Below are 72,089 nucleotides of genomic sequence, written 5' to 3' on the forward strand. Positions count from 1 at the left end.
ACTTTACCCACTACCCAATAATTATCCTTCACTTTCATGAGCACTAAAGTCCACTCACACATTAGAATAAAAAAAAAAAAAGAAACAGAGAAGTGATTAGTTATGTACAGATAAGCAGCAGTCCACAGTGTTAGCTAGGTAATAACATTTTTCTAAGATTTCTTTTTTTTTTTTCTGGAATTCATTTTCTCTCACTTATGTCCATTGCAGTAAAAAATACTTCCAGTTTGTAACACAAAAGATAACTCTTCAATGCAAAGTTTTAGTGCATGTCTTTAAAAGATTTATTCCTTTATCAAGTATTAATTTAAGAAGGGGTGCCTTGTAGGTAAGGCAATGACATCAGTGGTAGGCTACAGGGCAGCAGATTTATTCATTTAATAGGTTTATCCATTTTACAGCTTGGATAATCATATTTCACTAAACTGGTACACAAGGAGGCCTCAGCCCATCTGACAGTTTTATTCTTGTGTAAGTTAACAAGCACATTTTGTACTCATGACCTTGTGAATTGTAAAAGTGCGAGGAGCTGGAGAGGAATGACAGACCAAATCCAAGAAACGTGTTAGCATTTCAGTTTTCCTGAGCAAGATTTATAAAGGCAGCAGTGAGGAATCTCAGCTGCAAAGATAACTTAAACATTTATTAATTTACTTGGGTTGAGAAAATATGCAGAATAAAAAAAAAAGAAGGAATGTTAATTTAAAATGTCTGAACCTAATTTGTTTGTCACAGACACCAGTTTAACAATATGATTATTTCAGTGACCACAGAGGAGGAGTTCTTGATCTGAGACAGCTACAAAGGAACTGGGCCAGTTTTGTCTAAGGTAAATGTGTTTTTTACATACTCATGTTTGCTCCTTGTGACACTCTGTGCTTGCTGACATCACTAAATTCACTCTATAAATGTTTAAAATTCTTGAAACTGGATGAGAAATAATGAGACTAAACAAGCAATGGAGCTAGGCTTTCAAAAATGCCTAGTTAAATGGCATTTTCTAGTTAAAAGGCATTTTCTAGTTAAAAACCTCATGTATACACATGCCATTTTAAAGCATTTCTTGTTCACTGTATAGGAAAGAAAGCAATCATGTACTCCTTTAGGGTGGGTTTTTTTTCTTATTAAAACTGTTGGGAGAAAAAGAAAATATTTTCCTATTTGTGTAAAAGCTTACACTTAACGCTGGACTTTTTGTAAAACTATGTTTCAGTTTCTTGTTGAAACGATGACGTATTCAGAAAGAAGATATTTCCTGTGCAAAATAACATTCAACTGCAACCTAGCTTCTCTTCAGGAAATTTAACATACAAGAAAGGGCCCATCCTGTTTTTTCCTTTCAGTGAAAACAAAAGCGGAGCTACTTGCAGAGTACGAACTGCAGGCTTTTCAGATAAAAGCTCAAATACCTTGGGCTCCGTTATAAAATGGTACATTTGGCAGCACTGAACGAACTGAAGGAATTGTAGACCTCAGGGATTTATTTTCATTTATATTCAAACTCTTTTACACCACTAACGTGTAAAAAGGAATATTTTCTGCCAATCAGAATTAAGCCATGAAGACAGGAATTTCGAAAGCTTGGATATTAGTAGGACGTGACAGGTCAGTACCAAGGTACGATGCGCTCTTAATTTACTTTCCACTATACTCCTCACTTGCTGCACGTCACTCATTTTTGACAGCAGGTGATGGCTGTTCACGTGTCGAGAGCTGTCTGCCCAGATTGAACACAGAGCGAAGTCGAACGCTTGCTCTGCAAGGACCAGTGCTTGGTTATGTGCATGAAATGCCGCGCTGGGACGTGCAAGCAGAGAGCTGCTGGAGCCCAGGAGTTGCGTGCAGCCGGAACAAGCTCCTTGCACAACCGGTGTTTGGGGAGATGCAGTTTTGTCTGTAGGGCTAGTTTGGTAAACTATGTCTTCTTCCAGTCACTTGTACTTTCTGGTGTGTACACAGCAATAGTTCGTGTTTGGGTTTAACATGTACGAGGATATTTATGTTTGCAAGATAATTCATTTTTTAAAGAAAATATTATAAATCATGTTACATTTTGAGCTGCTATGTTTACAAACATGTCTGGACTTTCACCCTTAAGTACACAAACATATCACACAGGGAAAACATTTATCTTCTCACTTGTTGCTAGAAATTGAATGCTATTGCCTGGCCTGCACTAGAAAAAAAAAAAGGCATCACGCGAATCTCCTGTTTGGCCCTTTTTAAATTTACTTGACCTGAAATTCTTACTGTATCGTGCTGTTGGCAGTGTTCCCCACAGGTCTCACAGGACTGCTCTGAGAGGTGTTCCTTGGCTGGGTGGAGGTTGGTTTCTTCAGCATCCTGTGCTCCTGCAAATCACTTATTTTTCCAGGCTGGAAGGCTGTGAAGTGGGGTAATGCTTCCAAAGCATTGTCATGTAAATGAACCCCCCATTTCATTTCCTGCCCTGTGAGGGACACAAAGAAGTTGGCCAGTTGCGTTAGAGGATGCCATAACCCATCTTACCATAAAAATGGCAAAAAAGGAACTTCTTGTTACATGTGATAGCATGGTCCCATCAGGTTCCGGAGACTTGGATTGTTTCCTTTTCTCTTCTTCAAAAGGGGGGAACTTTGTTGACAGGAACGCGTTCAATCACAGGGATGTTTTACAGCGTGCTGTGGATGCGTTACCAGTTGGGATCCCTAATTATTATCAATTTGCAGATTGCCTTGAATGTCTTATTAAGATTCCTGCAGAATGATTGATCATAATCAAAAAATTAATCACCAATCAGCCCTGGCAATTAACATTAGCAAGTCTATTTGCATATATCTGATAATTTATGCTGCTGCTGGAAGAAGGGACTTTTGCTGAATATTATTGATTAGGGGAGAAGAGCCAGATGCATCTATCATTGGGACATTAGGCTTTATTAGATCGGGCTGGTAACGTGTGAGAAATTGAAGGGCATTCCTGCAGTCTGCTGTGACATGGAAATCTTCAAATGTCTAAAAGGAATTTCTTAAATGCATACACTGAAATTTCTTAAGGATTGAAAAGTGGAATATTGTGCTTCATAGAAGCTTGGACTTTTGGCTCTTATTTACTGCAGATGCTTTAAATATCCATTATGAGAAAAATGCTTGATAATGTCAGCCTAGACTGAGAGATATATATTACAAGAAGTTACTTAATAGATATAGTTATTTACTGTTATGAATAAAGAATTTGCAAGCTTGCAATTAATTTGACTGATTGTACTAGTTAAACTATGAAGAACTGCATAACAAAGTCCCAGAAGTGGTTGACAATAGCCTACGCCTTTCAGTCAGTAGATTTTGTTCAAGGAATTGATAATCTTTCTTAATCTTTTTTCTTTTTAAACTTATATTTTTATTAATGCATTTGTAAAGAGATGTTTATTATCCAAATCCTCCACACTGATTTCTTCAAATTGTCTTGAAATTGCTTATTAGGATAGCACATCTGTTTAAAATGTTATGAGTCTGGTCACATTTTCTGATATTTATGATCTTTTTTACACCGTAGGCTTTGGTTTTGCTTGAACATCCTTCAGCGTGTCTGATACCTGGTGTTGTAGATGCAGCTACATTAAAATGCATGATCTGCTATCATAAATTTGTATTTGGCTCTCATTTATGGCTGCTTAAAGATTAGGAACAAATTCATTTAAGCCAATATGCAAAGTGATAACAGTTTATCCTCTTTAGCCATTGAGGTCCTATAAATGATAGCAGAATTAAATATGTTTCCAGTAACGAGAGATGGTCAGCAATTTAAGTGGCAGAAATGTATTGAAAACAAAGGCCGACAAAACCAGGATTTCTCTCTCTAGTTTCTGAATTTAAAAGTTAGAAGTATTCAAAAGATGTTTTGTTTTTTTTTTTTAAACTTGCATTCTTTTGATCAATTTTAATTTTCAGTTGTAGCTTTGTTGCATGCTAGAAATCTTTGTAGTCCAAAACTCTGTCCTTAACATAGCTAGATTGGTTTATTCTCAAATGTCAGCTCTGAGCTTATCTCAGTCTTTCTTGAACAAAGATTTTCTAACTTATCTGTCTATATACACTGATCTGTTTTGCAAGCTTTGAATGCCTGTATCTTTAATGTCATTGATATATTTCTCCGGGTCTTTTGACTTCTTTTTCTTCCCAGTGGTGAATTCAGCAGTTGATTTGAAATGGGAACAGAACCAGACCCCAGCTCTGATACAATAATCAGAGCCCAATTCCAGCACAATAATGGTATTAAAGAAGTCTTCTTCAGACTCCTTTTTGTTTTGGTGAGCAATAAGTGATCTAAAAACAGACTATCACCAAATCCCATACCCTATTTGAGATCTTGGATTCACCAGTTATAACATCTGGTTTTTGCTAAAGTTAGTTGGTAACCGTGCAATCTTGTCACTGCGAGGTTCAGAGGTTAATTGAAATCAGAGAGGCAGAACCCATTCAATTGTCCCGTTAATTATGCCCAGCTCCTGTCTCCCTCCTCCACCCTCCCATAAACATCGGCCGCTGACCACTCGCTGCTGACCGAGGGAGAAAGCTGCCGCTGGCCTGCTGTCGTTCAGCTGGGAGATGTTTAACGGCTGAGTCACTGGAGCAGATAAAAAATGCCTGCAGTAGGGGAAAGGGGTATGAGTGTGTGAAGGGGGAGTTGGTGACATCCCCATACATCATCCCCCAGCCATAATGTTACCAGTTTTCGCTGAAAGCTGGTAACGCTTTGAGATTTATGGCAGGTGTGCTTTGCTGAGTGCGTAGCTTTGGTTGGGAAAATTGGGGAGTTGTTGATTGGGAATCCTGCAAGAGTGGTAGGGATTTCTGGCAGTGGTTTACGCGGATGGTCTTTATGCTGCCTGAGTTCGTATTGCTTTGAGCAAGTAACATATTATGGTTAAAATATATTAATTTCCCTTCCTCTTTAACCAAACTGATATGAACAGTGGAATTTTGCTAATAACTATTAATTATCAGATGTTTATTGTGATGGTAACTTTCTCCAAGGTTTCTGCAGTCAGCAGTTACGCACGATTTACCTTACGGTAACCAGATCAGCACAGCAGATTTCAGAACTGAGGAAACATTGAAATATTAAAATAGATCTGAATCTTGTAACCCTATCCTGACTTTGGGGGAAGAAAAATATGTCTCCATTGCCTTCAGTGGGACCTGGCTTGAGTAAAGAGAGAAAGAAATTTTCCCACTTGGGGTAGTTTTGAAGTTTTGAGCTTAAGGATGGAAAATAACTTTGAAAATTACTTTGATTATGGGTGTCTGAACAACTGGGATACTCAGATTAAGCATATGCCTGCAAAATTCCTTCCTCCCTTTTCTTCTCACAGCCTTCCTCTTCCAACAAGAGCCTGGTTCTCCTGTGTGTTCCAGCCAGCCTGGAGAGAACACCCTGAGTCTTGACCAGTTTCTGCTGGTGTGTATCCCTACGATTGTCAGTGTTGCGTCCCTTGGGAAATGCCGTCTGGAGTCAGGATCTGGCTGTCATGTGCAGAGACAAAAACACGCCTTGTCTTAAAGCTTTATTCACTTATTTTAATCTCTAATTGAGGTGAAGTGGCTGTTCTCAATACTGTGTCCGCCTGTGGGTAGGAACTGAGAGTGCTGCAGCCTGACATGAGGTCTTTGTTCCATCACAAGTAAGTAAATAAATCACCCAATTTTTTTCTTATGAATAATTCTCCAATATCTTCTAACTCATCCCCCAGAAGTAACAATGTAGCAGTGCTAGTAGATTTTTTTTCTTTTAACATGTTAAAATGAAACTGAAAAATCTTTGTATCTTCTTTCAAAAAGGCAAAAGCAAACCCAAACTGTTGAAATCTTGTTAATGAGAACTTAAAACTTTTTTTGAATTTCACAGCTCTTATTAGTTTTCAAGAAACAAACAAAAAACCTCCTAAAAATTAACTTGTTTTTATAGCCAGCAGCAGCATTTTCTGTTTGTTTCTTTAACTAAAAAAAAAATTATCAAAGTTCTTTGGTTACTTTATTCTAATTCAGAATTATTGCTTTGGAAGTGACTTTGGTTTTGTTGAACCACTAAACATGATCATTTCTATTCTGTGTACACTTAGAGCTAATTCTTCACAAAAGCTTTTTCTCTGATGGGGTGACAACATACATACGCACCATACACAGCCGTGGACGGTGTTCTCTGTGTAATTTATGTGCCCGAGCCGTGTACCGAGCCCATACGCTACTGAGGAGGAGAAGCTAAATCAATCAAGAGTGATTTCCAGTGAACAGCCATATCGCATCTACCACCCATTTGCTCTTGACTGGCTGAGAAATGAAGCAATTTAAACCTCTTGGGTCATGCTGAAATGGGGGCCAACATCTTATCAACGTGCTGCACACAACTGAGCCTCATTTCGTCTTCATTTCCAGGGGCCCGTGGGCTGCAGCAGTTCTGTGCAGTCCAGCAGTGTCTCTAACCTTGCACACTGGCTTCCTGGCTGCTGAGCCGATGCCAGAGGTGGGGAAAACAACTTTTTAGAATAAATGGACTGACTATGTTTGGACTTTTTTGATCTGCAGAAAAATATGGAGGAAAACACAATTGGTCTTTGGTTAAAATGTGGATATGAAGATAAGCTTGAGAAATCCTAGTTTGCTGTGGAATATGAGATGGAAGAATAAATGTTTTCCCTTCACTTGCTTAATGTTTCATACAGTTTTGGAAATGTTCCGCTGCCTGACCCTCATGTTTTCGGATTATTTCCACATCTGTCTCAAAGCCATACGCTCCTCAAATGGACCAAGCAGCTAGTTTCTTAGTTAAAATAATAGTAATAATAATAATAGCATGTAAGAGCACCCCGAGTGTGCTGAACATCCCCACAGCTCACTCTGAGTGCAGAAGAGAGCACCTGGAAAGGCTCAGACACTGGCCCGAGCTCACAAGCAGAAGTAACACATGGCATGTGTTCGCTCTTGGGTTTTCCTGTTTCTTATTTCTTCATATTAAACATGAAATTCCATATGGACCTTTTAATGGTTGCTTAGAAATTGGATGCCTGTCACCCCAGAGGGACGTATTGGCATTCTGCACCTGATTACATTTCTTCCTTATCCCCCACGGGACGAGTCAAAGGTTATGGTTCGGAGGGGAAGGAGTGTGTCGACAGCAGGTTCTCCTCAAGCTGAGGGGAGGATTTTCTCTGTAATAGCATGGGTAGGTTATGCGTGGATGTAAATAGTTGTTTGAGTTTGCGTACGTAAATTTAGGAATCCAATCCAAAATAAACTGTAATGAACAAGAAAGTTGAGACTAACCCCAAAACAAGTTGTTCTCATCCTAAGCATTGGCAAGAGGAGAAAAGCAAAGCAAACAGAAATAAAGAAGCAGGTCAGAGCTAGGCACAAATTTCCATCCACATCTCTTTTGTTTCTACACCTGCTTAAGAAAAGAAAAAAAAAAAAAAAAGGGCTTTTCTGAACTCTAACACTTCTGAATAGCTTTTTGAAAACCTCAAATATTTTTAGTGTCTTTTGCAATTTTATTCTCTCCAGTGCGATGTCACCACAGTGCTGTTCCCCCATCAGGCTGCCGCACACGTCAGTGACTCACCCAAATGATCTGCAGTGGAGGCGGCTCACAGATGTAAGAGTCACAGAGTGCTTCCCTACCCTATTTCTGTTCCTGAGATGGTTTCTCTGCACCACGTTTTGCTCTTCATACACACAAGCTGTCCTAAGGTGAGTCCCTACCAGCTTCCCCAGTATGGTGTCATGATGCTCTGGGCTCCGTTGTATTAATTACTTATTTCTTAGTGGTTTGTGGCTTAGCAGTGCTACTGCCTGCGTTTCACAGTTGGGGAATTCAAGCAGGAGAGGTCAAGGTCCAGATCCCCAGCATATAATTCTCCTAAGTGACCTGGGCTTATCTGTGTCAGCCAGGGTCATATGAAATAGTTCGTAGCAAATGTCGTACCTGAATCTTCCAAAATGCACCAGAGCGGCCTGGGATGCTCGACCTCAATGCCTGCAGTGATGTTTATGTAGGAGGAGTGGGTAGGAGACCAAGTGCCAGCATCTACTGTTGAATCAAAGCTGCTAAAGCATGACTCTGCAAGTTATTTCAATAAATCTACTCTTTTAAATGTAGCTAGGGAGACAGAAATCTGTCCTTGGATCTGGGTGACGCTGTGTGAAGCAATGATGAGCAGTTAACAGTAGTATTTCCAATTCCAAGTATTTAGAAATTGTGAGTAGAGTTTTCCAAATCTTGAAAATAATGAAATAGATTTTTAAAAATAATATCTCAGGGTATATCTTGTTTCTACTTTCTCAATTTTTTGGGTGCAGTTGGTTTACTCATGAAGTATTTCAACAGAGATGAATGGTTTCTAAGCTTACTTTTAAAAATCACACTCAGCTTCTGACATATTCCCGTGTTCTAGATCTGGGTTTTGACGGCAAGACTAAACATTCCTGGTAAATTTATATGTGCTAATAAATGCAAACTCCTTGCTAAATTCATATCACTCACAATATACAAGCAGCATCAGAAGTGAAAAGTAAATTAAATCTGTGACTCTTTCTTAGTTCTGCACTACAGGTCACTCAAATTTAAAGCAAATGAGATTATAGCCAAATTCTGTTACGTGGATTTCATTCAAGGTAACTTTGCTGCGATCAGCCAGTAACATCTACTCTAGCCATCAAACGTGACCACCAAAAATTCAAGATAGGTAAGAAATAATTACTATAATAATATTTTTATTTATCTTCTGCATTTCTATAGAGTTTACCTTGTTTTTTTCCCTCTTTCTTACTTTTAAGTTTTCATAGTTTATTTTTAATACATGGTGACAGCTAAAACTTTAAAAAATGAAAGTTGAGACTCATAACAATCACCTAGTGGCTGAGGCCCAGGCTGCAATGAAAGTATCAGTCATCTTGAGATCTGTGATATATTCACTGGAGTTAATAAAACTGCTGGAATTGCCAACATAGGAGAGGTTGCCTTGTAACCAAGTCGCTCTAGCTGTATGTGATTTTATTGTAAGACAGTTGTTGGGTTCCCAGGGTCTTTAAAGACTGGTACCTAATTCTGATAGAATTTATACAGTTTTCCTTTTAAAATGTGCTCTTTATATTATGTTTGCATGGTTGTTTGCACACAGACAGACCCAATCCAGCTCAAGCCTGGTGTTATTAGTACATGAATACAGTCTTCATGTTGGAGCTGGTTCTGACTTGGCCAGAGGATTCTCCATCATTGTGCTGTCCTGCACCCGATGACATTTGCGTCCTGCTCTCCAGCACATACATGCAGAAAGGATTCAACCCTCAGTGCAGGCAGCTTGTCTTGGTTGAAGGTGAAAAATAAGCTTCACTAGACTTCAGCTGTAGTTATAAAACTTTCCAGATGCTGAATGCTTAGCTGCTTTTTTTACTATATGAGCTTGATGGAGTTTGGTGGAGTTTGCAGGAGTTTGCCTGCTCCAAGGATCCATGCTAGTATTTTGAAGAAGGTTTTTTTTTTAAAAAAAAAAAAAAAGTGTATTCCAGTTGTTACCCATAATTGAGATAATATTGCAAAAATCTGTGTAGCTTATTGACCTGACAGAGTGTAAACAGCTTTTTGGAAGCCCTCTGATATGAAATATTCCAGACCTTGTACTATTCTTGTACACAAAATGCATGGAGGGAATAAGCAATAAAAGACCAGATGGATTTCCTTTGAAACATAATTACTACCCGGGTGTAGACCCCACTTTTCATAGGCAAAGATTTCCATCATTTTAATAGGATTCTTTTAAGTTATAGTATCAGCGCCTCCTGACCCGCACATACCGTACTGGTGAAAAAGAGAGGGGTTCACCTCTCAGTCCTCCCTGGTCACTGACTTTTTCCTGAGAAAGGTGATTGAGATGCCAATTGGTGCCTACCCTGGCAGTGACTTTCTGCAGGGGGGGACACCTGGCCTCAGGGAGCTGTACTGAAACTGATTTGGTTTTTGCAGAGAACCAAGCAAGAACATTTCCTTATTTTTTTTCCTCTTTTCCTTGCAAGGAAGCAGAGCAATAAAATAATAATAATAATAATAATAAAAAGGCATAACCAGTCTCCCTTCCCATTCTGGCATGTTGAGTGCCAAAACTCAGATCAAGTCTTGAAGGCAAAGTCAGAACGCAATGAAAACAGGGGCTTTATTATAAAGGCAGGGCTGTGAACTTTTTAACTCTCGCAGCGCTCCCGGATGTCCTCTTCACACTGCACACAGCTGCTGAAGGCTTCCAGGGACCGTGGGTGGTGGGTGAGGAAAGGGGGAGAGGTGGTTTAGCTATGTGCAATATTTCCCATAAGAAATAATGCAACCGAGTCTCACCTCACCGCCTGTTTTTCCACGTATATTGAGACGGGAATGTATTTATATAACCCTATTAAAAGGGAACACTCGGTAGCAAACTTGGTCTTTAAATAGCTACTGTTCTGCATACTCCAGTCTCCAAACTCCTCAATTTCAGCTCACACCCACTTACATTCTTTTGACATATTCCTCAAGTTTTTTTTTTTGGTTTTTTTTTTTTTTGTGACTTTGGAGTCAAATCCAAAACTTATTGAAAGCAGTGGAAAGACACTCAGTGAATTCAGTGGAATTTGGATAATACTCTTGGAGTTCAGATACCATGGTGATAAATGCAGTAAATTACATAGACAAAAGTTGCCCATTTTGGGCTAGCTCTGCCTCTACAGAAACAGATTAAACTGTTGCTATTGACTGCCACAGGAATCAGCTCTGCCCCTTCCCTGGTGGCATTTAAGCAGCTCTGAAAACATTTTAAAAATAAGGGGAATATCTTCATCTCCCATTTACAGATGAATGAACTGAGGCATGGAGCCATGATTAAACCTGCGAGTCAGGCAGTGCAAAATAGTTAGAATTACACCCAGATAGCAGACCCTGGACCACCCAGTGGAAAAATAGAATCCATTAGCTGCTAGAAGTCTCGTAGGCTGTCCTGGTGCTGCCAGGTCCTAGTGATGCTGACCAGAGTGGAGAGCAACCACCATCCTCCCATAAGTCGCTGGCATTAATACACTGAGCAGCCCTTCATAAGCAGATTTTTTTTCACACCCAGATGCATTATTTAATCTTTTTTTCCCCCCTGACAATTCTTTTCCCTTTGACTCCTGTTATTTTGGTTCAATTTAGCAAATACATTCTGGGTTTTTTTTTTCCCCTGCATCCTCCAGCCACCTTAGTTTGTCTTTTTTTTCCCCTTCTTTCCCTGAAAAACTTTTTTCCTCCTTCAGTGCACTAAGTGGATTTATGACCCATTTAAGCAGCTTACAGTGGCATTGCTTTTACAGTTCAGAGGCAGAAGGGCCTTAAAAAGATTTACAGTTACAGCAAGAGTCGGTTGCATGGAAGTTTGAGATCCAAATTAGACAAAGGGAACGGGGCTGTGTGAGTGGCCAGCAAAAGAAGCTTGGAAACAAAAACAAATGAAACTGCATTAGAGGAGGTGGTTGGGGTAGGGGCAGAGAAGGAGGAGGAAAAGTTGCCTGTTAACTTCACATTCCTATTGCAACAGCTCTGTTAATTCTGTTACATAAAGCCCTTTTCCCTCCTTTTTTTTTTCCTGTCTCTGTGTTGTTGTTGGACAGATTTCCTTTGCAAACACACATCTCAAACTAGAGAGCAGCAACTTCACACAGTAGTTGAGATTCTGAGGCAGATATTCCCAGGATGTTGGCAACTGTTTTTGCTGCTGCTGCTGGGACTCCAGGATACGAACTCCAGAGAATAAAACCAAGTGGCTGAAGGAATGGGACCGATCACAGTGGAGGACTTCAGGTTGCCTTGCATAAGGATAATCTGACATTTAAACAAAGCTAGAGACTGGGAATAGATTTTATCCTATCCCCCACTAGTTTTTTCCTGCTGACTTCAAAAGAAACAAGACCAGGCTTGACGAAATCCATAACAAGCTGAGGCAAAAGGGAGATTTGCCACTGACACTGAAGGAACGTGTCTGGGCACATCGAGGGAGATGGGGGTAGCTGGGGTCTGCAAAAGGTAGGGGCTGCACTTCTGTGAGACTCGGACCGTATGCCATCCTGACAGAGCTGTGGACAGAAAGCATTTTGGAAAGAAATGTGTCCTTTACAGGCAACCTGAAAAGATACTGCCTCTGTCCGAATCCACAGGCGTGTCCAGCTAGATGGGTGCAGTCATGTCCGCTCTGTGGGTGGGCTGAGCTGGTTTTGAGGCAGGCCAGCTATGGTCCAGGGGCCGTGTCTGTACCACAGCACTGCACTTGTGCTGATAGGGTTTTTTGAGGGATCTGAGCTTAACAGTTCAGGGAAGACACCATGCTAATACAGAAACAGGGCTTGGAACTGGCTGGAGTGCGGGTGGAGGAAGCACTAGACAGTTTGCACTTATCCGCAGGGATACGGTACGCTCTATTCGAGTGCAGCGTGAGAATGGCCTGTGCTTGACTGCTTACTCCACTTTGCTGGGCTTTTGTTGTACCTGTGTAAGTATATCGTGTGGAAGCAATCGTAAATAACCTGTGTACATAAGAAAGCCAATACTACTTAATTTTGCTTCAAATGTGCCCTTTTTTTTTTTTTTTTTTTTTTTTGAGAGTTGAAAAGCACACTATGGTTTTGTTTTCCTTCTCATTGATGTTGATTTTATTCTGCTGCTCCCATTTCTAAGCAACTTCTGTTCAAAATAGCACCTTTAGTTTGACATAGACATAGCACTTCATTTCCTGAAGTCTGTCACACAGCGATGCTGTCTGCCTGCCTTCTGGGCACCACCCAGTCGGTGCCTGCATTTCAGAAGTGGGTGATGTGTCTATTATTTGCCTTATTCTTATTTTCTGTTGACTATCCTTACATTGTTCAGGGTAGCAGCAGCACAGGAGTTTTTATTTCCTAATTTCTTGTGTATTTTTTTGTATGCTTCACTGGTGAAGTTATTGACATTGCTGGGTCCCTTGGACCTTTTTTCCTTGCTGTCTTGGCTGTCCTTTACTTGCTATGTGCTGATAGCTCTCCAGTGAAATTAGTGTTACTGGTGGTATAGAGGACACTGGGATCCTCTGGATGAAAAAAAAAACACTCCATAAAGATAGACTTTTAATCCTTGTTCTCTGCTCCCACGCACGGATGTTAACACTCAGGTCTCAGGTTATCTGTAAGAGGAAAAAAGCAATCACAACACTTTCCCTACGTCCATTTTAGACCTAGTTCTTCCTCTTTCTGGAGAAAAATCTCCTAATAAGAGTGGTAATATTTTAGAAAGATTTGGCTGGTGTTCTGCTTTCTAGGGGAAGAAGCAGCCAGCCTCAGAGAGAGAGGCTTTGATCTAAACCAGAAACAAAATATCACTCAGGCCCCTATTAAAATTTAAAAGCTAATTGAAAATGGCCAGACAGACATCTCTTACCCCTTCTATGGCAATCCATAGATGCAGTCGTCCCTTTGCAAGCCTTGGACACGCTGAGTGCGCAGTGCTGTGTTTGCTCCGTATGCGTTTGCGGTGCTGGGCCCTGCAGCTCTGTGATGTTCGCCGTCCGGCCAGCTGGCTCCTTTTCTAATTGATGCTTCGTGTGGTGCCGTATAAACCTCAAGTGACCAGTCATTTGGGACACTGATGGATTTCTGTGGCTCCCGCTGGAGATTTTCAGCAGGACACTGAACCACTACCAATTCTGCTGTGTCAGGGCTGTTCCTGTCTCCTCCTTTTTGCATCTCCCCCCGGCACTCACTCTCGCTTCTCTCTTGTTCTCCTCTTTCTTTTTCAATGAGAAGGGCCTTGAACTTCGGGTAGAGACTTGACATATGAGGGGAAAGCATTGAGAAGGAGAAAAGACTGTATTTTATGAGTGATGGTTAAACTGTATTCTTGAAGTACTATTTTTTTTTAAGTTGAATATAGTCGTGTGGACAATACAGCAATTTCCATGAAAAATTCTTAGTGGTAAAAGGCTTCCCTTTTTTTCAGGGGAAAAAAGATTGCAAATGAATACAGTCTTTTTACAGACTTATCAGGTCAGTATTTCTGCTTGATTTTTTCCTCTCATCCCCTTCTTTTGTTTTTTTTTCCTTTTTCTTCCATATTTATGCCAGAAATAAATAATTTAAAATGAGTAACATTCAGACTCTATTATGATCCTATTAATTTTAAAGCCAAATCAATATTTTCAATTTTAATCAAGTTGGCAAAAACATGAACATAATTTTGTAAATATTATTAAAAAATAGTTACTGTTTCTTTATAGAAACGAGTATGCATTTCCCAGGGTGGGGGGAAGCAACCTTCTTTCTCTATGGAGAAAATAGAAAGGATTTTAAAAGCTAAATTTTAATGGCCATCAATGTCACAGGTCAATACAGCCGGGATCCAATGCAGGGTCTGAGATTGTCAGAAAAGGTAAGTTAATTTTTCCATTGTGGGAGTTGTTTTAACTCCTTCCTAATTCTCTTTTACCTTCCACTGATCACCTCTTTCAGAACTGAGTATGGACCGCACACCCCTGCAAAGGACTTGATCGCCCTCCTCACCACTCTCCCCCATTCCCAATGGGTCCCCCTGTGCCGAGGTGCAGTTGGGGTGTGGGGCGTGCTGCTATTCCCTCCAGCTGCATGCACGGACGTGCACAGGGCAAATCCCACGTCTGCAGCAAGGCCCAGGCTGTCCAAGCGAGCTGCGTATCAGAGATGACTTTTACTTAACCTAGGAGGCCCCCACATCCCCTTTATGCTCTTTTTCACTGTGTCTTCGAGTGTGTAATGTGCTCCGTAAACAAATAACCTGTGTTTTTTTAACTCGGTCATTATGAGTTGGGTTGTACTTCAAGCACGGGACGTGGTGAGGAAGTGGTGGGACCAGGAGCAGAAGGGGAGACAGCGGCAGCCTCAGACCCAAAGGACTGCAAGGAAGCAAAATATGGATGGCTGCCAGAACAAATGCAGAGCCTTTTGGGAAACCGTTTTGAGGCCTCGTGAAAAAGTCAGAAAACAAAGAGGTACAGGAAGGCACCATTAATGGTCAGACCTCCAGGAGAGCTGTATGCCATGGGCAGGTAGCTCCAACAAGGGTTTGCCCATGCTTCCAGGTAAGCACATCGCTGTCCTGCTCTGTCATCACACCTTTGATGAGGTTGTCTGTGGACACCGAGGCCTGAGCCTCTGGACTTACACAGTCCAGAAGCAGGAAATGTAACCAAAATGAGTGAAAAAAAAAGGAAAAAAGAACTTTAAAATAGCAGCAACTTTGTAAATCTCTCTCTGTGGTCTACCTTCAGGGGCTGGAATGAGGATCCTCAAAGGTATTTATGTGGCTAAAGATCTGTGAGGCCTCGTCAAAGCGCAATGTTGTGTTACAGAGAGCAACATCTGGGAAAAATGTGCGTGTTTCCTCCCAGGTTGAGCTGTGTGAGTTTATGGCCCTCTGGTTTATTTATTAAATTTTACCTTTTGGATTTAAATCCTCACAAAAACTCATTTTGAGAAAAGAATGCACATCTTGACTTCTGTTTACTCAAAACTGAATAAAAAAAAAAGCTCATATTTTCACTCCATGATTTCTCTAGGAATCTTAGTGTAATAAGTCCTCTTTTTATTCCACAAATTACTATGTTCAACGTTGTTTTGGAGTAGTTATTAGTAAACTGCAGTTTCAAAACCTGCAGGCGGCACCCAAGAGCACTGAATATGACTTCTCCAAGCTTTCTGTTTTTATTGGCCAAATTTTGATCTCATTCTTGTTACAATGCTTTGCTGGCTGATGGAGATGAGGATCTGATCCCATGTTTTAGTCAAATGAGGCTTCACTGATATACAGCTGGGAAAAAAAAAAAAATTGTTGCAGGGCTGATGACTTCATTTTGCTGTTCAGCGGTCCATGGATGGCTTTTTGGGTACTGGCTTTGGGAGCAAGTACGGTAATAGAGACCACTCATGATGGGCCAGAGAACTGCAGATCCTCAACCTCGTTGACAGGAGCAAGAGAAATGGCTCCTGAACATACTAAAGCAAAATGTGCAGTTACAGGGATACAACAGTGGTGCAGTAGACAGGATATGCTGCCAAAACGCTGTCTGAGTAGCCATTAATGGATATCTGAGTTTTCCTAAATAATTAATGTGTCTGTTGTATTTTTTTCCTATAGATCTTTCAAGGAATTTAGCTTCTGTTCCTTTGCATTTAGTTTCTGTTCCCTGAAATGCTGCTTTTGAGTCTATCTTCTCAAGCGTTTATAGACCTTCTAAGGCAGTTTTCTAATAGTAGCTCATGTCTGTTATGGCCAAAAAGCATTTAGCCCCAAGTGTGTGACAAGATAGATGCCTGTCTTTGTTCTCATGGTATGATTTGGAAACTGAGGCGTAGCCTGCTGAAGTGGACTTGCCAAAGGCAAGCCATAGGTCAGCATCATAGGCCAGAACAGGTCTTGTCCTTTTAACAACACAAAGAAAAACTTAAATAGAGCTTTAAAACCTACTAAATGAGTCTGAATCCCAGCACTCGAGGAGTTCTGAACAAGACTCTTTTGTCTATATCTACTAATGAAAAATGGCTATGCTGTTGTTGTCCTTACTGGAAATATCAGCATGTTGTACTGGCTTTGTAATCTCACTTTGCAAACAATGCAGAAATCTCATAAAAACAGTGGGATGTGGAAGTGCTGGTAAGAACAAGCCTCCCCCAAATGTGATCGGTCCTTTTTCAATTTCCTCTCAGTGTCTCTATGATTGGGCTGGCTGCCCCAGATGACTGGAAAAGGTTCTGTTCCTTGTTTCTCTCAATGCCTGAAGCTCTGGGGAGTTTTACCACCTTCCTCCAAAATCCTGGCTGTTGGTGCGAGGAGGATGTCAGCTGCGATACAGCAACTCAAATTCTTATCTTCTTATCACCAGTTATTTTCCCTGAGTGCCAATCGACCACTTTGGCTTCGACTCATGGTTCTCAAAGGGAAAGAAACCAGTGTAATCATATAAACATCTCCCAGCGACCAGGGGAGTGCGCAGGGCCGAGTTTTTGGTTTGTCCTTTTGCTGAAGGTGGGGGAAGTTCACCAACTTCAGTTGTAGATGCGGGTGTGGATCCAGGCAGAGCAGGCTGCACGTGCGGGGAGTTTGGAGGCAGGTGTTGGGTATGGACCCCTCCAGTCCTGGTAGGGGATACGGCACTGAGTGCTTGTCTTTGCTTTTAAATGTAGCAGGTAGGTCACAAACTAAGGTGTGAGCTTAGCTCCCAATAACGGTCAATTCTCTGAGAAAACCCAAACTTTTCAGCATATCCGCTTAGGACAAGGTGTTCTTCCTCTTCTGAAGCACAAAGGAAGGAAATGTATCTTCAGGAAATGTTTATTTTACGCATGGATTGTCTGAAGCAAGTTTCGACAATACCCGGAAAAAAAAAATCCCCACAAAATTACTATAAAAAATAGGAGGGGTTATTGACAAAATGTGTGATTTTTATGAGCTAGCTAGATAAAAGAAAATGTGCCATAATGTTCTATTCCAGCGGCTAAGAGTGCAACTGGGCGACCGCAGTGCAGCTGATGTGTGACCCGTGGACCCTGCCGTCTGCGGGCCAGGTGAGTCAGGAGGCAGTTCCCTGTCCCCATCCGCTCAAGTCTTTGCATGCCTTAAAACAACCATTAGAAAACAGAAAAGTGAGACAGCAATATAAAGGTTTACATGTTGGAAGGAGAGACGCTTCTTAACACCTAAGCCAGAGGGGTAATTTAAACCCCCAAGCCTGTAGGAAGCCGCCTTCTTTCTTCAGAGCCCAGGAGATGTGTTAGACACATTTCTTCTGAATACCATGGTTCAGCTCCCCCTCCTTTCTTTCCACCCTTATTTCTCCTAGCCTAGGAGAGCTGTAGAGGAAATCTTGAAGGCAGCTGGTCTCTGGAAATGAAACTTACTTATGAGATTTAATGCCTTAACGAAGAAGGAAGGAGTTAAAAAGAAAAGAAAAGAAATGTTTAATTTAATTCTCTAAAACAGCTCTGCCCAGTTGCCTCCTCCCACGTACACACCATCGACAGCCTACCACAGAACACAAACCCCGGGTTATTCCATAAGCCCAGTCCCACATGTCCCCGCGGTTTGTCGCAGACCTATAACCTCCTGCTCCTTCGGGCTGGCTCCAGCACGCTGCACGGAGCCTGAGCTGGCTGAAAGAAGCACGGAGAGGGCTGCCACAAAAACTCTAAATGGGTTTTAATGTCTCCCCACCGTAGGATTCCCGGAATTAATTAGTGTCTGGCTTTTGAAATCAGGGACGCTGTGTTAAGGAAGATGGATGCCCCTAGCAAGTGTTGAAAAGAATGAAGGGATGGCAGTGGTGGTTTGTGTAGTAAGCCTGGCCATGGATGCAGAGTAGTAAATGTGGTTGGTTGATTGAGATCAGTTTTTATTTTTTTCCAGTGGCAACGCCCATGTAGTTTATTTATTTTCCCCTTTCACTTCAAGGCACCTAACAACACTGTATTTTATAAATCCCTGTGATTATAAATCTAGAAGGATGGCATTCTTGGTTTCTTCAGAGGCCAGGAGTCTATACCCACAGGAGACGGATGGGAGAAGCAGCCAGCAAGCTGTCTATGTTATTGCACAGGATTGCAGGAACTGGTTTTGGTTTACACCGCGCGGGGGAACGCAGAGTCTGCACAGAGCATCTCCATTTACTGCTTCCTCCGCGTGCCGCCGGGGCAGGGTGGCTTACGCTCCCAGTGCACGCTTACCGGGGAGGGAATAACGCCCTGCCTGCCCTGCAAAAGGGCAACTGTTTCCATTATCCTGCTGGTAGGATACGGCCCATCCTGTGCCTTGTGCCAGCAGGATGGCTCCAGTAACTCCATGAAAAAAGCATCCCCTTACTCTCTCTTGCAGGGCAGCAGTGGCTGATGAGACTTTGAGACCCTTGAGATGTGAATAGCAAATAGAGATCATTGCTGTGGGACGAGCTGCACAGTTACAAAGTGTTTTTCTATGGTTTAGAAGATTATTTTTAAAAGTAGGGGATTTAGTTTACATTTTTTTCATGGGCCACAAGGTCAGCTATGGAGTAAGAGCTGGATTTAGATTTAGAGTCATCTCTGAGCTTTGAAGGGAAAAAAAAAAAGGAAACCAACAGGCATGTTTGATTTTGGTGCTTTGCTTCGTCTTCTTGCTGCCTTGGTAATGGGGCTGCTTGTGGCGGTGTGGGGGCAGCCCCACAAGATCTCAGATCCTTCCCTCCTCTTCCTACCATTCACCTCCTCCCCAGCCTTACCAGAGTCAAATATAAACTTCCTTAAAATGAACACAAGACTCATTCCACTTGACCAAGCCTGACTTCCCAGAAAATAAACAGCAAGAGCAGAGCCAGCCAACCCCCTGTCCCTGAGCTGCTGGCCTCCAGAGAGGCGATGGATGGACCCAGAGCAAGTCTGAGCCTTTTGCCATGGAGAAGAGTGTGCCAAGGGCAGGGATCTCACCTAAGGGACTTCCCAGGGTCCGCTGTAAAACAGCAATATTGCTAAGTGCCTTAATTTTCACAGTTCTGATTTTTATTCTTTTTTCAGTCTCAGTTGTATCCTGAATAACTGGACACAACTGTGTCCCTACCCTGATAATGGACCAAAAGGAACAGGTCAGTAGCACAGATTAGTGCTATTGATAGAAGAGGGCTTTTCAGAGCTCAACACTTAAACTAATCTGAACAAGGCAATAGTTGATTCCCTTTTATGGTCATTTTACTGTTGCCCTTTGTTTTCTTTCTATTAAAATGAAAAAAAAAAGCAAAAAAAAAAAGCCAAAACAAAACACCATCACCAGGACAGAGTAGAAAGAATTGAAAGAATGACTGAAAAATAAAGAATAATATATGCTGAACAGTTTTCCAACCCAGTTTTGCCATCAGAGTGGATTAAATTAATTTCTGCTGTGCAGAAGTCACGTAGCACCGCACTGACTGGGATGTACCAGCTGGACGTGAAGGTGGAGGAGTAAGTGGACGCTGGAAAGGCTTCAGCTCCCGCTCTCCAGGGCAGCTCTCCCATACGCTGGACATCCCCCAGCTGCTGTGCCAAGTCTCATCTGTTTTGCCCTTCAGTGTCTGGTAGCGTACTTAAGGCAGAGAAGCTCTGTGGTGCAGCTGCCCTAAAACCACAGGACCAGCCGTGACCTTTTGGACTTGAAGTCCACGCTTTTTCTTAGACTCCCAACCCCGTGGGCATTCCCCGTGTAATTCCTTGGGAGCAGCTGTGTGCAGGTGTTGCCTACGGTACTAAAATGATTCTCTCTGAAATAGCATGGGAAAGAAACAAGTGTAGACAAAATAGTAAATACACCTGTGTAGGACTCCTTTTCCTTACCAGGCAGTAGATGTTTTGGGACCTACGTCAGAGTTACCTGATATGTCCCAGATCCCCTCTTCCTGTGCTTGTCACCTTCTCTAACTCACGATGTTTATCTACCTTTCCTTTCCCAGGACAGGTATCTTTGATCTCGGCTGACCTCACCATTAAACGGTCCCTCTTGCAATGAAAGCATGAGCTTCTGATCCTCTCTAATCCCAAAACATCCTCTGTGATTGTGTGAGTGTCTCAAGTTTCTTTATCTTACTACTGATACCTGGCTTGGGTTTTTTTTTTTTTTTGTTGTTTTCATCGTTTTTAAAGAGTAAAAAAAAAAGTGAGAGAGCCTTTACGCTGCACCAAATCTGCTCCTTATGGGAAAAAAAAAATCTTTAAGACAGTGGACATGTTCCCTCCTGAGGGCTAACTGCAGTAGGCAGCAGTGGTCACACAGTGCTGAACTCCAACACTTTCCTCTGTGGTCTTCTTGCTTTGTCTTAACAAGGACAAATGTAGTTAACGAAGATTGGCCAGCATTTCTGTAAATTAAGTATGTATTGCAAACGATGACATTAAAAGTTTAAAAAATAAAAAGTGAGGAAAAAAAAATTATTTTCATATTAGATTTCAATTTGCTACTAATATTTTTTTTTTTACTATCTGCTGTTTTCCCCTATAAGCATTATCTATTCAAGCCAGAACAGATTAAAACTAATTGTTAGGCCCCTCTGTTTTTCCTTCCTCGTGATTTATCTCCTAAGCAACTTTATTTGGTACAAGACAAATAATCTGAATTCCTGAAGTCAGAAACAAGGAGTGGGAGTCCGGGAAGCTGACTGCTGATCTAAAGCAGTTTTTGCAAGTGTGGTTATGGTTAGGAACTCTAAATATGGCACCGTGTTACTGTACACACGGTAACTGCACCCTGTGTGTCAACGTCTGAGTCACGGTCGTGTTGTTTACTGACAAAAACATGTTTTACTACTCTTGGCTGTGAGGAGTCAGTAGAGTCGGGAATGAATGGGTTGAGCTCGCTGCAGTTTTACCACCAAACAACCGGGATCGATGCGTACGCAGGGTTTGCTGTTGGTGGGAGGGATGTAAGAGGCAGAAGGGGCATGATTTGGCAAGCAAATGTTGAGTTCAAGTGTCATTTCAGCAAAGGGAATGGTTTGTTCGTGTCAAGATGCCAGCGAGGGGAGATTCTGGCCTGGCACCCCATGGGGAGGGGGCTGCTCTGGGGGGAGCGCAGTCAGGAGAGTTGCGTGGTGCCCATGGCAATGAACCAATTCTGCTCCTGTGAAAGCATTTGAAAAGTTTTGTTTCCAGAACAGAAGTGTCTTCCCAAGCCTTGATGCTTGTTCTTGCCACCCTGTGGCTCCCTCTCCCCCCGCTGCAGGACAGGCTCCTTCCACCAGCAAATGAACTGCTTAATTTTTTTGACTTTTGAACTGAACTGACTTGATTTGAATGTTACTGGCAGAAACTAAATTACTATAATGCTTCTCTTTGAAGAAACCCCCTTTATAAAAAAATCTTTTAAATAATAAGTATCCACCAAAGAGACCAGCTGGCGTTCCCATACCGTACACGTTCATCCTAACCTTTGCTATTGACTGACTCATGCAGCATGCATCTGCAAGAGTTATTAATGGAAAGTATTAAATAAATTTGGTTTAATATTTGGTAAATAGGAGGTGTCTTTTCTTTGTGCTTGAATTTGTGTTTCAAATCTCTATGTTTGTGTTATTTATATTACTATATTTCATGGAGTGCTTAATAATAGCAGCAATTAAGGTAATAACAATAAATACTAATAATGCTGAGCTCTTCTGCTTTTCATCAAAGGAGGTCAAGACCCAAGGGTATACCTCTGGGGCTGGTTTAATGTAGAACTGATCTCCTCCTGGTATTTCTTTTTGTGGAACGTTAGGACTATCATGCAAAGATCAGATCGCCTGTATTTTGGCCTCTGGGATATCTCTTAGGCATTATAAATGCCAGTAAGAAACATAAAATTGGAAAGAAAACAAACACCAGGACATTGAAAAATGTAACCACAAATACTGACCTATTTGGGGTTTTTTTTCTGATTTAGTAGAATGCTATTAATATTATAGTTAAAGCTATTTTGTAGCCTGTGGGCTTGAACACCTGGCTCTTATTATAGCTGGATCCATAGTGTGTGGTGAAAAAAAAAAAAAAAAAGAGGACAAGAGAGGAGATGGCCCAAAGGAGAACACAAGAGGGCACAGTGGCACCTGTGGTGCACTTTTTGTTCACTAGCTTTTTGAAATGGTGAGGGCAGGGTGGATTTAGGCCTCTGTTTGCATGACATACATGATTACGGTAGCATAGTTGTAAAGGTAAAAATGTAATTTTGCCAACTCGGAGTGGATTGTTTACTTGAATTATTTTTTGCTTAGTTATGAGGGTCAAAGGTAAGATGCGATGACTGTTTCATAGAAGTAAGGCAATAAGCCCCACTGTGAGTTTGACAGAATTAACCCGGGCAGTCAGTAGGAAAGGTATGTATTGTATTAAATAAGGTTAAAAAAAGCATATTCCAGGCAGGTGCTTTCTGCAGCTTTCTTCATCTATTCCACTGTTCTTCTACCAGTTCTGTGATTTCAGAAGCAAAGGCTACTAATGCTGCTTTTCATTTTCTCTTCAAGGAGGACACATGTTTCTGCAAAGCCTTTTGCATGTGATGGATCAGAAGTGACCCAAGAAAACCAAGAAGCGTGAGCTGGACCTCGAGCAACCTCATCCTGGTGGACGCTGCTGAACTGAGAGGTCAGTGCTGAAAATTTTCTTCTGAAAGAGTTAGTGCTGTAAATAGATATTTGGAAGGAAACGACACAGAAATAGCAGGATCACATTCCAAATCTTAATTTGAAGTTTGGAGATCACAGTCTTCCTTAGATATCTCATACAGGACGGTTGCTGGGGGAGCAAACAGCTTCCCTTGTAGCATGGTCACTCACCCGTGTTGGCTTTTGTGGAGGGAGAACTGGGGTCAGAACTGTTCCACTCGAGCAAATCCGGCAAAGGTTTGCAAACAGTCTCTTTTGGATTTGTTCAGTCACTGTTTCTGACTTGTGCAGGAGGTTGCAGACTGGGCCTTTACGATCGGAATTGCGGTTGAAACCTCTGAATGCTGTAATCCATGACGTGGCATTAATTCACCATCAAAAATGAATAACAAGCTTCTTTTTTTCCAAAGAACTCCCCATCCTCAGGTCTCCCATACATACTATCCACAGGACACAACTTCTCCTCATGCCCAAACCAGCCTCCAGTGGTTTCTTACCCTCCCAGAAGTCGATCGATCTGTTATTGTACGTGGAGGTGCGAAAGGAAGACGCGATGCTACACTGCATGCAAAGAAGTAAAGAAACAAGATCATTAACATCTTAATATCCCATCCTGACATCTCACAAATTATTTTAGACTTCATAGCCAATGTAAACAGGTTTGTTTTCAACTCCCCTAATTGCCTGCTAATTGAGAGCAGATGCAGGCCTTAACTTTCAGCAGATAAAGAGCAGTCTCTTCTCTGGGGTTTCGCATCTATCATGAGGTCTCTGTTGTACGCCTGCAAGCTTCCCTGGTTAGCGATGCCGAGGTGGAGAGGGATTCAAACCGCTCCTCTTGAATTGCGCCTGAAACCTCGGTGAGACAGGCAGGAAGACAGCGCTATGGGACTCATCAGTAACATCATCATCATTATTGTTTCATTTCGTACTTCAGTGCACTTTCTGCAACAGCGCAGGTTTCCTTCTGAGGGGGGAGTTCTCCGAATTATAGATGGGTTTCTTGTTATCATAGAAATCACCGGGTTTATGAAAAATGCATTGCTGTCATATTCCATTATCTACTTCCTCCCATGCTGCAATCCTGTAGCTTGCAAGTCATTAGATTCTTTTTCAGAGTTCCTTTGAAATAATCCTTTCAAAAAACACTATTCATTGGGTATGACCCCAGAGAGATGCTGTCTGGTACTACAGCTCTCTCTCAGTTCTGCAAGGGAGCCCTGTAACAACAAGATAAGTGCATGTATATTCCAAGCAGTGTCTGGAGTTTGCCTCCTCCTATTAAATGCAGGAGGATCTCGTAGTTCAAATGGTAGAGTTTTGCTTTGTAAATGTAGGAGAAAATTTAGTTCAGATCTATAGGTAAATTTGCATTTGGCTAGTGATTTAATGTTCTGCGGTCTGTTTTACTTCCAACTTAAATATTACATTAAAACTAGCAATAGCGAAGAGAAAAAGAAAGAGTGTGCTAACTGCTGCGTTCAGAAAGAGCGGATGCGATTTTGTTCTTGCAGCAGTGAGCTGCCTTTTGCTTTCTCCTCTTCATTTAGCAAGTCAGCAGCACTAGTTAAGTGATAGCCCTCTGGTCTTTCCTCAGGACTGTTTTTCAAATGAAAGTAGGAACTTCAAATCCTTGTGTTTTTTCCTATCGCTTATTACAAGGTGCTCGTGAATTTTAATTTTTTTTTTTGCGAGAAGGCGAAGGGCACAAATAATTTCCAGTGAGAAGTGCCCTTTGTGCGGGGAGGCTGCACGGGTTTGTACCGCTGGGTTCAGGAGGTCAGAAAGGGATATTTAAAAAAAACACCACCCAAAAAAGGTTTGGTGGTTTGTGAATGATAAATGGGGAGAAAAATAGAGGGAATAATTCACATCTAACCAATGCCATTCAGAAATACCTAAAGCAACTGGCTTCTGGACTATGGAACATTATTCAGCCCCAGAACCACAAAACCTTCAGGTTTTCACTGTGATTTCTTCATGAAGCCCTTTTTCTTCCTCATGGATGGCTCGAGGCCTCCCTGTGAGCACAGAATCATCCCTGCCGGCATTATCCCTCTCTGGAAATTTGCCACAAACCTTGCAGAATAAAGTCCTGATCTAACAGCGGCGCGAGCGGTTTAACAGGAGGGCAGGGGGGCTTGAAGTCGGTAGCGCAAGGCGTAACAGACTGAAGCAGCGGTCCATTAAATCAGCGCGCCGGGGTCTAGGCATTTACAGTCACACAGTCAGATGTTTCCAGTAATTATTTCCCTGTAGCATTTTTATTAGGTGCTCCATAAATAATATTCACTGCTGTGCTCTTCTCGTGGTCTTTTATAAAAAAAAGAGGGAGGAAAGAGGAGAAGGGGAATTTGCTTTGCCTTCAGCTGGATTTTGAGCTAATTCTGTCTTTCAGTCCTGCTGAAGCAGATACGATCTTGGAAAATATGGGCAAATTAGTTCCTTGCTGACCAAATGTTGTTCCCTAAAACCACCATTGGACCAACTTAACACAAGGCAAGTTTCTATTTCTATTTCAGATTTAGGTTTGCCTGCTGTTGTGGATCCCATACAGACCTAGGATGGACAGGCAAGCAAGTACTGGGACTGAAGAGGGATTTTTCTTCTATGTACCCTTTGTTTGTTGTTAACTTTTTTTTTTTTTTCGGTTGTATTTACGTACTTAGGTCAAATCCAGGGTCATCACATCAACAAACAACACTGCCTTCTCTCTGGAAAGACCTTCCCAAAGCTCACCACTGTCGCTGTGTGTTTAATCTGGTCTGTACCTGCAGTGCCTATTGACAAACGCTGGCTTTTTGATGGAAGCTACTGTGCGAAGGCTGTTTTCCAAAAAATATCGCTGTGTTGCCTGAGTTATAGCATTAATGTTAAGCACTACAGCTTCTTTCCTGGCGCTAGGATTTGTGTTTTGCAGAAGGCTTTTGCTCAGGTATTTGATTTTCAGTGTCAGTTTTCTAGCCAAAGTAAGATTCCCCAAATAAATTCAAGGATCTAGGGACTTATTTTTTTTCTTATTGGACTGCAATATTGAGACCAACTCCAAGCAGAGCTCAGAGGAGCAAGAGTAAAAGGAGATGGAGTAAATAGTCATGGTTCAGGTTTGCTACTACAAGGGTCGTAAACACTCTTCTGCTTGTACGTGCAAACCCTCTAAGCAGCAGCAGGTATGTATTTCTAGAGATCTGTGCACAAGTGTGATACTTCTGTGCTGAAAATCTGTGCAGCAAGTGTAGATGAGCACAGGGAGGAGAGAAATTGTTCATAGCTGGGCAGAAAATGGAGCGTGAAATAAAGAGAGTGGTTTTGTGTATGGTAACTGTCAGTGTCTGCTCAGGTTTGGTGGCCTTGCTCCTTGGTTGTCTCCGTGTTTCTATACCAGGGTACAGTGCCACATGGCTGCATTTCAAAAGGAACGGAGTATTTTCATGCAGCTAATTGTCGGTGGGCTGGAGCTGTGTTAGCAGCCCTGGTTGCTGGCTGAAATACGTAGTACAGTCCTTTGACCCAGGATCCAAGGCCAGGGTCAGACCTAACCAGCCCTCGCACCTTCTCTTGGAGAGCCACACGACAGGGCTTCCTGCAGCTCTTCCAGGAACAGTTTGCTGAAGCCGGTTGCAGCCGAAAGATGCTCTGCTGTTGGCCATCGCCTTAGCAATGCCAGGGGATATTGTGTCAGTAGGAAAAGACAAATCATCTGTTTCTTAGAAAATACCATCTCCAGATCATTTCTTAGTTCCTTTTATTCTCTGTTTCGTTTCTGGACTGCTCAAGTTGGGGAAGTTGCAGCCTGAAATTAAATATGAATCCATTCAATACAAATGTATGTCTCTACTGTGTGGTGTGGGAGGACTCAGTTCAGTGAAGCCAGGCCATGGGCATTTTATAATTTCCTCTTGCTCCAGCAGGTAAGGGACTAACCTATTGTTATTTCTCTCTAAAAGAACAGAGAAAAATATATACTCTGCAAAGACCTTTATATAAAAAAATAAATAATAATCCATTGGGCTTTTAAAGAAATATTTTATTGGAATCACAAAGTTTCCTTTTTTTTTAGAGAGGGAGAAAATTTGAAATCCGGAGTTTATTTTTCCTTCAGTGTCTCTCCTAAGAACCAACAGGAATTGAGATTTTTTTTTTTTTCCTCTCTTGTGTTTGTGCCTACTTATTAAACACACATGTGGCCTGGATTCTTTGCGTAGGTGCAAAGAGGTTTGAAAAAAATAAAAAGAAAAAAAGGTGTAACCCGGTCCACTGACCTGTCTCTTTGCCCTTAGGACTCTTTCGAACAGCTGTGAGAAAAAGAAAAAAGAGGGGGGGAAGAGAGAAAAAAGGAGGCAGTTTAACAAGCCAAATCCAGATGTTCATTTCATACACACACCCTGAACAGCTTTTGCATGGTTTATTTCGTTTTCTGAAACCATTTTTCACCAGCCTGTTTTCTCAGCTGGGAAACTTCTGGTGTAGTGTTTTCAAAAAAATATTGCATTTGGCATTACAAGAAAACAGAGCCTTTAAGACATTAGAAGGACAATATCCTTGTTTGACTTGGCCCAGGGAAGCAGGGCTATAGGAATTTTAGATTTTTGTACCACCCAAAGAATAGGTAAAAGAAATTTTCCACTCTTAAACCCAGTTTACATGGGAATTTGAGAGTTGATTTAGCTTGATTTTTTTTTTTTTTCTTCACTTTTAAAGACTGCTCTCAGGAGTTAGCATTAGTGTAGTGGGACTGTATAACACGACGGAGTAAGTGACAGCAATTAGTTTGCCTCCAGATTCTGATGAACCATTGGTTCAAAACTCAAACTGATGCTGAATGAACCTTATTTTTGTTTTGCAAGGACCAGATCCTGATATGCTTGTTCGCACCAACGTCTACTTACCATAGACAGACAAATTTGAAATTATTTAATGCTGGTGCAATTTCTTGTTATTTAAAGTAGAAGTAAATTATGTAACACGAGCCACAATTCCTATCGGCTGTGTGAACAGCACTGATAGCAGTGAAGATGGTGGTTAGCTGACAGGACAATGTCTACACTGATTTTAGAGGTACTCCAATGGCTGGCAGGTAATGAGTGGAATTGGGGAGGATCAAGTGCAAACAAGACCTATACTGCTATCCCTTAGTTAATCAGAGGATATATGGTCCCTCAGAAACCTCAGTGTAAAACTCCAGCTTCACTGAAGACAGTGGGTGATTTGCAGTTTACTGTCCTTCACAACTTAGGTGAAAAACCCAACGTTTTTTACCTGTGAGGTCCTACAAGTGTCATTCACTATGATTGTATTAGAGAGAGACTTGATCCAAAGTCCTTCATGTAAAGGAAGGTCTATAACTTTGCAAAAAGTTGGAGCAATGCTTTTGTGCTCCTTTTGTTTGCCTATTCTGAAATAGAAAAAAATTGCAGATATTCTTGTCAGAAATGTCACCATCCTGTACAGATCTTAGACCCTATCAGCTACAAAATAAAAGCAGATTATAAGAATTGTGAGAATTTGAAGAAGGATATTGTGGTTAAATTAAATAGACAAAGAAAAAAATATTCAAAGATCCTGTTTCGTAAAACTTCGTCATTACTTAAACAAGTAAATAGAAATGTTTAAGATATTAAAATGCCCCACACCATGTTTTCCTTTCACTTTTCCACTGCTAAAATAGGGGCAAATCATCAGGTCTCTCTTGGCATTACAGAGCATTCAAGGATATGGTGTGCGTGTGCCTGTTTGTGCATACATATAGATGTGTGCATCCTTAAGCCTTGGCAGTGCCTGGGAATATTGGCATTTCAGTGTCAGAACACCACCAGCTGGCTGTAAATACTTGGTCTTTGAGCTAATATTCTCTTCAGACAGAATAAAAAATATAAAGTAAGTAAAATCTAATTAAGACTTAAAATGCATTAGGCAGATTATTTGGCCAGTACAGAGTGGAAAGCTGCCAGGCAGTGCTAGTAAGTTCTGTTGAGCAAACTGGTAGACTTTTAAAAGCCACTGACTTGGTGCACAGACTCAGTAATCCTGGAGAAAGTATATATTGTCTGTCCGTTTCAGGAGACTGCAAATCTGTGATGTAAAACAGTGCCCTAATATGGTTTTTGTTATTCTTTTTATCTGGTAGTATGTGTTGCATATACGTGTGTGTAAGTCTCTGTAATTATTTGCATGCATACTTACACATACATTATTATATACATCTATACAAAAGCATACATTAATTACTTTATTAAAAAGGACAGTGTGTTCATGTGGATATCAAACTTAGAACCCAGGCAGCTTCACATCTGACTTTGGGTAATATCTAAGCTCAGAGGTGTATAAATCCAGGAACTTCCATGTGGATATTGTCACGACTCCGTATTTGGAAGTATTCTGTCAGTCAATGTACATACAATGCATTTAGATATTTGCCTTGGGAAATGTAACTTTACGGTCTCTCTAAAAGGCAAGCAAACTAGTGATATCAGATGATCAATGTATACAAACACCAATATGTACATCTCTGCTGGAATGGCAGTCTTGATGGCCCATTGGAAGTGGTGTCAGGGTTCCGTTCTGTGCTTGCACAGTGCATCATGGCCTTGGCCTGTGCTGGGGCAGCTGCGTGCTGCTGTAAGAAAAGGTGATAAAGGTAATTCAAGAGCTGAGAAGAAAATGAGGAGGTAATGGCGTTGTCTGGGGGAATTTGCAATACTGCTGCCTGGTACTATCAGCATGGACTCTTCCAGTCATGTAAAGGGAAAAGAGTGAGTCTGGTGAAGTGTGAGGGCTCTTATCTCCTTGCATCTTTCAGCAAAGCAATGACCCATGCCACATGGCCTCCCAAAAATGCCGCCTTTTTTTAGCCAAAAATTACACCCTGTAACCATTCCCAATCACTGCGTTGAAATGGTTGCATTTATTGTAACAGCCTGCCAATAAACTTTGGTTCAATAATCTCTTCTGGGAGGGGCTAACACGTGCTCTGGGAACACCGTTATCAGTGCTGAGGAATCCCAGCAGTAGTCTCTGTGATCATTTTTGGAGCCACGCAACACAGGCGAAGTTTTGCGTCACCCACTGCAGTCCATGCTCTGGCCCTTTTGAGTTTCCCCACAACTCCAACCCAGGTTTCCCTAATACTTCGCAAAGTATGGGGAAATATTTCCCGTCAAAAAGATTAAGGTCAAGGGGAGACAGTGATATCCCTCTTTGTCACACCCTGATAAATTCATTTTGATGCTGCTAATTGTCATTGCAGGAAAGTTGTGTGTCAGCCTTAGTTCTCTCTGCAGACTCTCTACCATTATGACTCTGCCAGTGAGAACTGATACCTCATGTTTTAAAAGAATTTCTTTTGCAAATATTGTTACACTGTTTTCTGGAGACATGTGAACTGAGCTGACAAAGCTGCTTTTTGTCCACAGAGTGCATCCATGCCCATGTCTTAGTGACCGTGAGGAGGGCAGTGAGATCTACTCACTTCCTGAGATGACAGAGCGTGGAGCAGTGCAGAACTGGTCCCAGTCACCCATAAATTGTGCCATGTGTTTGTGTAGCTCTGAGCACAACACTGCCTTCTTCCACAATGGGAGAGCCGTGGCCTGTTTGTTATAGACAGTGATGGTGATGATGCTCACAGAGAATCAAAAGCCCTGCCATGCAGGCACAAATGGTGGGTGGTGCAGACTGTATTTTCAACAACGCTCTTTTCTGTCTTCTGGTTTGTAGGAGCAAAAGATAAAATTTTCATTTAGAGAAGAACTTTAGGGTTGAGGTAAGAAATGGAGATTTCTGAAGGTGATTGTCTATAGCACTGCAAAAAATATAATTGATATTCTCAGAGTCATGGACTAGTTGAAATTGGAACTGGCATTTGTAGATCTGGGCCCTCCTTGAAAGAAGGCCAGCTTCAAAGGTAGCTAAGGTTTCTCAGGGACACCTTCTGTCAAGTTTTAAAAATCTACAAGGTTAGGTGTTTTACCATCTCTCTGTGCAACCATTTCCAGAACTTATCTGTCTTCTTTTTAATTTATTTTTTGACTGAAGTTTGAATTTGTCATGATGCAGCTCTCATCCTTTCACTCTGCATATCTGAGAAAAGTTGGACTCTTCTTTGTGGCCATCTATCAGTTAGTAGAAGGCACCAATTAGATCCCCTCCTTTAACTTTTTTTTTCTTCTCCAGACTGAACGAATTCACATCCCTCAGCCTCTCCTTGCGTGTTCAGATATCTTGACAGTCCACTGCTGGACTTGATCTAATTTGTTTATATCCTTCTTGCACTGTGAGGAGGGAAAACGGTCCAAAAGTGGAACTGGGTTTTAGTTTTGGTTAGTATTTTCTGTTAGCTGTCTACTCTGTTTACGTCGAATATTGACCTTCTTGGAAGTGCCTGTTTACTAAATGCACTGTGCCCAGGTCATCCTGTCCCATTCATTTGGCTCTCTGTGATAGCAGTACAGTTAATTGCCTTTTTTTTTTTTTTTCTCATTGCTGAACTGACTGGATCATCCTGGAGGTGCTGAATTTGTTTTCTTCTTTGACAAAGTGCCTATACTCCTATAGATTTTTACAAAGGAACAAGAAAAGTCTAGGAAAAAAAAAACCCAGAAGGAGTGGAAAGCCCTCAATTTCTTTTTCTATGAATAATTTAGTGCCAAGTTAACTGAAACATTTGAAAAAGAGATTTTTGGTGCCTAGCTTCATTAAACCCTCTATCCCCAAATGTATTCTCTATCAGCGTCAGCACCCAACACTTCATCTTGTCCCAATCACAGCAAAGGCCTTGTGGAAATAAAATGCAGGGGAAGGGACAGGAGAAGCAGATTATTGTTGCCATTATGCATGTCTGTGTGCGTGCACGTGTGCTCTATAAACTTACAGTGAAGGGGGGAAAAAAAGAATCTGTATGAAAAGAAGGAACGGAGCCCCAAGCCACGTCAACCTTCCAAAACATGCACTCCTTTTGGGGGTACGAGCCACTCTCTGTCGCGTTAAAGAGCGTTGTGCCACATCCAACCCACTTCTCTGGAGCCTGGGTTTTACTCAGAGTATTATGTTGTTCTAGTCTACTAAGCTTTTAGAGCACAATGAGTGGGACCTCCTTCACTTGGCAGTGGTTTCTGTCAGCGATCTGTCTTCTGCAGCTATTTCCGTGGGAAGGCCCTCCATCTGGTGCTTGGCAGGGAGGGGAACTTTCCTCTCAAATGTTTTTTTTTTTTTTCTCTCTCTCCCCCTGTTTAAGGTATACCCTTTGAAAATCTTCAGCTTCCAAGATTTATTTTTGCACAGGGTACATACTTTGTTTTACGTGGTCTGGCTTTCTGTTCTTTTAACAAAACGCCACCCCTGCGCCCTGCTTATCCTGGCAGAGGGAGAAGAATGCTGTTTGCTTTAACGTTACCTTCGGTCTCAGTATGCAACAGGTCAAAAGATGTGACAAGTACACATGCTAATCCCTTTCCCTTTCAGTTAATAGAATAACACAGATGGGAGAGTTTACATTGGGATCTGACACTCGCTCCAAGCTGAAGTCAAGAAGGAGATGGGTTGGACGTGGCCTTTCAGAGCAGGGCAGTCACTACACAAACTGCACTTCCCATTCAGCATCAAGTTGCTCCCGTCATCCGAAGCCCCATTTACTTTGCGAAGAATGCTCCCCTTCCCCTTCTACTCTCGTTTTGAGAGTAGTAGGTAGAGTTGGATAAGACTTTGAAAGCTTTTTTAGAATGAAATATTCCCCACGAATCAGGGATGTTCAAGTGAAAAAATGTCCATGTTTTCCACTGAAACACCACCATTTGTTTTGAAATGGTGACTTTTTAAACATTTGGCATTTCTGAGCTTTGAAATACCACATAACAAAATAATTCCCACTAAAACCAGATACTTTCTTAGAAATATTAATTGGATTTCAGTAAAACCCAATATTACCAGTTTTGTCTTGTATAATCAGACTATTTATGTTTCATTTGATTCTGTTTTCTGTTTCTTTGTAGCCTTCAGAATATATCCTCTGACATTCTGCATGACATAGTCCATTTGTAAGTTTGCATGCCTGAAGATTTGCCACTTACATTATTCCTGCAGGAAACACACAGAAGAATAAGACTTAGGATTACACCTCTGACGGGAAAAGCTGCAGTGATGACTATCTGAAAGGGCAGATCTCTCGCACGCCAAATACCACTTTCTTCCCACCAGGTACGTACCACTTCACAACGTCCTTCATGAGAACCTTCTGCCAGCTCCTCATGAGGGAGCAGGTTTCTGGTTACTGGGAACTCCTTAAAATTAAGGTTTTAAGGCTATCACTGTAGTGAGATGAATATCTAAGATATATTCTTAGATAGACATGAGCCTCAGAGTATAAATCTAAACACAGAGGAATTGTATTTTCTACAATTGCTTTTTATAAAATCTCAATTCTATTAACAAAGCTATATAGTAATTAATGAAAATAAGATTAGAAATGCAGTTAAAAACATAATAATTTTTGCTGGAAAAGACACATATCTGCACTGAACTTCCTAGAAATGAAAATAATTCATTTGTATTAGAAACTGTGCCTATAAGGTTTGCATAACCACAAATGTATTGCTCACGGTAAGCACTCAGTGACCTGCTTTCTGACTAGAGAACTAACATTTGTGTTTGAGAATCACTGCCTATCTTTTTAAATCTAGTTTCTTTCCAAATGTGCAGTTTCAGAGCTGCTTTTTCACATTGCTTTAGACATTTTCCCACAAATTTTGTGGCAGATAGAGTGTACCTCTTTCAGTCTTCTACCTACCGAAACCCATGGTAACTCATGCTTGATTCAAAAATCAAGATCTCAAATTCAAAATTCAAGATCTCTATCTCTGTGCTAGCAGCATCTGTAAGGCTCATTCATGCTGCACAGATCATACAGAGGAGAGAGAAGAGCAAACTCACTTGAAAGAAGCTCAGAGCCTCAAATTTAAGTGAAGGGTCCATCTAGATCAATGGAGAGATTCTTCCCCAGAGGGAGCACGAGGAAGACTAGCTTTAGTGACTAGGATGAGGTGAGAGAGATCCTACGATCAGGGCTGGTCCTCAGAGTGGCTCAGATACACAGGTCAAGATTCAGAACATCTCAGATTGGACAGTTTTCTGTGGTTTTAGCATTGGAGTGATGCTGGTCTTTCTTTCCGGTTCATGCATGAGATGGGCACCTTCAGGGGAGCTGAGTGTCCCTCCAAAGCTCTGATCTGACTTGTGGAGGTGACTTTTTCCCTACTTTATAGAAAAACTTGAAACAACAGCATTTTGAAAATCACAGGTGAGTCAAGGTCATGATTCCTACATAGGGACCAACGTTCCGATTGGTTCTGGTGGAATTTCAGGCTCCTTACTTGGGGCAAGGCACCTAAGTGCTTTTTGACCTTTACCCTCTGTTGTAATTTCACTTCTGACTTCTTGACTAAGACCTCTAGCAAGAGAAAGCAATTAGTGCCCATCACAAGGAAAGCTTTTGCCCACAAGAAACACAGTTGAGACCACCAACCGTTTTATTTGTTTTTATTCCAATTTCTGCTGATTGAGAGGCTCATGAGACACATCTCGTTTCCCTGGAGGTCCCCGGGGAAGCAGCGGTTAGACAATCCTTTTCTAGCCTGCTTTGGGCAACGCTGGTGGCACAGCACTGCACTTAGGTCGCTGTGCTGGTGGGTCTCTTGGCACAGGCAGCTGCACAGGTTATTAAAGTCTGCCCAAATTAGGTCTGATTCAGTGCAATAGGCAGCTTATTTCAGACACCAAAATCTTGTTGTTAGATGGTAAACAATTTAATTTGTTACTCAGCACCTGATTTCAACAAGTTACCTAGAGGAAAATGGCTTAGTGTCCTGAGCTATGGGTTGTGAAGAATTAAACAGAAATCCCTCGTAATGGGGATGATGCTAGAGAGGCTCCATTGCGGGTGTGAGCCACTGTCCTGGCCTTTTTAAAAATAGCTCCCTATACACTGTAGTGCCAGATGGAGGTTTACGGATCTGTACCTGTCTGCAGACCTATGTTTTTACATTTCAGATGTCTTTGCATTTCTCTGCGCTGGGTTATGCCCACAGGTATCGCCCAGTGCAGTAAGTAGCATCTAAACTGCAGCATCCTTTGGCTAATTTGAGCAGGAATTTCGGTATCCCTTGGAATCCCACTCCTCCCTGCTTCCTCCAGTTTGAGGGAGGCCAGTAATTTGCTGGTGGCCGTTTAACCTCAGGAGGCCTTTTCGCCTTCCCGTCTCCTACCCCACACAGCCTAAGATGCTCTTGCCAGCAAGCTGGGCTGAGGCTCGCCTCATTTCCTCCCCTGTAATTCCACTCTTTACTTGGAAGAGAAAGGCGGCGAATAGATTAAACTTGCTCCTTCCGCTGTGGCCAGTCTATCAGTCCTTCCTGTGTATGGGAACACAGACCAAGTCACATCAGATTCCAGTAGTAATTCAGATAGAGACAAAGCCTTCGCTTTAACTGGACCTTGCGTATGAATATCTCAAAAAAAAAAAAAATTACAGTTCTGCCATGTAAATAAAATATAACACATCCACCTTCAAACCATCCATTCTGTACTTAGGACTTGCCTTTACTGATATTATTTGGAGTATTCCCACTAAGTTTAGTTTGAGCTGGATGATCTTAGAAATCTTTTTTTGACCATGTAATTTACGATACTTTGTCAATTTCTTTAATTCAACCTATTTTCATATAAGAAAGATCTTCGCTTCCTAATGCAGTATGTGCAGCAGAGACCTGATCTCTTTAACCTGACAAGCCAGAAACGGTTACAAGGTCATGTCCATAACAAATAAGTCGTAAAATCTTGTTTTATGAAAATGTCTCATCTATCCAGAAAATGTGTTTTCCTAATGGGACTAAGGCACAGCATGAACACCAGTTCATTTAAAGCGTGCAATTAAATACATGTGTGTGTAGATTATAAAACTATTTGCGAAAAACAGCTAGAAGATAAATATCCAATGAATTATTTGTATGTTAAGACAGCCTATGTTTATTCTCATTCCAGAGATCGTGTGAGTGATCAAACCAGATTTATAACAAAACATTCATTTTTGGACCAAGAGAATACAGTTTTCCTCTGCCACGATGCCTACAAAAGGAGCTGGCAATGCCAGGGAACACGATGTGCTGAGACTATTGCTTACCATAGTTGTCACATAGATCTCTCTTATTTCTTGTTTGTTTGTCTCTCTCTTGTCCTACATTTAGATATTAGGTTCCTTGGGCAGAGTGTGATTTGGCATTTGTGGTTACACAGTCATTATTCCAAAGAAGCTCACAATTCGGGACCGAATGATGATGGTAATAGATATTGCATGTAAGTCACAAAAGAAAGCTCCACAGCTGAGCTTGAATTTAAAAATGCAACATTATAAAAGGTTGATGAGAAATAAGTCATGTTACGGAGTCATGTTTAGTTCCTCTTTCAGTCCCTGCTGTATGACAGCCTGATGTATTCCAGGGAAGAGGTGACCACATGCATCTAGAAGTTTCCTCCTGGTGATATCTCTGTGAGTGCTTATCCATCCCTGGACATGGCAGAGAACATCAGGTCACACGTTTAATATTTCATGTGACTTTCCTATGAATCATATATCCTTTTGTCACCAGAGCATCCCATCTCATCACTCACTTCCAGAGAATTTAGTTGAGTCATTGCTCCTGGGTTTCTTTTTCCTTGGCACGCTACTCCTTCTCTTCATCTGATGCCAGTCCTGCCTTATTCCTTGGCACCATTGTGATACCTGTATGCTTTTAAATGCCATTTGCTGAGCCTAAGTGTGCCATTTGAATACAATCTGGACAAAGGGGAGAAAGAGGTAGGTTAGAGTGGCACCATTCCTGGAAGACCAGCAGGAGATGGAAAATGTCCATGAATTCAAGGCTGTTTTCAGGCAGCCTAAATTCTACCTGTGTTCTTGTGCCTAATGTTATCCACAAGATATTCTGGATCTTCAGAGTTGCCAAACCAACAGGAAACCAAAGCTGAACTAGGAGAATTAGATGGAATACAGCTGTTGGAGGCCACATGAGTCTATGTCCTTTGCAGTTGTGGAGCTTACTGGCAAAGCTATGTGAATAATGGACTATTTTTGTTTTCTGACAATTCTGAAAACATGCAGGGTAAATATGTGTAAAGAACTTTTTGAGTGTATTCAAAGCAATCTGTCTTTATAAAGTGTGTGAACTGAAAAGCTGTCAGCCTTCCTTCTTGGGCTGAGTGAGAAGTTTCGTTTCATTTTTGTTCATTTAATTGTTTTTGTTAATTTAATTTTCTTTAAGCTTTAAATAAAAACCCCACAAAATTTGAAGTTTAAAACTATTAATGAAAGATGCAGATGTTTCCTTTTGGAAATTTGAAAACTAAACATTAACAAGGTTTTGAACTGTTTTCATTGTTTGAGATGGTTATTTTAAACCACTAGATTTTGACAGAGCTAGCACAGAGCTGGGGAATAGTTTGGTTTATCAGAAATGAGATTTTGGCAAAATCTTTGCTATAACACTTTGATGAGCTCTAAGCATCAGTCTTGCCTCTTCACCCTCACTATGTAAACTCTTTGAAGCACTACTGAAGACAGTACGTGGCTTGACTCAAGGTAATGTCTGTAATGTTGTTTGGTCATATACAAGTAGAGAAAAAGATATCATCATCTCCGTTGCTTGGGATTTTTGACTTTCTAAGGGTTTATAATGGAGAACTGTTCATATTACTGTCAGAAAGGCAGACATTCTGAGGAAAACAGATGTAATTGAAAAGGGAGTCTATGCTACAAATGACAGAGGACGGTGTGTTTCATATTTCTGCATGGGATCGTTTTGTCTCGGGCAGCATTGGCCAAATTGCTGAGCTGTGGGTTTATACTGTCTCAGGTGCTCTCTGCAGTAAGATGCATGTTTTTGCATACAATGGAAAAAGGTGTCTGCCCATCTGCTCCCAAAGAAAGAAATAAAAGTCCCTCCCACTTGCAGAATGTATGTTCATCTGTTGATCCTCCTTGTGAATGGAGAAAGGCAGTTAAAGTGGTGGAAGCAAGGTTAATGCTTGCACCTTTACTCGGAAATAGGCCAGTGAAAAAGAAATAAATGACCACAAGAAGTGGAATATGATCAATTAAAATTTCTTTAGAAGAAGGAGGCTGCTGGTACTTCTCCAGGATCTCAGGGCCAAGTCCAGGTTCATGCTCACTGTCAGGTTGTACTTCACTGTGTAAGTCACAAAGGCATCTGGAAAAGCGATTCAGTGAAATAATTTGCTGTTTGCCTAGGATCACCCACAGATGTCCCAGGACATCCAAGAATGCAAAATTATTTCTTTAATAAGAGAACGGTGGCACTAAATCAACAGCGAGACATGTCTTGTGCATGCGATTCTCATGTGCAATTCATATGCTACCTGTTGAAACCGTGTCTGGAAAGCAGAAAGTCAGTATCTGACAGACCTCAGTTGTGACATGAGAGAACTTAGATACTTGTGGTGCATCTCAGTGCCCACTGCACTACTTTTTTTTTTTTTTTTTTTTTTTAACACTTCACACAATATTGTGGGGTTATTTTCCTTTCCCAAGCTGAGAAATTTTCTCTTGGAAAGTATGATTCCAAGTAGATTAAGGAAAGAACTTCTTTAACACCTTTCCCACTCCTTTTTCCTGCTTAAGGTGTTTTATCTTACCTTGGTATCCTAAAGATCCTATGAGTACGATCTTTTCACTTATACTTACCATTGGATGTAAATACGCACCATGATGTGGTGGTATTTGGCAAATAGTGACTTGTAATGGTGCAGTTTTGAGTAAAGAAAAGAAAAAATATATTGGGCCAGATCCAGCCTTTAGGAGAGCAGAGCTGTCTCTCTGCAGTGGTTATAGTGACAAACGTAAAACATTTGTACAAAGGGAATGTATTAGTCACCAGCTGTTATTATAAGCCTTTCACATTATTTAATGACCAGAGTAGGCTCTAGGCAGCCAGGCAGGGGACTATTTGGCCCCTAAGTGCCTCTTACAGCCTTGTAAAACCAGGGCACGATGTTACCCTCTCTTATCGATAACGCTACTTGCGAAACAAAACATTACTGGTATTTGGCTTGCTAACCATAGATGCAAACCGCTGCAGAGCTTGAGGGTGTTTCATTAGAACTCCATTAAAAATGAACAATCAAGACTTAAAAAAAATCAGAATCCGCAGAGCAAAGCCTCACAATATAAAACCTATCCAGTCTCCTTTGCCTTTCCTGTGAATGTGAGCATGTGTTGCTTTTAATTTGCAACTCTTGCAAATTCTGCCATTAGGAGTGGCAGAATACTTTAATTTATTTATCTATTGATTTAAACAGAGTTTTAAAACCTTGCACAAATCTGAGCACAGGCTTGTGAAAGAGAACTAGAAAAGGCTCGGCGTGGTGGTGTTTTGTTCTGCTTTTAGATGCAATTTTATCCATTGCTGCAGCTGGCTGTTCCTCTTTTAACAGCCAGGCTCTTCAGACCATGTGCTTAGGATAGCTTATAAATTGCCAGGCTAGATAGAGATGATTGTGTCTGGCAGAATGTCTTTATGGTGTTGGTGGTAAGGAAAAGCATATGTAATGCTATTGAATGCTGCTGGAAATATGATAGCTGGCTGGTGCCTCGTGCCATCTATGATCCAAGTGATGGTGGTTCTGCAGTGACAGACTCCTTGATATTGAGTTTAAACTATTTTCCCTTAGAAGTGGCAAGATTGATGAATATCTGAAACAAACTTTAAGAGAATTTAAGACAGATGAGGTTTTTATTTGGAGGTTTTTATTTTAACTCAAGATTATTAGGGCTCGGGGTGATTAAATCTGAAAGCGCCTCTGATCTGTCCTAGCACCCATTGTGGTGAGATATCTACATGTAGCCGCAAAAGAAAGGCCAGTTAAAAGATGACAAAAAGGAAAATAGGCAGTTGTTTAGATATATTGGGAGATCAACACAGAGTTTTGAGGGTCCACTCTCATCAGGAAGAAGATGAAATGCAAGTGAGATACTCCACATGCTGACACTCAGAGATCTCAGGGAAGCAAGTGGCAGTAAACTGAAGTCATCAGGGACCCAAGTTCAAAGCAATGGTTTGATACAGCATCCATATTCAGCACAGAGAACCTCAGCCTTGCTTGTTCAACAACCTCAAACTAATAAAGAAGTTTCTTAACTCAGTAACCACCATTTTCACACACTACTGTCTCAGCCACACAGCAAATCATCGCCAGACAGAAGGGGCAATATTCTGGTAACTTTTCCAGTTAACTTTACTCACCCAAGCTGTGTTTGGAAAGCAGGTAGATACAAAAATTCATAAACATCTGCAGTGTTGGGATCTTGGGAGCGTCTGAGACCGTTTTCTTTTTAGCCATCTTTCTTTCACTAAGCTGAGTTGAGAATTCAAGATCTCAAATACTTGTCAAACAGATAACTTCAGCATCTTTGGGCATGTTCTTACTTAAATCACATTGAAAAACTTTGTTAGATCTTTAGTCTCTAAGGTCTTACTTGTTTATGTGCAAACAAGTTAACATTTTTAAATGAAAAGTCAGTTGTACTAGGAAAAAACTAGGAATTATGGTGCCTCACTCTGCTAGTGCTGTATGTAACTCCACTCGGCCTTTTTTAATTACTGCTTCCCTGGGTTAGGAAGCCTGTTGCTGGGGGAAGATGCAGAGCATGCTGTGTGCTGTGACCTCTCTCCTCCGGCGGTGGGACAGGGGCTCGCGCCGGTGACCGAGCGCGCTAGCTTTGTACTGCATTGCTGATGAAGTGAAGGGATCGTGTGCTGCTGGCTCTGAAGTGAAAACAATCACTGTGAAATCTCAGAGCTTCCTTAGAAATGCAAAAAAAAATGGGGTGGGAGCATAAGTTAATTGTGCTTTTACACACTGTTATACTTGTCACTGTGCCAGAGTCTACATTTCTTCCAAGGGTGAAATGAAAACTCCAAATTCATGTGGTTATGAAACAATTTCAGTATGAGCACTCAGTGAAGAATTATAAAGTGGGAAAGGCACAGTCCTGTGTCACAGCTGGTTGAGAAGGCTCTGAATTGATCAAGGCTTCTTCCAGCTTGGAGGAGCATTCTGCATCTGTGTATTGAATGTATATAAGGTACTACAGAAAAGCTGATTTGTTATGACATTTCTTTGATTAGGAGATGATGCAACTGGCATCACCATCATTCCAAGAAATCTCATTTCTCTGCAATTGGAGATTTAGGAAATTAATCTGGTTTGCCCTGATTTACACCAGAATAAATTCATACATTGGAAACTGGGCATGGCAAGAAATCACTGGCACTGCAGGTGAATTTCTAGAGAAATAATGATCACAGTGGGAGAGCTTGATGAACAAGGACCAAACACTGTTTTCTCTCCTGCAGTAATGAAGTCTGAGGTACCTGAAGGCCTTTGTAAGCTAAGCTGGGATCAACCCTGCTTTGTTTTAGTCCTGAGACTGAGGGAGTGCAAGATCATTTTAAAATCACATTATTAACGCTTGTGATTTCATCCTGGACCACGTGTACTTCATAGAGACTGTAATTGCAAGGTCAGTCCTGATTTGCATCGCCATGAAAGGAGAACCAGTCACAAATAAGTGCCTCATTCAACAAATGGTATTTTGCTTGTTTGTGTTATTAGAGATGAGTCAAGGGGGAAAAAATGCAGAAGGAGAGGGTCAAAATACCCTGAGGCTACATCTAAACTGGAACAAATCCATATTAAAAATGTGAGTGTGCCTAAAGTTAGCACATGCAAATCTACTGTTTTAGATACATAAACTCACATCCTGAAAGATGCCTCGTAGCCTAACTCTCACTTGGGTGCTTAACTCCCATTGATAACACCATGTGCTAATTCAGGCACCCTGGTTTCCATGTAATGTTCTTACTACGGAGAACAGTTGGTCTTGAGGGAAAACATTTACATAGATGACAGCTATTTTCAGGAAAATGAGAAGTACTGGGTGAAAAAGGAGGTTTTGACATTGTGTGAAAGATGAGGTTTACACACAGTAGTTTTCGCTGTGTGTGTGTAAATGGGAGATTTACCATATATTGATTCACACACCATTTGTAAGCGTCTGATTTATTTATTTAGAGAAGTATGGAAACTATGGTTTGAAAAGCAGTTTGCGTAACATCTGGTATGTCAACAATCTAACCTTTCCATTTACTTGTTGGTGAAAATGTCAATGTAATGAACCTGAACTCAGCACTGGTTTACACAGATTTCCTGGCAGACATAGCAGTAATGATTTGCATGTCAGTGCAGGTGACATGTGCCCTCCAGTTCTGAGTAATTTACGCAGCTAAGAGGTAGAAGAAGGGTAGAGCACGTGGCTGGTTCCTTACGTACTCACGCTGGCAGTACAAATTGTGTGTATTTGTGTGGTGTGAAAACGTTATTTTGTTTTAAGTTCCAATTTTTTAAAAGCAGCCTTTGATTTTTCACTGACACTCCTTTTTTTTTTTTTTTTTTCGGATACATGGAAAAAAGGTAAGAGAAAAATTGCAGACCTGAAGGTGACTTTAGATCCTGGCAGTGTGTGATCCGTGAGCCTTCCCTGGGTGCACTTGTTTCAATTACCTTTACAATTTATGTGTTTTCTACAGACAAAGATGTTGTGCTGGGCTGTGGTAGAGGAATCTAGTGGATTCTTGATTGCTCTTAGTAATATGCCAACGGGAATGACAACAATAATATATTGTTTGCACCTTTTACATTACTGCCTGTACAAGATAGGTCACACAAATCACCTAGCATTTCTTTCACTCCGTGACTCACTGCTTGACACTTTTGAAGTAGGAAAGTAGTAAATGCTGTTGATATTGAATGGCAAGAAACCTCACTTAAGCGTAGAATCAAAGTCCATTGATAGCATGGGGTGTTCCTCCTTGAGTTTCGCAAGTTTAGGCCTGTGTAGAGAAGTTGTTGCCCAGTTTCTCTCACCAAACTATCCATGTGAAAAGGCAAGAGACCTGATCTTATGAAAGTGCCTCCAAATACATCCGTCAGCCTTGAGTTCCAGTACCTGACGTGGCAGAGGTGGTGGGCTGAGAGGGCTGCATGGTGCCCGCAGGACATGGCCTGCATCCCTGCGCGGTGCAGCTCTTCTCCCCTGCCCTTTGCCTGCACAGGGGAAGAACGTGGGCTGAGAGGACAGGATATCTCCTTCCTCCTCTGCCTGCTCTCCTCCCATGGCTCCCCGCCCCAAAGACTTGCTTTGCGGTTTGGATTTCAATCAAGTTAGCAAAAAAAGGTGAAAGAGGGAAGGAGACAATTACTTAACCACTTTGCGTGTGATTTTTCTTTTTTGATGTCCCCTTTTTATTTTTTTTTGCTTTAAAGAACTAGATGTTATCTGTTTCCCATTGTTCTGACCACAGTACCCAGTTTGATTTGGGTGGTGTATGTCTGTATGTGTGAGAGAGAGGGTCACAGGGAAAGCTTTGTGCATCTGTTATTATCTGATAGTTTTTAAAAAATTTAAACCATCTAGGACCTCACACTCACAGCTAAGAAAAGGAAATTTCACCAGATTTTCCAGAGCTTTCAATTTTGTGGAAGATTTCTAGTATGGAAACTGAATATACAGACTGAACCAATGCCAACCATTTGTTAAAGCTTCTAAGTTTTTTTTTTTAAAATCATTCTGTTCTACTTGCTACATATATTTTCTATTTGTCAATTGTTACTATTCCCTTTATAGCATTTAAAAAATTGTTGTCAGTGATATTTTCCTTCTAATCAAGTTGGCCGAGCTCCAACATGGGAGCCTGGAGCACGTCCAGCACCCTGGGCGGGATGCATGCCCCAGCCCCTGCAGTTCCTGGGTGGGAGTTGGTGCTGGAGCAGCGCTCCTCCATGTCTCCATCAAACCTGGTTTCCACTTCAGGGAAATGCAGCCCGGAAAGGATCTGCAGTGACATCCAAAAGGTATCCTGACTGGGGTGCCCAGCATGCAAGATTTGCAGTGGAGCACCCTTTCTCTGCAGTCTAGGCAGATCCTGAGGTACTTCAGATTTCCCAAGATTTGATGATCTGATTTTTTTAAGAATTTCTTCAAAAATCACATTAACTCTTTGTGTGACAGTTCTGACTATAGCCCTATTTAAGCAAAAAGTTTTTTATTAATAGATGACATACTTTAAGCAAATTCTTTTTTAGCCTGGGCCTTTTTAGCAAAATGAACAAATTTAGTGTCTTATATGGCAGATAAGATGCACGTGAAACTGCGTATCAGAAAGCCTCTGTAAAGGTTATGGGGGAAAGAAAGGAAGTGGTGGAAGATATAGAGCAGGGCAAGGCAGGAGAGGATAAGACCGATGAGAAATACATGTATTTGTGGAGAGGTAATGCATAAAAATCACTGGTCCCACAAAGTAAATATAGCCAAGGACCTTATTGGCTGATGTTGTTTTGTGGGTTGTTTTTGGTGGTTTTTTTTTTTTTTTGTACCTAAAACCTGGTGCTGAAATTTATTTATTTGCTGCTTAGCATGGGGGTCCTGCGGAGTTTTCCCTCCAGCTGTGTCGCCTCAGGACCCCGTCTGACTGAGGCTCTGTGTAACATCACATACAGCACAGAGCAGTATTTAGCGTTCCGGGTGCACTTCCACCACACTAAAATCAAGTTGAGTTCTCACAGGTCATGTTGCTGGCTGAGCTGGTACAGTCCTCTGAAGGTCTTTCCCCTTTTTGCTGGGCAGTCGTTCTTCATCTGGATTGGAAAATGAGGATACAACTGAGTTGAAGCCCTAATCCCATCAAATTTCTTTGCTGCGCAGCCAAAAACCTGCTTGACTCTCTTTCCCTCTACTGTATTTTTCCTGCAATGTTAACGTTCTCTGCTTCTTGTTTACAGAGATGGAGGCAACACATTTGACTGCGAAAACAAAAGTACATAACTGCATCTACAAAACTTGACGAGAGACATGCAGGCTTTTTTCTGTGACCTCTGGTTTCTCAGCTTTAGACTAAATTTTAGCTTCTTGGCTTCAGACTTCTGGAAAGATATGAAGCCTTTCAGTACCCACTTGACCTCTTTTCTTCATTTTAATGCTTGTTTATCTTTTATGCTTTTTCATGCTCTGGACTATTAACAAAGCAAGAAAGTGCCTCTCAGGCTACAAAACAAACCCACTGTGGTATCATCTAAGCCTCCTTCTAGTGCACAGACAGCAGTCGTCCATGTGTGCATGCAGTTGGCTTTTGGTGGATACTGATTCTCATCCATGGAGGACAGAGCTCCTTGCTTTTATGTTTTCAGAATTGCATGAGGGCTGAAGGCAAAGCCACTGGTTAATGTGCATTTGGAGGAAAAGCCTAGCAGCCACCTCTAAATGCCCTGGGAGGTTTCTTTCACTTGTGCTGTGAAGGAAGGAGCAGTGAGTAGAGTTTGACTTGACTGGAAATGAGGTGGGAAATAGAATAACAAAAAAAAAAAAATACATAGGGCAACAGTTAGTTCAGAGGAGAGACTCATATGGGGTTGAGTTTCGTTTTAAGGTTCTGATTTATCTGAGCTGAGCATGGCATCAGCTGAAATTCAAAACGAAACTAGGACACAAACTTAATTGCAAAACCAGCTGAAACCACAGGATGCAGTCACAGAAAATTCTCACTCGTTTGAGGCTGGCATAGGGTTTCACTCTGAGCTTCAGCAGGAGGTTTTGGGGGCCTCAAAACAGATTCAGGGAGTTGAAATTCAGTTGCTTTCCCAAATTCAACTCTGGACTAGCAGAAGTATTGATGGGGATGATTAGAGAGCATCCACGTGAGTAGGAGTGATGCTGGCTGGCACGTTGCTTTTCCACCTAACAGTGGGATTTGTAGGGGATATGTTGTAACTGTTGGTGTAAACAGATACCGTCCCCCTGACATACTTCTGTTCAAGACCATGACAATGAGCGACACTGAAATGCACAAGGTCAACAGCTGTTTCTATTGCAAAAAAAAAAAAAAGAAAAAAAGAAAAAAAGAACCAAGAACCTCAGACCTACTGAGACCGGCCAGCCGCAGCGCTCGCCCTGCTCTAATTGTCAACTGTTGATGGGCGATTCCTGGAAATAACCAGGGAGAGAGAGAGAGGTCTGTGCCCGACATGAACAGACTTGTGGTTGCATTGAAAAAGCCAAAACAACAGCTTAAAGCCAGTCATTCCAGCAGTATCGCTCCCTCGCCTGTCTGCTGCTCCCTAAGAGAATGTCTTCTGCTACATTTATTCTACTTTGGATTTTGCCTCTCTTGCTTCTGTACTGCTTTTGTCTATAAAGACAGACTTTTTCTGATTCTCGGGAGCCTGAGGTGTGTGTTTTCCTGTACAAGAAGACAGGGATGCTGTGGAATGGGTTCAGGCTTAGGGAGGTGTTGCGCAGAAGTACTCCCTGGCACGGTGCTCACCCTCAGCTATCGGGGAGATCCTCTGCTGCGACTCCCTCATTGCGATATGGGCAAAGATGTGCAGGGGAGAAGCTGCAGAGTTTTCATTTCTTCATGGTATTTTGGCCAGCCAAAAATTTCTGAAGTTGGGAGACATGTTGCCTTCAGCTCTAAACTGTGTTCTCCTTGGATATCCTGATGGGCATGAGTTTTTCAGGAGGTCCAATCCTGTGCACACTGGGAGAAGCTGAGGGTCCAACGCCAAGCCTCTTTATATCAGAGATATGGTTGCTGCTGAGCTGAGTGGGGTTTTGGGTAGCAGAGAGGTGAATCCTGCTGCTGCGATAGGCAAACCATTGAAACATGCAGGTTTTTCTGGTGCCTTTGGCATTTGGAGTTAGTGGGTGTGAAACCAGACCTTTCACTTCTGCTTTTTGTGTGCATGTTTAGTGTGATGCACGTATGGTGTGGAGTTTTGCAATCGGTAGATTTCCCCATCAGGTTTGGTTTGTTTCTTTGATTTTTACAAGGGATGAACAGGATGTCACTTCTGGGCAAAACATACAGTAGTATATCAGGGGAGGGAAATCCAAGAAAAATAGTATCTGTATGCTGTTTGTCTTACAAGCAAGCACATGTAAGGGTTTATTATTTCTGAAGGCTCTCTTGTCAATTGGACATTGAACAATCATGACATCTGTTGCAAGTTATTGTCCCCCAGAGTAATTTCACACAGTTTGGAGTTTGCTTTTTTAATTCCACCACAGACAAAACACAGATTTTTCTCCCTGTCCCCACCGAGGAATCTCCTGGGAAAGTGCTGCAGACTCCAAGGAGGTGGAGAGGTTTAGCAGAAGGGGATATTTGGGTCCTCTCCACCCTACCATGGGTTGAGCAGTGAAACTCCCAATTCAGACTGTGAGAGGGAACCCCACTGAGGTCCATAGGAGATGAGACAATGGTCATTTCATTAAAACAAAAAAAATAATGCCGAGTGCAAAGTGCAGCTCCAAACCTTCTGAACCATCCTGGGCTGCATCGGGGATCCTTGTGCTGGTGTTCGCAGGTTTGCGCGTTGTTGACACCTCCCATGCTGCTGCTGGGAGCCGGGAAGGCCACAGCCAAGTCAGCTTTCCCTTTCAGCCCATCCGCCTTTATCGGAGGAAGAAATACTGTCTGTTTGTTTACATGAGATATTAGTCTGCCCCTGGAGCACCAGGTCACTGTAAATGTAACACAAGCCCTATTTCCTGTTAGGAAAGGGGAAAAAATATGCCTGTGAATTGTCTCTGATGTGCTGCCAATTGTCAGAGAAGATTCAATTTGGTAGAGAAGTACTGTGCTCTTAAAGAGCTGCACTAGCGACAGAGATTTAGGGCAGCTACTCCTGCCAGGAGTGGGAGATTTGTCTTTGATTTCCATAAAACCAGAGTTGCGACCGGTAGCAAGTTGCCCCTCTGCGTTACTCAAGGGAAAGCGAAGGGCTTGGAGGGGAGGTTGAGGCAGTGGTTCAGGTTGATGGCACCATTGTGGGACCACGAAGGGGAGGCCTACACGTGGTTGGAGGGCAGAACCTGCAAGGAGGGCTGGACAGGAATTTGGGATAAAGCTGACAGGTGCTGGGCAAAGCTTTCTGCCAATGCTCCCCTACAATAAAGGAGAGATGCCATTTTCTTGTCACCTAGCCAATAAGCCAAACCAGAAGAGACAAGAAGTTTCTCTCTGTGTGTGTGCGTGATGCACACACGTGTTCACTGCTAATCCAATAAAACCAATATGTGACCTGTGGCATGACCCAAAGCTGCTACAATAAATAGTGCTATAGATCACTCATCTATTTTGCTTTCTTTTGCATTTCCTGTATCAAGGCCAATTTCAGCTGTTGTCTAAGCGGCGTATGCCTTCCACAAATGCAGCAACGTGTGGACAGGCAAACTAGATTCCCCCATTTGGTCTCTTTTATGATAGAAAAAAAAACACACAGCCCCCAAACTGACAAGGAAACAGCTCCCTTATTTTTTGTTATGTTTATTGCAAAGAGTGACAACATTTAAACTTAGGCCTGGGTAAAGGCCCAGTGCACTTAAGTAAAATTGATGTTGAAGAGTAGGCCAAGAAAGATCCTTGTGTTCAGAAACATTCATCCTCCAAAGCTTTCTGTGTCAAATAATTAAAAGTAGTCTATGGACTATGTCCAGTGAAATTGTCCATATGTTAACTGGATAGCAAACAGGCACTTTGCAGCCTGGCATTCTCAGTGTGCTCATGTGCCAATGGTGAACCTTCCACAAGAGAGACCAGCTCTTTCATGCTAGCCATAGTGGCAGAGCTAATTGTTAAGTAAAAGCTGTATAGTCTGTAAAAATAACCTTAAAGAGGCCTAATTTTTTTTTTAGCGTACTATTGCAGCAAACAATAGCTTGCTCAGTGATTGGAAGAAGACCAGAAGAAATGCAGAAAAGCAATTTTGAAGAAGGAAAAGGATGTAAGGCATGCTCTTTTGCCATTTGGTCCCTACTCCTAGGTGTTATTATAGAGGTGGTGAGGTGACTGGGTGTGATTTGGCCAGCGCCTGGCACTCTCTTTCTCTTACAGGTTGAAGGAACACTTAAAACTCTATCTGTCAATCTATGGACGCTTGCCCTGGTAATGTCTGAATATCTGAACCAGCTAGGGCACGCCTAGCATCAGCAAAATGATCCTCCCTGCAATCCTTTGAAATAGGTAAACTCCTCCTGTGCTATGGTCCAGGCTTCCAGGCAATGCCCTGGATATTTAACATGTTCTCTCCAGCCATTCTTAAAATTCGTCAAGGTTTTTCCCAGAGCACTGGAGCTCAGCGGGATGGGTGAGACCGAGCAGATCAGCCACTGAATTGCAGTGTGGTGGTACGAAGCTCCCGAGCATGCTCCCGTGGCTGCCCCGCAGGGATCAGCTTTGCTCAAGAATTCCTTGTTCTATGGAAAGTACAGAAACTGCTCCTACTGTAAATGCATATTTCAATCCTTCTTGCGCTGTGCCTCTGTGTTTCAGAGTAATGCTGCTGCAGGCAGGGGAAAAAAAAATCAAAATGCATAATTTTATTTCATCAGACATTGCTTAACAGAGATGTGGGGCCAGAAGTCAGCACCACATCCCAAACTGTATGTCTGCAAGGCTTGTGGCTTCTCCATTAGCCATTGCAATCACCGTGTTGTGCCGGTCTCTCTTTGTCCCTGTCCCCCTCTCTAATGTTTGCCATCCTCATCTTTGGCTTTTGATACAGCTGGTTACCTGATGGTTTCTCTCTTGTTCCTTCAGCCTTTTGCTGGCTGCCTCCTAAGTATGTGCCTGCATCAGGCTCCTCATGCTTCCTCTTGTTGCATCGCTGCTGCAGTATAGTATATGTGTGTATATGTAGTACAGACATACATATTTTATATTCTTATGCTAACATTGAGGGAAACGTGATTGGGCATCACTTTTGCACTAAATGAAGATGGGAGGATATTATCAAAAAAGGAAAATTTGGGGAAAGTCCCCCTTTTTCATCTCCCTTTGCCTTATGTTCTGAAATTTCCTTTAGAGATGGCTCCTTCTTTCCAGTCATCCTAAATCCTATTAATCCCTTTTTTATTTTAGTGAATTGAAAAATATGCCATTGTTGCATAGTTTGAAGTTTGAGATCCACTTTGAAAGGGTAAAATGGACTTAATCTGTTTCTTGTGTGATAAATCCATTTTAAGCTTCTTGGTGTGTCTGCACTGAAGATGTCAAAAGTTAATGCTTTAAAATCAATGTAACTGATAGGTATTTTAATATGCTTTCTAGCCTAACACTCTAAAATACTTCCTACATTTACAAACATATATTCACAGAACACCAATACTGTTTAGGATGTAGGTGGGCATATCTGAAATGCCCAGGGAAAAAGCATCTGCTAAAATAGAGTCATGAACTGCTGGGAAAAATAACTATTGCTCACCAAATCTAGGATCCAGTTCATGGGGAAAAGATAATTTCTCCTGAAAACACCTGCAGGCTAAAGTTTATTCCCCTTCTGTCAGTCTGAGTAACAAAGTAAGAATGCTATAATAAATGGTAGCAGGGGCTGAAAAAGATGTAAGAGGATGGAAAAGAAATCATTAATTCACTGCCCCAACTGGGCTGCATCTGATGGTAGCCAGCAGACACCGGACTGCCAGCACATCACTTTTCTCCACAGGTTTATCTCCTCATGTGCACTGTTTGTTATGAGGGGTTTTTTTTGTTGTGTTTTGATTTGGCTTTTTTTTTTTTTTCCCATCCAGCAGCTCTGAGTCTTGTCCCCTCTGTGAAAAGACTCAGATCTCTGATCTTATCATCTTTATCTTCTGCAAAAGTAAGTATTTCCTAAAAACCTGCCTGGGTTCCTTCCCTGACCGCGATCCGCTGCAGCTCCGTAGGTAGCCTATGGAAAACAGTTTAACAAGGTTACCACGGTGTCACACTGAAAGTAGCCAGCAACTCTTTTCAGTTTATTATTCATGCTGTTAAGTATGACCTGGAAATTTGTATCGTTGTATAACCAGATGTCACTTCCTTCAATCCCTACAAAGCAACTCTTTTTCTCCCCTTCCTCCTCCTCCGCTGGCTAGCGGAGAAATGAAAAGCCCACAACGTGAGTTCATGCTCCTGACAAGATGAGTATTGTCAGGAATATACAAGCTGTGGTTTTTCCTTTCTGCATCCTGAAAGTGAAGAAAAAAAAGACCTTTGATGTATCCAAAGCTCTGTTATTCTTTTTTCTTCTTTGAGCTAATAAAAGGTATCATTATATTATCACACTTGTGTCCCTTCCATGTTTATCCTGGCCCATATTCTGCTCTGCAACAACAAGAACATAAAACATCCCATGAGAAACTGTAGGTTAAGTTTATTTGACTTTTTTTTTTTTAACCTATGTTGTAATCAGGATTGTTTTGCTAACTCCGTTCACCGAGGTAGTTTTTGGTAAAGGCTAAGATTTGCTTAAGTGGCCAGAAAGAAAATACGTATGACTGGTTTATGCCTTGCCACCCTGAATTGTAATGATTTGTTTATTATGACTTTGGGCATGTTTTATTGGTGACTGCAGAGGTCACAGCCTTGCATTTCGAACCTGTCTTTGTGCTTTACAGGTTCTGGGATTTGAAACCACAAGCCGTCGCTGAACTTTTTGGCTGCCTTAGGGACCTGTGACCAAGCAGCCAGACCAGGTCCTCCCCTCTGTGCTCGGTCTGCCAGCAGCAAATGTGTGACATTGGCCTTTGACCGGAGGTCTTCAAAGGAGAAGATGAAAAAGAGGAGGGTGAAATAGCCCCACCATAGTGGACTCTGCTCTCTTCTCTCCCCTTTCCCAGCCTCTTGCCCTTTTCAATGTTCTTAAATTCTAAGCTTTCTAGTCAATCTTTTCTTTTAGAAAGAAATATGTAGGGCAATAAATATGTGTCCATACCCCACCTAGAAAATATTTCAAAGATATGCCCAACTTCTGTAGTGGTGGGTCCCATTATAGCAACTCAATAGAAAAGACTCACCATTCTAGAGATGGAAAAATGGGTTTGGGATGTGACAAATGCTTTATTTTTACAAATAAACCAGTGGTGGAGCAAAGGTGACTTCACTTCAAGAGGGTTTTCCAGCCTCAGACTGCTCAGTAAAAGCAGTAGCATTGCCAGGTAATACCTGGAGCAAGCTTGGAAAGATTTGAGGCAGATTTGCTTTAAATCCACTCAAACAAAGGGGTGAAATTTCTCATATAAAGCACTGGGTGAAGTGAGGGATGTTAAGGTACACGAAGAACAGCCATGCACTACTTGTTGTGCTGTTTGATTTAAAAGCTGAGCAATTATGGTATAACACAAACATGTATTTACTGCAATCAGAGGAATTGCAAAATTCCACCCTGGCTGCTAAATGTTCAGGTGTTTTACTGCCATGTGTTTCATGTACGGCTTGCATCAGGGGTATTCAAAATGAGCTAAGTCTGAAGTTCTTTCCATGCTTTGTGTGTCTATAGCAGATGCCAAATTCAAAGCAGTACCTAATAAGTGAATTCTTGTTAGCCTAGTTGGTTTTACCTACTTTACAGTGGGGAAAACAGAGGCCCAGAGAATTCTCAACCCACTCAACCCACAGCAACCCCCAGGCTGACGATTTTCTGCCACTGGCTCCTAAATTCTCTCCATCTAGTGATATTTTATGTCACTAATACTAATGGTGCAGCCATTCCCTCCCAAAACAAATATTACAGTGAAGCTACTACAACAAACAATCCCTGTTGAGCAACATTAACTGGTAAATCTCCTTCTAAGTATTTCTAAATGCAGTATGGTCAGTTTTATCCCTCTGTTGGAAAACTCCTTCCATTAAATACCAGGTTTTTTCCACACCTCGGTGGGATTGGTAAAAGAACTGCATTAGTCTGTAAAATCACCCTGGGGAGATTCTTGTTTGGTTCTCACTCCCAGTTATTTTGTCTTAGGTAGTGTGGAATAAGCTACTGAGGACCAGCCCTTTGACCTCAGTCTTTTTTTTTCCTAGAAGAGCATAAATGAAGCAAAACTGTCTTTCCTAAACCAAATGATCTCTTCAAATGTGGAATTAATACATTATAAATACAATGAAAACACACTGTCTTCTTGCCAAGATGTATATTTTTTCTTCTGTGTTTTCTGATGTTATTTTTGTCATGGTCATTTACTAAATATATATACATTCTTCTTATTTACTTCAGTATCCAGCTTCAAGATTTCTTGTGGTTTCCCCAGAATTACACAAATAATTCATAGCTCAGCCCTTAGAGAAAAGATATAGCTGAAAGGCACCCGAGGGAAGAGATCACCCCACAGGCTCCGTGAGGGCAGGTATTGATGGGCTGTCAGTGCTGGGCTCACTGGAGAGGTGTGGGGATTGATGAGGAGAATAATGAGTCCTCCGACAGGTATTTACAGATTTTTGGTGCTAAGAACTTTACTACTGGTTTCACAAGCACATAATAAATGAAAACCAAACCGTGTATAGTCATATGGAAAAGTAAGCAGCAATTTATAAATGAATAAAGCGAATAAGGTTTAAAACATCAAGCTGTCCCAGGGTGTGGACTTCAGAAGAAGGGAGAAACTAACTAGAGGGGAATAGGCATAAAACCTGTTGTCTCCTGAGAAGACATTTGGGAACTCAGAATGCAAAGGGAATATGGTCTACTACAACAGGGAGGTGCAGTACTGTGTAACAATGAAAGCTTTTTTTGGTACAGATTGGAATATTTTCACATTTGCTCCAGTTCTTTCTGCCTGATAATGGTTGTTTGCCCATCAGCCCGCAATGGGAAAGCTCTTTCCACCAGTCAGTGTACATTGGCAGCGATTCCGCTTTCCTCTTTGAGAACAACCACTCTGCTACCAGCAGAAGCAGTGAGAGTTTAGCTTTGTTTGTTTTCCTTAACCCCCCCCCAAGAGGAGGTTGTTCCCGAAAATGCTTATAACTGATTCTCACTTCAGGTATTACTTTCTCCCGTGGGTTCTCAATCTGTGGTCTGTGGAGTATGAATAGCACATGAAGTCATTCCTGCTGATACCCACAAGGAAACATTAGAAAATCATGCAACGATTGGCATGTCAGCGGAGAAGGGCAAATGTACCGCATTACCATTTCTTTATCAAAACGAGTCCTGCAGTTCAGCTCTGGCCATTGTGTGTTTGCAGATCAATCGTAACTGGGTTTTTTCCCCTCTCTGTGCATATTTATTTATTCTGTCTTTCTTTTCAATTCCATTTTGGGCCTGATCCTGCAAGCACCAGCTGGTTGCGCAGTCCGTTCTCCTCTGCCCAAAGTGAAGATGCTTCATGGCAAAGCAGCCACTAATCTCATCTCAGCTGCTCGCCCTCATTTCTCCTTGCTGCAAGGCGATTCTCTCACGTGTGTGTGTGCACGGAGTGCGAGGGATAACAGTTTGCTGGCCTGGAAGGGGACCAAGCGCTCGTCCCCTGGGTAAGCTGGCCTGCACGTTAAGTGGAAACTTTCATTATTTACCAACCGGTCAAAGTGATTTTGCTATTGACAGAAGCTTCATTATGTCAGCCGTTCCATTCTTTGAAAACATGGGCAAAACAGAGAAAGCGTGGTGGCAGGGAGGGGGAAATTCCATTTCTTCCTAAATTGAGTGGAAACATCTTCAGGAAAATTAAAGAAAAACCCGAGAGAAGGAGAAGAGCAAAAGAAATAACTGTAGCCAAAGCCACTTTCCTTTTTCTTTTTCAATCTCCCTTCCAACATGCTCCTGGTAAAATCATTACAAAGGCCGTTTATTTTTAAAATTGAAAGATTGGGGAGAGTCATAATGAGATATTATGTGTAAAAGTTGCACATAAATTTCCTTCTGTCATATTTTGGGCTCGCCTAACGCATCCCCTTGGCAGGCCTGAGGGAAGCTGATCACTTTAGTATAGATTGTGTGTGCTTCAATAATATTGCCCAAGGACAGAGCTACTGGGTGGCTGAGTTGGCTACATGCTGATTTAAAAATTAGCTGGGCTTTTATTGGCCACACTAAATTGTTCTCAAAAGAATAAAGTTTTATACCAGAATGAAGAAGCGTGTTTGGAGCAAGACTCTTCTCCTCTTTTGTCTTTTGGAGAATGCAATTTTTTTACTTACCAGAGAGTTTTGTTCTTTCTTGCCTTTATGGAGAGCCACGGAAGAAAGGCAAAGTGATTGTGGTGTGTAATACAGAGAAAAAGGCCTACGTTGAGTGTTTGGTCTCTGGAGTCTTTCCTTACGGGTCACCCTGCACAGATCCTGCGGATACAGAGTTGGAGAGTACAGACCTGGTCTTGGTCTCAGGGATCTGTCTTCCTTTTTTAAGTGTAAGGACACAAGATGCCATAAATTTATTACAGAAGAGTCCTGAAATGTTTTTTTTATCGTCTTTGTGATTAGGCGAGTTTGAGATTTACTGTCATGTCTGCAGTCTGGGATCTGTGGCCCTTCTCTGAGTTGTAAGCTTGTTCTGAAGGCCATGGGACTCAGGCATGGTTTTTCTGCTGAATTTAGTGGGCCCTGATGAAGATTTTTATTCCTTTCTTCATATTTTGTCTTCTTTGTCTTTATCTTTCTGAGGATTTAGTCCTTCTAGGATCTCTGCTGAGGGATCTCCACAGCTGCCAAGAGCTGGGACATTTCCTTTTCCTTTCCTTTCTTGGTCTAAACTAGAAACTGGTCTTCAAGGAGGCAAAGACCATCAAAGAGCACAAGAATAAATAGTAATTCATAGCTGCCTTTGCTAATATGCTTAATTTAGAGCTCTGAGTCCAAGTTCTAGCCACATCTCCTTTGTATTCCATTTTTTTTTATGAAATACTTGACCTATTTACTCACTTTTTGACCTAGCAGGGTAAGAAATATAAGATGGAAAAGACATGACCAAAATGAGAGGTTTAAATAAATAGCTTTTAGCGTGGGAGAAGGCCAAATTCATTGTAACTGTAAACATGGGTTTTTTTGAGATGAGCCAAATCTGAATACCCTTATACTCTGGGCAAATCTGAGTGAATCTGAGCTTCACATCTAGTCTGTGTCTCAGGCCTGTGCCAAGCAAAAACTTGAACTGAAACTTGGAAAGCCAATACTTTAGCTCATTTTGTTCAGATAATCATGCTCCGAACCAAACCTCCCAAGCTTGTCCTGTTGGGAGTTACAGTTAATTAAATTAAAATTTCAGTTGTCTTCACCTGTATCTTCATCTCTGGGCAGCAGCCTTGGGCGAGGTTGAAAGTGAAACTTGCTTCCTTTGCTTCAAGGCAGCTTTGTCTGAATCGACTCCAGAATCAAAAACACCATGTGCAGCTATTAAAACTCTCACCGCAAGCTTCTCTACCGGCATTTCTGAATACCTGGTTCCTGCAGGTAACCCAGCGTGCTTTCATCTTGTGTGGATTGTAAAAGAAGGCATCAGGGTTTATTAAAGAGTTTGTGTTGCTAACGTGTCATACATCACACCATTAATTAAGAGAAATTCCCTTTTTCCCCAATTGTGTGGCTTCATAAAGCTGCCAACACGTGTATATTATCCGTGTCTCCCCACCCTGGCCTAACCCAAATGCTGCACGACGGATTGTGCCCCAGAGAAGCTCCAGCCTCTTCAGGTAATTCGATTGCTGAGTCTCCAAAACCAAGGAATTAAAGAAACCTCTGCACTGGGCTCTGCTCCTTTTGTAATTAGTACCAGAGCGAGTGAGTGGAGTGAAGTGGGGTGGGGCGCGTACATGTGTTCCCAATCACAGCCCACACAATGAAAATATTTTCTTTCTGGGACAGTCTGAAGAAACCTCATGGGGATCTGGGGCTTATATATATATATATATATATATATATGTGTGTGTGTGTGTGTATGTAATAATTATAATTATCCTCATTAGAAAGTTAGCTCCAAAGCTCTGTGACGTGCTTTAAAAATTGATGGGAGAGCTGGGTGATGTGCCAAAGAATCCCAGCCCACGCACGACCTCTCGCATCGCCCCGGGTGCTCGGGGTGGCGGGGCAGCGCTCGAACCAGGGCCAGCCTGTGCCTCGGGTGCTGCTGCGTGCAGCACGAGGCTGACGTTCGCCTGCCTTCAGCAGGGGCTGGACGGTTAAGATGGGTACATCCTTTGTCCATCTGGTTTCCCACTGTGTGCAGCACATGGAAACCGGTTGCTTTTGTAACATTTTTCCACCCAGCTTTGATTCCCTAGCAGCCACAGAGGGTTTTATTTATCCAGGGTGGTCAAAGAAGCAGCACGTGCTCACCTAATAGCCCCCCAAATGTCTGTGCTTCTCACCAGTGCTCCTCCTCCCTGGATCAGGGACACATAATGGGATGCTGGATTGTTATTTTACAGAGGGTAACAGTAGTTTCCCTCAGACTGAGCCGTAGGGTATAATTAGAGCTGTTCAGGAATTTTGTCATTAAGAGTCTTTTGGTTGGAAAATGCCAATTCTTTGAAACAAACTTTTTGGAGTAAAGAGGAAGGTTTCTTGTGTCAAAGAGGGACAAACTCTGGAATAACCACTAGCCCTGGGTAAAGGAGAGCTGTGTTCAAGTCCCAGCTCCAGTGAAAGTGCAAGTTACTTATATGTAAAAAAAATAGCACTGTCGTGAAGAATCCTGTACTCACTCTGCATAAGCAAACTGTAGAGCAAGAGCTTCAAAGAGATCCTCCCTGTTTGAGCAGAGATTCTTGATTATTTCCTATTTCTCAGGAAGCATAATCAGTTTAAGGACTTGTGTGACTCTCAAAAATGAGAGCATTCCTTTAAAAGGTAATATTGACAACTTGTGCAGGGAGGAATAACCTTCAGAAGTGCTCCTGCTGAAGTGACCGCACCGCTGACGAGCACAGGGCAGTTGTTAAGGAGAGACCTGAAGCTCTCCAGTCACAGGCAGACCTGGATACCAAAACTGTCCTGCAAGCAATTAATTAACAGCCTGGCGCTGTCATTGCATTAGTAACTCTATTAGTAATGCACACAAATCCCACACACTGCTAACTAACAATAACAATTCACTCCATCGTGAAGATGACATTGCTCCGCTGGAGGTGGGATGCCTGACCTATAAGCCGTTAGTCTGCATCCCACAAATAATAGCGCACAGGCGAGCATCACTTCGGTACCCAGCGCTCATCGTAATTATCTAATCCTGCCTGATTATGGCACTCCCAGGAGTAATTCCAGCATGTTGGTCCAGCATGTTCTCTGCCAGGAACAGCAGAGCGCAGATATCCTATAGAAATATTACTCTCTAGGTCACAATACGGCCTGGGCTGGATGGGGAAGGAAGGGGCTAGGAAAGCTGTTCGGAAGGCAAGTCAGGTTTCCAAGCTCTGTGCATTATAGGTTATAACAAATTAACCAGAGTAGACAACTATGCAACATACTTCATTATGTTTGTTGCTCACCTCCAGATACATATATGGGAAAAAAAGGCACTTTTTTTGTAAAGAATTTTTCTGCTGCTCAAGGACTTTGGTTTATTACATGATTGCTGCTTCAGTGAAATCTACCTAACTCTCTGGCAAAGGCTGGCTTTGACGAATGCTCAGATTTGAAGGAATTCTGGAAGAAATTACTGGAGTGAGACTTTTCAATATTTTCATAAAGAAAGCTATGTTTCTCATTTGAAGGTGATTTTATTATTTGAAAATTGAATAGTCTTTTTGTAGATAGGTAATTGTCAAATTTTGAAATAACAATGTACTTAATTTTTCTTTATCTCTATTGAGCTGGTATCACTATGGTATGTATCATTTACCGTTCTTACTGCAAAAGGAAAATATGTGAGATAACTCCTTTACCAAAAAAAAAAAGAAACAATCTGTTGGGAGAAGTGATTCAGAAATTTCAAGAAGTCTTGAATGTAAGAAGATCTTTTCCCTCCTCTTTCAAGTACCGGTTGCTCAAATACCATTTAATGTTCGTTTTACTTTTGGCTAAGTTTCCCGTTTTAAAGATTTTCAGTTTGCATTGAGCTTGGAAATCCATGTGGTAGCCACTGAGGACTTGTGCTACTGGCAAACGTTGCCAGGAGCTGCAGATCCAAGAAATCAAACGCAGGAAATCTACTCCTAGAAACAGAGTTTCCAGGGAAATCCTGTTGGGAGTGAGAAGATCCATGAGTCACTACTATCAAGGCCTGAGCACTTGGTGCCAAGGGGGATGGAAAATCAGTGTTGGGGCTTAGCGACACTGGAGCTGAGAAAGCAGCCACTAAGGATTAGAAGGATGAGTGTAGCAGGGCAGAGAGAAGAAAGAAACAAGAAGGGTGGTTCTTTTCCTGATTTGAGTTCGTGTCAGTGCTGTATTTCCAAGCGACAGAGAGGCTCGGCTAACCCACAACAGCAATGCCTGCTTTAAGGTTTTTTTTCCCCCCTAAAATTTGTTTATTAAGAACTCATTTGAAATAATGAAATACTGGATGTCAGTTTATTCAGAGTAAATTTTAGCATAGACTTCTGGGTATGGGGAGCATCACTTCTGAGCTAAAATCATGCATGAACTCTGTGAACACTTTGGCTTCTCTTTGTAAACTTTCCCAGATAAGCATGATTTCATTTTTGGAAATGGCCTCTTGTTTCTCTGTTTCATTTTCAGGTATTCTTTCTGATCTGCTGCCAGGTCATCAGTGCAGTAGTGTGGGAGTTTCATTACGATGTTTAGGAAGCTAAGGACAGACCTTCTGAAAAGACACCAATAAGTACCCCAGTTACCCACACTTCAGCTTCTAGGAAAGTTTTCACACTGAGCTTATTTTGACTCACACAGATTTTTGCTGTAGATTTTAGTCAGAAACAGAACTCAGTGCACTTGACTTTAGCCTGAAATGAACATCTGAAGCAACAGAGAGGTTCTGACTCTGAATCTCAGTCTGTAGCTGGTATCTGCAGCTGTGTCCACCACATTGCAAGACCAAATTGTAATTAATACCTCAATACCCTCGTAGTATCAATTTTTGCAATAAACCCTCAGCGCTTGGTTTATTCTGATATTTTAAAACTTGGAAAAAAATAATGTGAGTTGCATTTTCACAGATATAAAAAAAAAAAAAGAGACATTTTGTACATGCAACCATATTTTCAGAAGTATTTGTGCATTTGACCACCCGATTTTGTGAGGATTTGTGCAGGAAGGGCTGTGCAGATGGCCAGGTCTGCAGTGCACAGACACTTTGAGAACGTATTAACTGCTACTGAGCATGTGGATTAGGTGCAATTTTTGTGTGCGCAATTAACCACTCCAAAATTTTGATGACAAAGGAATCGTTATGTTCCTGAAAATGTTTACTATATAAATATTGTCCTTTCTGGTTCAGTAGTGTATTATTCTCATGCCTTTTGTACAGCCATAAAACTATCCCTGCTTTTCCGAACTGGAGTAACTGGCATGTGGAATGCAACAGCTGGTTAACTCTGCAATGATCCAAGAGCAGCAGAAGACAAGGAGCGCAGAGGGGGCTGCCTTCTTCTGCCAAGTGTAGAACTAAGCAGCTGCTTTGTATTTTCACATGAACAAAAATGTTTTGTTAACTGCTTCACTGCCGAAGGAGGTACAGGGTCCATGTAACAGGGTATGGGTGCTAGCCCACAGGGTTACTCAGCTTCAAGAGGCTTAGCGATTCTTCTTTTGTTCCAGGTAGTGGCTGACAGCATCTAGGACAAATGCTCCCTTCACAAGAGGAATGATTGATTGTATGACAATAATCAAATAACTTTATTTTCTTTATTTTATTGCATTAAGCATGCCCATATGTGCAGAAATCTCCACTTAAAATAACATACTTAAGATTGCAAAATAACATACTTAAAAGCTAGGAAATGCCAATGAAGATCTATGCTTTTTTATCATCTTTAGTTGTATAAAATAATAGGCTTATAAAAGGATAGTGTGGAAGAGACCTTAAGATGTCATCTAGTTCTGCCTGACTCAAGGCAGGATTGGCTCGATCATCTAACAGTTGTCAAACCTGTTCTTTAATGTCTCAAATTCTCCTGATTCTTCCAAAAGAAGTGTGGCTTTTGGGATCCTAGCGAGGTTGTAGGTTTAGTCCAGAACTGTAAATCTGTATCTTATTATGAAGATGGGAAGGTGAACAAGGAAACTACTGTTAATGAAAAGAAAAGTGAGATTCCTCCATTTAGAGTAAGAGTATCAGAAGTGATACTGAGAAGAGAGCATTTTACCCTTCAAAGGAAATACAGCCTGGAGAAACTGAGATTAGACTTACAAGGGCCAATGTCGAACCTTATGTAGTGTGTTTGCATCCAACAATGCTCCTGCTTTGCTGATCCATGGATGCTGTGGCAAGGGTAATTAGGAAGAAGCTAATAAAATGTCTTAAGCTGTTGTGTCTGATCTGTACTCATACAAATAAAAGAGACGGTGTAGGGGAGGTGCAGTTGTAATCTCAAAAAGAGATTCTGGAGAAAGGGGAAAAGATGCACTGCAAATACTCATGCTCTGGGCTCCAACTAGAAAAGGAGCAAAGCTCATGAAACTGTGAAGTGGCAGAAACCAGCCCATGGGTAAGGTCCTCAAAAGTCAGCTTGTGTGGCCTGTGGGTGTGGTAGAAAAGCTGACCCACTGGCAGCTCCTCCTTAGCAGCTGGAAAAGCTGGGACATCCTTGGGATGGGACACAGCACTGAAGCCTTGAATTGTGTGAAGCACAAGCCCGTGCTTACTGTACCAATGAAATTCAGTAGTAAATTAAATGTGTCTAATTGACCTGTGAAATATGTTGTGCATAAATGAGGATAAACTCTTCAGGAGGGCCTGTTGTGACAGGACGAGGGGTAATGGTTTCAAAATAGAGGGAGGTAGATTTAGATTAGATATTAGGAAAAAAATGTTTACACTGAGGGTGGTGGAGCACTGGCCCAGGTTGCCCAGAGAGGTGGTGGATGCCCCATCCCTGGGAATATTCAAGGCCAAGTTGGACGGGGCTCTGAGCAACCTGATGTGGTTGGAGATGTCCCTGCTCCTTGCAGGGGGGTTGGACTGGGTGGGCTTTGAGGGTCCCTGCCAACCCTAACCATTCTATGATTCTAAATGAGGATGTGTCCTGGTTCTGGCTAGGATGGAGTTAATTTTCACCTGAGATGGGAGAGGAGCTGCAGCTGGTGGCACCCCTGGCTGGGGACACAGCTGGGACAGGTTACTAATTACCCACCAGCTGGGATAGTTTACCCAAATTGGCCCAAGGACTGTTCCATCCCATGTGACATAATGCTCAGTATATAAAGTGGGGACAGGGCTGAGGGGAGGTTGCTGCTACCTTGGAGGGAGCTGGGTGTCAGGATCCACAGTAAGTTACTGTGCTGTAAATTATGTGGTTTTTTTCTGGTTTTTTTTTTCCTTTTTCTTTTTTTTGTTTTCCATCTCTGTTTTGTTTTCTTGTTTTGTTCTCTTAAACTGTTTTTAACTCAACCTGTGAGTTTTGCCTTTTCTTTCCTGATTTTCCTCCCCATCTCACTGCGGGGGGATGATGAGGGGGGAGTGAGTGAGCAACTGTGTAGTATTTTAGCTATTGAGTAGGGCTAAACCATGACAGGATGTCTGAGGTTGGATGCTGACAGTAAGCCCTACAAAGTCAGGAGATTGCAGAGTGGAAGGAAACATTTGCTTACAATATGATGTGAGGAAATGGGATGGCCTTCACCCCTGCGGGCGTGCAGCAGGGAATCGTAAAGCACTAGGTTTCAAGTTGAGTATTTGCTATTATGTCCCAAACTTTGCTGTGCACACTCTGATGTGCAGGGTAAGACCTCCTGAATGCTAGACAAAGACAAGGCAACTGGAGAGTGATCCAATTGCAATGCTGAATGCCTGTACTTTATCTTCTGTTTATTCCTAACCTTCTGTTTAAAGTAATCTCTGAGTTTAACTTGCTAAACAAACCTTTCTTATTCATAAGTCTTTCTGTTTTGAAGGATGGAGGGGGAGTGAAGCAAGATGAGGCTGACAAACAGGGTGAACTGTTTTTGGGAAGACAGTGACTCTTGAGGAGTATGGACCCAGGGATACGTTTAGGGGAAAACAGGGAATGGAGAGTATTTGCAGCCAGATTGGAATCAGTCAGTGTGGGGGCCAGTAAGGCCAAGTGCCAAGTCTTGGAAATAGTACCTTCTATCAGGCATAGAAGGTCATCAGAAGAAAAGAAAGCAGATAGTAGAGGAATGCTCTGGACTAAAATGGACCAAAGCTTCACATTGCCAAACCACCTAGAGAAGGGCCTGCTTGTTTTCTCATATTCCTTTCTCGGTCTGTCTTCCATGTGAAGATGTGACTCCAAAAGAGTTTGGTCTTACAAACATTTGGAAGTCTTGGGTAATGTGATTTCCAGAAGTGGATGTAGGGGTTTCTGTTGAAAACTGCAAGAGTTGTGTGTTCAAACACACCAGTCTGGATCATTCAATCCTTACTGCTACATTATGCTCTGAGGAACAGAAGTCTTTTCTTATATTCCCCTGAGAAGCTGAACTGCTTTCTCATCTCCTGACATGCCAAAATTGCTGTTGGAAGTAACACTTAGAATGTCACAGTTCTGAGAAAAGTGGTAAAGCATGTGTTTGGCTTTACTCACACTGAGAAGCTTCTCTGAGGACTTGACTGCCATCTACTTAAGGTTAAGCACAAATTGAGCATCACCAAACATGGGGAGTCAGCATGGGTTTGGGTAAACTTAAACAATTAGCTTTGAAGCTTTGGTGAACCTTCAGGTGCTTGTTTGTTAGAACCTGGCCCTCAAATTAAATGGTGGCTCCAAGCATCCCCCACAGGCTTATCACATCCAGATCAGGTCCTGACTTGAATATGGTATAAAGCATATATTTCCAAAATCTGCTGGATGGATGAGCTAGCCTTTTAGACAGAGTTTTGGATACTCAGTGCAAATTAGCCTCAGTTATGTATCAATATCTTATTTTATGTCATGGCTCCAGGAAAAAAAAAAGGGGAGCATGATACTTGAAACAATTTTTTTAAAACAAATTTTCATTTTAATAAAGCCTAGATAAATTATGAGTTGATTCTCCTTCAGCCATTATTTACTAGACATTTTTAGAGATTATCTATTTATTTATTGCCCTCTGAGACCACTGGAGAGGAAGGAAAATGCAGTTAGTCCATCACTCCCTCAATAAAGAGAGATGCAAACTCTTAATAAAGTATCGATGGCACCCCAAGGGGACAAAAAGAGATTTGCATCTCCATGGCCCAGTTGACACACGAGTTACCAAAGCAGCAGCGAGGTCCTGTCAGAGAACAGAGCACGATGAGAGAGAAGGGAGCAAAACATGATTTCTACTGGCATGCAGTGAACAAGCTAAGCTGTGTAAAAATGAATACGTGAAATTAAAAGGATTAATGGGACAAGTTAGTGCAGGGTAACAGGGAAAGTCCCCTGTCTAGGCACTTCTGCCAGGTTCCACCCAGACAGGTTAGTTGGTTTTGTTTTGGGTTTTGTTTTTTGGGTTTTTTTTTTTAACCTTATTTCTTTTGTAAGTAAAATTTCATCTAGAAACCACCTTATGAACAAAGTTCAATTCCTCTCCCCCAGCTCCACCTGGATAAGCCCTTTGAGCATTTAAAATTTTCTTTTATTTAAAAAAATCATGGTGGTTTTCACAAAAGCCCGAAATCTTGGCTTGGTATGAGGAAGGCTAACGGCATGTTAGCCGTCAGAAATCATCCAGCGAGTTCATTTGCATCAAATGCTCCTCTTAACCTCATGTTGTAAATCACTTTTAAATAGCCATGCCGCTTCACCCCAGGGCTGGCCACCGTTCAGGACAGAGCAGAAGAGTTTCTGCTTGTGCTGTGAAGGCCTTTGAAATCACTTATGATAAAGATGTATGGATGCAATGTTAATTATTTAAATTTACTATTTAAATCACAAAGCAGGGCCTAAATATTTTTCTACATAACTTTTTTTTTGCTATGGAGTACGGTCTTTTCAAGCCTGTTCACTCTCACTTCTGAAGTTAAACAAAGTTACGTGAGTATATGCAGCACTTGCCCCATTAGGTGGTTGGGCTTATTTTGTTGGGGTTTTTTTTTGGGGGGGGGGGTTAGTACTATACCTGATTTTCATCTTGCAAAAGGCAATTACAATATTCACAAGATGATAGTCATTTTATGTAACAGAAGGCTGGCTAATTGAGGGAAAGGGATGATATTTGGGAATGAAAACAAAGCTGCGACATGTAAAATTACATATAAAGTGAGGGTTTTTTTTTCTCCCCATAAAATTCTCAAGAAGTGAACTCCAGATGTCAGTATTTAAACACTGTCAGGTATTGCTTGTATTAGTGTAGCATCTACAGACTTACAGGGAATCACAGGTTGCACACTTCTCACCTGAGGGGCATAGCGTGTGTTAAGGAGCTTATGGCTTTAGGTGGACAAGTCAGAAACAGTGAAGACAGGGAAGTGTTAGCACTATTTTGGTTTAGTTTTTCTCCTTTTTAAAAATAACTGCAACAAGTTTCAGCTGACTTAGATTAATCAGAATTTAAGATGATGTAGAGTTTGATGCCATGGGGGGAAAAAAAAAAAAAAGATAAAAAAGAAACCTTGAAGTCTACAGGTACACTGATAATCTATTGACCCAGGCTTTCCACTGAGTAGGTAGGTGGAGATCAGAATAAGCCTGGGCAGCTTCAGTGGTCAGCTGTTGTCATTGCTTCTTGGTAGACTGAAGCTATGTGGACAGGTCTGCACCTTGGTACTGCTGCTGTCACATCGTTGGCTTCTTGCAAGGGCAAAACCATTGTCCTCCAGGTCACTTCTTCACTCATATCAGCCCTATTCACGCCCCAAGTAGTTGTTGCTGACTGTCTGTAGCTATAAGTGGTTGGGTTACATCACCTGGAAAGGTGAAGTGGCTTATCTGCTGTCTGGGGAAGAGGTAGTTTGGAGGTGTTGCTGCTATGCCGGCTCTGACAAGCATGTTTGATCTCTTTGAGGATTTTTTTTACTCTGTTTTTGCTGGCTTATCATTTTTCTTGACCTAAAAGAAAACTTAAGTCAGGTTTGGAGGTCCTACTGCTCCTCGTGACCAGTTTGCATCTACTAAAGGAGATTTATTGAACAGCTTGAGGATTTATAAGCAGTTCCTTATATTCCTGAAGTCTTGTCCCAGGAGGTATTAGGATGAATTCACTGGGAATGTTAGATTTTTTTTTTCTACTTGATCTGACAAGGTTTTATTCAGTAATGCAAGGCCTTCCTCCCCTGCTCATCACTGCTTTTCTCCATGCCCATATGTCCCGGTGGGAGCACATACAGGCGAGGCTATACATATCACCACTGGAAAACAGGGTAGCCAATGCTAATCCCTCACTTTTGTCAGAAGAGAACAGTTTGTCCGAATGCAAAAATACGCCTGTGAGACCAGCGAGTTTATCAAACATAGCAAATGCTAACACAAGAGACTTGCTGCTGAGGAGAATTAAAGCTAAGCTGGACTTGGCCAAAAGGGTAATGGGAGCCAGAGCTGGACGAAAAAAAAGAAGCATACTTAAAAAATACTGGTTTGCTTAGATTGTTGAATTGTGGTTGAAGGAATGAAAGAGGGGACAGGGCTGTTGCTAGGAGTTTCGCTGTGACAGGGAATGTATGTGTAGGAACATCTGGTATGTTTGGTCCTCACACTCCAGGTCTTTTACCATATCCTGCCCAGCACTGCTGAAGCAAACCAGGTGTAAGTGGTTTCAACAGAACAGCCAAAACCACATCTTACTCGAAGAAATTGTGTCTTGAACATGAGGGCTTTGTTCTCTAGGGCCAGAGCTCCTCTCTCCACACTGGTAGTCCGTGAACGTGTTTACAGAGGCCAGCAGCCCAAAGGAATTGAATTCAGGATCTTGAAAGCTTCGGCCTTCACAAAATAAACCTTCAAAGGAGATTCAGAAATATTAGCAACAAAACACTTTCTATTCTCATCCACGGCAGCCCCCTCCATTCCTGTCTCATGTTTATTTAACAATTTAAAAAATAAATCCATTGCTTTGAGCTGAGGGGATTGATATTTTTAAGGTCTGTGGGTTTTTTTTTTCCATGTACACTTCCCATAATATTCTATATTTTCTTTTTCCTTTTGTTATTTTACTTTAACCATCCTTTGCTCTTGTTGGCAATTACAGCTCTTGCTTTTTCCTTATGTTGGCAATACGATAGGTAAGGTGAGGAAATGCTGATGACAAAAAATCCTACGCTCCTCTTTACCTGAGTGGTCCAGATTGATGCCTCTTTTCCACATGGGAGGTTTGGCTTAAAATAGATCCAAAAGGCCGTATTTTCAAATATCAGCACTCGCGCTGTTTCTCCAGTGTCTGTTCCCCGTGCTTTTAGCACTGAATTGGTGTGAGCCTCACAAAAAGCGTAGTCAGTAGGCTGCTTAAGTTTCATTTAAAAAGAAATAAAACTCAAATCCCTGGGATCTACTTAGTTGCCAAAAAAACTGGACAAACACCAGAGCTAATTTGAACGATTTGCTCTAAATTACTCTTGTGAGTTTAGCTCCTTGCTTGCTTACTGGGTAGTTCAGAAATCAAACCAAATATATGGAGCAGACCTACAATTTTGGAAAAAAATAATGAGGATTTTTTGCTACATCCAAGTAGATGGATTTGACTCATCTTGTCTGATGAGACTGATTGCCAATATCACATTATATTGTTTCTATTCCCTCCTTGTGTGGCTGAAGCATTTCAAATGGGGGGGGGGAAGGGGGGAAGCAAAACCTAAAAGCAATTAAAAATAAACAAATTCGTAATGACATTCATATGCATATTTTTCAAGCCCGCTTTTTCTAACTGCATCTCCTGTCTAACAAACTATATTATTTCTGCCGTAGGCATAGTCTCTTTTTAATTTTTTTAATGACTATATAGTAGAAAGGTCCTTGACCCCTTGGGCTTTCCTCTATGCCCATGAATGCTTACAGTCAGTTACAAACATCAGAACAGAGCACCTTAAAAGTGGAAACAAAGAGGAAAAAAAAAACAAAACCAAAACCAATTCATGTATTATCTAAGTGTTTCTGATGCTCATATGCCAGTCAGGCTACTCTGGAGATGGTTCTCAGCAGCTTTCTAACTTCATGTAAGAGGAGAATGAAGTGTTTAGCCATCAGATCTTCAGGGCTTAACCCACTTTTCTCATTCAGCAACAACTACCTGGTGACCACATGTTAATAATCCAGCTCTGTGCATGAGCTATGCTGGTCTTCAATCTGTAAGAGTCCCAGCAGCAAAAGCCTCTCAAATTGAGAGCATTTCCTGTAGTGTGGAGCATCTTCTGCCATTTCTCCATGGGGATGCTAGTGCCTTTCCCAAGGCAGCAGGTTTCAGAGGAAGACAAGGCAATGGTGAAAGACCACATCTCACCAACTACTTCTACTGGATGAGGGCACAAAGGCCTTCACTGGAGAACTAGCAAATCTCCAAGACGCAGAGGCAGATAATTATGTGAGGGAGATAATGTTGGTTGGGTCAGCTGAGAGGAAGCTAGTAACACTTGAAGCAGCAGTGCACAAGGAGACGTGGGGACACACCAAGAGACTGACCAACATCCCTGTGCACAAGAGTGCTGTAGTCCGCACGCATGCCTGGCACACGCATGTTCGAAAGGCTGATGGCTCTTGCACACCTGGATGAAGCAGAGTTTATCCCTGCTGACCAGCCAGGAGAAGCAGCCCATGCCACAGAGATCCTGTTTTCAGAACTAGCACCATTTTTAATAGTTTGACCATCAAAAATAGGAGAGAATAGCCACACGGGGGAAAAAAAAAGTCTATGTGGATTAACTTTATTTTTCTCAGCACAACCACCTTATCAGGGCTGCAAGACAAGACTACTTGACAAGAAAAACACTTGTTAGAAACATGTGAAGGGAAAAAAAAAATAGAGAAAAACGCTCTACTCATCAGTATTGTTCTTACTGCTTATGTTCCCCTCCTCCACCTCCTTGGAACTAACCTGACATGGAAACTGCAGGTTTGCCCCGTGAAGAGGAGGCATCGAGCACCTTGCAGGTGAACCTGCGGTCGGGAGGCTGCTGGCTGCAGAACGTCTGCGGGCCTCCTGCAGGGCTCAACCTACCGCGCAGGGCAACTGATTTTCGAACCGGTTCAGCATGCCATTGCTTGTGCAAAACACGTGTCCAGCCACTGGGCTTGCATAAATTGGCTGTAAATAGTTAATTAAATGCATTTGTACCCCACCACCTGATTTGCATGCGGAATTGTCAAAACAGCCGTGCTAAGATTAGACACAATGTACTCCCTGAGCACAATTGTGCCACTGAAACACTGAAAATCTGGCGCATTGAGTTAAATTTTCACATTGTGCCTTCTTGTGTAATAACAATAATCTCCTCTGCCTTGGAGTATAATCGCAATAAAGAGCTTTTTGTGATTCATTCAGTGTTTATTCACTCAGTAAACAGCCCTTTATTGCTTTTTATACTACAAAGCAAATGAGATTATTGCTTAAATTGTCCGGTAGCAACTAGCTTCTGTCCTCTGGCTTGCTTGTTCAGTTTGTTTTTGTGTTGTGGTTTTGGAAAAGAAAACTTGTTTAAAATTAGCTCCCCAATAAATCACAGTAACAATGAAGTGAGAGTTTCTGCAGTGTGACAGATTTGTAGCTTTTTATGTTTGTAATGATGATGATACATTTTCTAGCTTACTTATTCCCTTCTGCCTTTATTCTCCCAAACTCTGAAGTCTTCTGCAGTGAAGAAAATCCCAAGGTGCTGGAGTCTGGGAAGGGGGAACTTGCAGTCCTTGGGCTGCACAGCTGCCTCTGTGGTATTCCTGGATGGAAATGTGCAGGAAAGAGGCAAAGAAAGTAAACAGGCAGGAGTCCAATGCTCAGCAGCAAGAGACATCACCTCTAGTTCACGTCCTACCCTGCTCCTAAAAGCTTGAGTGATTTCTTTCACTCATCTGTGCCAATACAATAAGGTTGGGGATGTTATCTCCTTCAGAAAGTGCCCCAGAATGGTTAGCAATAAACTTTTTTTTTGTTGTCATTCAGTGGCTCTACAAGTGGTTCCCAAGAGCAGCTGTTCTTAACTACCATCTCTCCGTGAGTATGTATGGTGGAGCATCTCTGCAGGCATCAGAAAAGAAGGACTGAGAACATTGTAGTGCTCATCACAGAGAACAGCTGGTCAGCTGTAGCTGACATTTGTTCATTCACTCCTTTCCTGAGTGTGCAAATGGAGTGGCCCCTAATTATTCCTCACCACAGGGCCAAGTGGTGTATACACCAAGAGAACAGGGAAGACTATTTCTCTCTTTCAGACAGTAACATATAAATGGCATTTCTTATTTCAGTCCTGCCAACTTTCAGATGTTAGCAAAGCATTTCACTGATAATTATTGATCTTCTGTATTTATAGAAAGCTAGGACCTAGTACAATTCAATATTCAGGAGATGCCAATTTTCTATGAATACCTGAGAATGACTTGGTCATTTTCCATTTCTGTAATTGCTTCTGTATTGCAGGGGCATGAATTGCATTCTTTAAAATCCACCTAGAAATGGAACATGGGCAAGGAAGCTGTGCCTGAATTTCTTCTTACTGAAGCCAGGCATGCTGTTTTTAATTTGAGCACCTCAAGTATTAATATCCAACTTCACTTACTCACATTTGGTGTCAGTTTCCACACTCAAATGGATACCTTAAATTAATTGATCAAGAATTGCAAATTGGAGCTCTCAACCTGTTAAATATGCAACTGGGTCTGTATTTTCTCTAATGCACTATATATATTCTCCAGGAATCTTTGCATTTAGCTAGTCTTGACAGCTTTTGCATGACCATATTTCTCCTTTGGGTAATAGTTTTTCCTAGATTTAGCTCTTTTTCCTCTTCTGTGTTGTTACATTCAGTTGTCTTTTTAGCTTATAGCACCTATTTAGTTTATAGCACCCTAAACTAGGCAGTGACATGGTTCTTGAACAGAGCAGTTCAAGTCTTTGGGACTTGAGGATCTTGGAGGACTTTTCCAACCTTAAAGATTCTATGAATCTAAGTTCCTGCTCCATTGAAGTCTCCAACAAAACCTCAGCCTAGGGCACCAGAAAGGAGAAGGTACATTCCCATTGCCCTGAGCTTGTAATAGGGTTTGGCACCTCAGAGCTGAAGGACCTGATCTAGTTGTTCCCAGGATAAATCTGACATGTGAGCTAGTACCTACCGTGTGCCCAACCTTGCTTACTGTGCTAACTGGTAGCTTACGTGCTGTGGAGGTTGACCTCACTGATCATATGGATATCTCCTGGCTCTTGAAAGTGAGAGCAAGGCCTTGAGTGCCATATTACAGTTTTGACAGCAAAACCTTCAGAGGTTCTTCTTTGGGATGCCACAGTATAAAAGCTATCCTGACTCTGGACAAAAAAAAAGTACATCTTTAAATAACTCATTTAAATATAACTCATATTTCTTTGATGCTAAAATAATCATTAATTTTCACTGCATATCATTGTCTGTGTGTACATTAAAGGGGAGATTTCAGAGCCAGTACCGGCAGGCAAGCAGTGTCCTCCCTTTGGGAGCGAGAGGCAAGCAGGCGTCAAACTGTCAGGGAGGCTGTTGGACATCTCTCAGTTCATCTCATGCCAGTGGCTCCTGCAGAGGTGATGGCTCAGAGCAGTGCTCTGTGCTTTCCAGATCTGCATCAGAAGTGCCCTGGAAATATCCCACTCCCTTGCAGGAGGTGTGTGCGTGGCCCCCGTCCCCTGTGCCCGCAGCGGGATGTTTCCCTGTGAGACCTTTCCCAGTTCTGGCACCGGCTCTCGGATGGACATGACATGTTTGGTTTCACTGGGTGGGAATACACCCCACTTCACGGTTTCCATGCAGAAGAAACTTGCTAAGTGCACGGCCTCATCTATGATTAGATTTTTGTTTCACAGGGCAACAGTGATTTATGAAGCATATTTTCATGTGGTAACCAGAAAAT

General features: G+C 41.8%; 1 long non-coding RNA gene across 10 annotated transcripts; it reads left to right on the forward strand.

Moving 5' to 3' along the window:
* The first annotated feature begins 404 nt into the window (after window positions 1-404).
* On the forward strand, window positions 405-53,267 carry LOC147598696 (uncharacterized). 10 transcript variants are annotated; one of them, XR_015260265.1, is made up of 15 exons: window positions 405-1,605; window positions 4,162-5,666; window positions 6,101-7,200; window positions 7,539-7,724; window positions 8,574-8,719; window positions 11,646-12,520; window positions 13,999-14,045; window positions 14,381-14,427; window positions 19,572-19,639; window positions 20,480-20,585; window positions 23,021-23,141; window positions 23,612-23,820; window positions 25,831-25,924; window positions 33,148-33,352; window positions 36,191-37,571. It is a non-coding gene; the product is annotated as an uncharacterized LOC147598696 (long non-coding RNA). The 10 variants fall into 10 exon arrangements; XR_015260266.1 differs by having other exon boundaries at window positions 4,162-4,288; window positions 5,016-7,200; XR_015260267.1 differs by having other exon boundaries at window positions 405-829; window positions 1,214-1,605; window positions 4,162-7,200.
* The last annotated feature ends 18,822 nt before the right edge of the window (window positions 53,268-72,089 follow it).

Source organism: Chlamydotis macqueenii, chromosome 16 (assembly GCF_036417535.1).
Source record: "Chlamydotis macqueenii isolate bChlMac1 chromosome 16, bChlMac1.mat, whole genome shotgun sequence".
Lineage (NCBI taxonomy): Eukaryota > Metazoa > Chordata > Aves > Otidiformes > Otididae > Chlamydotis > Chlamydotis macqueenii.